Source organism: Ranitomeya variabilis, chromosome 3 (assembly GCF_051348905.1).
Source record: "Ranitomeya variabilis isolate aRanVar5 chromosome 3, aRanVar5.hap1, whole genome shotgun sequence".
Lineage (NCBI taxonomy): Eukaryota > Metazoa > Chordata > Amphibia > Anura > Dendrobatidae > Ranitomeya > Ranitomeya variabilis.
In genome coordinates, this window is record NC_135234.1 from 111,513,487 (window position 1) to 111,585,575 (window position 72,089).

Here is a 72,089-nt window from a genome sequence, read left to right on the forward strand (position 1 = left end):
CTATATACTACGTGGCTGTGCTATATACTATGTGGCTGTGCAATATACTACGTGGCTGTGCAATATACTATGTGGCCTGTTATATACTACATGGCCGGCCGTGAACAATCAGCGACAGGCGCAGTCTGGCTGCGAATTGGAGCGGGATTTGAACCACGCTTCGCTAATTGGTCGCGGCCGCGTGGGCTGTGTTATACACTACGTGGGCGGTGTTATACACTACATGGGCTGTGTTATACACTACGTTGGCTGTGTTATACACTACGTGGGCTGTGTTATATACTGTGTGCTTGGGCTGTTATATACTACATGAGCTGTGTTATATGCTACGTGGGCTGTTATAAACTACGTGGCTGTGTTATATGCTATGTGGGCTGTTTGGGCTAATTGGTCGGGGCTGGCCGAATCCTGTGTATTCAATGTATTATTCTAAAATCTTCATAAATAAACTACATACATATTCTAGAATACCCGATGCGTTAGAAGCGGGCTACCATCTAGTCTATATATATATATAATTCTCTAAGGGGTACGTCCGTCTGTTTGTCTGTAATGGAAATACCGGGTCGCTGATTGGTCTCGGCCAGCTGGCCGCGACCAATCAGCGACAGGCACAGTCCGGCCGTGAATTGGCCCCTCCCTACTTCCGTCCAGTCAGTGCCCCCTCCATACTCCCCTCCAGTCAGCGCCCACATAGCGTTTTAGGACTGCGTTACACCACAAACATTATATTCTCGCCGTCCGCGGCAGCCTTTCCAGCTCCTCGCGACGCTCCGGTCCCAAGAATGCATTGCGGCAATGACCTGGGATGACGTAGCGGTCTCGCGAGACCGCTACATCATCACGTGTTCTTGCCGCAAGGCATTACTGGGAACGAAGCGTCGCGACGAGCATCGGTAAAGTCTTGGGCTGGATCCGGGGGCCGCGGGAAGGTGAGTATATAACTATTTTTTATTTTAATTGTATTTTTAACAGGGATATGGTGCCTACATTGCTATAAACTACATGGGCTGTGCTATATACTACGTGGGCTGTGTTATATACTGCGTGGGCTGTGTTATATACTGCATGGGCTGTGTTATATACTGCGTTGGCTGTGTTATATACTATGTGGCTGTGCAGTATAGTACGTGGGCTGTGCTATATACTACATACATATTCTAGAATACCCGATGCGTTAGAATCGGGCCACCATCTAGTATATTATATTTATGTATGTTATGTACATTACTGTCAGTGTGATATTATGTATATGACAGCCCATGCGTTACTACCACCTCTGTCTATACAATATATTACACTCTATACATGACACATACAGATTACTCTCTCACCTATGGACCTCCTCTTCCAGGAGGAGCAGCAGATCTGTGGCCGCAGGTTCTGTGGCCGGAGCACTGCGCCCCTCCCCCACTCTCTGGTGCCGGCTGAGATGGCGCCCCCTGCAGTCTGCACAATAGTGGACGCCGGCTCTGGGGATTGGCGAAGTCACGTGGTGGCGGGAAGAGCCGTAATGGAGGTCGGAGGCAGTGACCGCGAGGATTCCCGGAGTAACCCTGGCGGCCCGCGGGGCAGAGCCGGTCCTAGATTGGTGAGAGCAGAGCGCGGGGGCGGCGGGGCATCTGCTGGGGCTTCAGGTGTCCCACAGGGGGCGCTGCGGATCTTGTATCATGTAGGGCGTTGCTCATAGCAACTGGTTTTGGTGACTGTAATGTGGTTGCTATGGGAAAGGTCACCTGTACATATACATGGAGTGCAGCATGGCAGGCCTGGTGGTAATGGCCTGTGACCCCAGTAATAGTGCCCCCTTTGGAAAGTCTCCTTAGTTCCCTATTGATAAGTAACCTGTGACCCCTCTAAGTAATGACGCCATCTTTGTACTTCCCCCCCACAAATCCGGTAGATAGAATCGTAATGTGAGCGCACAGAGGCCGCTGTGCCCCCTGTATCGGGACCCTGACATTATAGACCTACAGCACGGCGAGCGCTGCCGCGGGATCCATATGTTGGCATCTGTACACTTAGAGGCGCTCACCTGAGAACACATACAGGGAAAAAATATAGAAATAAAATAATAATACCCATTTACTAATTTCTGTGTCTGTAAAGGTCCACTCCATGAGAATATACCTTTAATTAAAGGGGTTGTCCACTACTCTGACAGCCCTTTCTGAATCCTTATGTTTTCCCCAGTAAAATAGTAATGATTACACTCGGTGCCGGCGCGGTTCCAGTGGTTTTGGCGTTGGCACTCCCGATTTTCATGTTATGTCACATGATCCAACCAGCGGTGCGTCACTCTCCGCTCCTACAGACATAGCTGCCATGTGCAGGAAGTGAGCGCTGCGGCGGCTCCATCACTTACCGTACATTTAATGTCTTGATTAGCGTGAAGTCAGCGCTGATTGGACGCTTGGATCATGTGATATAAGTCACCTGAAATCCGGGAGAGCCAGTGCCAGAACCGCGCCAGAACCGCGCCGGTACCGGAGGTGGGTAGTTCACACGTTGTTTTTTTGCTGCTTTTTTTTTTTATGCAAATTTTCAGCTGCGTTTTACAGTACCAGCAAAAGCTGTGAAAAACTGCTGCATTTTCACTTCTTTCAGTGTATTTGCAGCATTTTTTTCACCCATAGAAAGTATTGAGTAAGTGCAAAAACGCAGCAAAAAACGCAGGTATCAGGTTTTGCTGCAAAAACCTAAGGAAGTTGCATCATGATGTTTTAGGGGCACTAAACTTTATCACCGTGCTCGAGAGACGATAACAACTTTTTGTAAGCAGCCTCCTTACTGCCAAGAGAGCAGGTTTTTCCTGCAGGAACAAAATGCAACGTGTGAACATGGCCTTAGTGTAATAAACTCTGGGAAACATGGGGATTCAGACGAGCTTGTCCACACAGAGTGACTGCAGACTTTTCATTTTAGACCGGACAACCCCTTTAATTAAAATGTCGGGTCAGCGGGCAAAAAAAACCAAGCCATCATACATCTTCATGGATGGAAAATTAAAAAAAAACATTTCTGCAGCACTAAAAAAAAAAACAACTAACAAATAGTTAACGCAAACTGAAACAGCACGGACCCCAAAACTGAAGAAATTTCATTCAAAAATTTATTCGCACTTGGTTTTGAGTAGGAAAATAAAGCATCAAACCTTTGTTAGTAAAAAAGAGGTTTCTGGCAATTCTCCTACCATAGTCCTGGAAGGGACATTAGGAGCACACTGAGTGGTCTACGGAGACCAACATGGGACATATTTGTTCATCAAATTATTTCTGATAGCGGCCGATGGTTCAAAAACATGACTCTATCAATTAATAAAAAAGTAATTTGATGAATACCCTCTTCACTCTGTGATCTGTATTTTCATTAATCCACTGTGACTGAGCCCTATGGGGACGCCCTGAGGCCTGGAGCCGCTTGTCTCTCCTGACACGTCCGCTGTAGTAAATGCTTGTAACTCTGAATTACCTTTTCTTATAATTGTAGTGTCCCTTTATTTTATTCTCCTTATAAATGTATTAAAAAAATTGCCATTTAGCTTGTCCACGTATAAGGGACAGTAATAGTGTCTTGCAACACTTCATTGCAGAATGGAAATACCTTGTTATTTATTCATACATTTCCAGGAGGAAAATCAGAGGAACTACACAATTCCAGAGCTGACATTTTATGGGAAATACCGTATACATTTTTACTCTGCCCTATGTCTGGGCAGCTGAGTCGGTCTATTTCAGAAAACTTTGAATACTCTGCTTTTACTTTGACTTAGGCTACGTTCACACTATCAGTATTTGGTCAGTATTTTACCACAGAAACCCGTCACCACTTCTGTATTTATCACCCACGCCTGGTTTTGACTTAGAGATACTGAGGTAAAATACTGAGGTAAAATACTGAACGTGTGAACGTGGCCTTATAAAGTAATCCCCCCCATATTCACCTACTTTGTCCTATATCTTCTCCCTAGTCTGTATTTGAGAAGCTGGCACAGAACATGCTGGACATATCGGGAGACAGAGGAGTTTTAAAAGAGTTGATCCGAGCCGGAAGTGGAGAGAAGGTTCCTCCTGATGCTACAGTGATTAGTAAGTGAGGCAGCATCTACTGACGACAGACTCAGGTCGGGGTCACATCACATATTAGCCGCACACCACTGGCTTCGTTGGGGTTTCTGTCAGAAACATTGAAAAACAGTCAGGAGGACACGTCGGCGGGGCTTTTAACCTTAATGAATCAGACAGGTCCTTCTCCATTTTCAGCAGTGCCCGCATGCAGTCAACTATGTTTTTGTGCCCACCTGAAAAACATGGACAGTGCGAAAGTGAGGTCAGACAGAGCACAAAGTGACTCCGTCTCCTTTTATTAAAGTCACTAGTTACCAAGGAAATTGTTTTTTCAGGGCTTCAAATGGAAGTCTGGACGGAACTACTGACTTCTGGCGAAAATGTGATGTAAACCCAGCTAAGGGAAGAGAGAATCTGTCCAATTAAGTTAGTAACACTCAGATCCAACTCTTGTCAGAGTTTGAGCTGAGTGTGATCTGATTCTCTCAAATGAAAGAATCGCACAGGTGCGGAGAAGACGGAGAACTTTAATTTCTTTATTGACTCTGTGCAAGTACATCAGACTGCACTTGGATGACATCCGAGTGCAGTCCAATGCTTCACTCGCACCCATAGATTTGAGTGAGTGAGTGCGATCCGATCATCAAATTCACTCGCATCATGCTGTGATTATTTTCTCATGCCGAATCGGTATGGGACAAAAATCACAGATCTGCCCTGCCCCACAGTATAACATTGATCCGAGTGCTATCCGATAAAACATTAGAGAGCATCTTCCATGTTATACGGCAGTGTGAGCGAAGACTAAAGGTAGTAATATCTTGCCCTCTTTGGCTTCTGACCTGAAAATAATTTGGGAGCCTGACTACATTTTGGATACAGCACTCCTAAACAGTTAGGTACATGTATAGGGCATGGATTTCACTAGATTAAAGAGGTTTTATTCTAAATAAATAGTGAGTGGGGGGTATACGGAGGGGGTTATTGTGACGCAGCAGAGTTGTTACCTGTGCGGCTTCCAGAAAGGTAGAGGAGGTCAATGCCGTGCAGGGAGTCGCTGGGAAAATGAGGTGCTGCCCTCCCCAGTTTTCAAATGGGGAAAGTGACTTATAAATGATTTGCCCAATCATTGGGGTGGAGGTCCTAACTCTGCTGGACTACTGCACCCTTCTTTTCAGGCTGAACTATAAAGTCCAGCCATTTTTTGGCGTAATTTTCACTTTGTTGACAGTTAAGGAAAATTGAACAGTCACTACAGATTTCCCACAGATAACACTAGATTACTTGGGATTCTACTAAAGAGACCCTTAGTTGTCAGCTTATCGTCAAGGAACCCTCCTAACAAATACAGTGCTCAGCATAAATAAGTACATCCCCTTTGAAAAATAAGATTTTATTCAATATCTCTTGGAACACATGAACAATTTCAAACATTTTGACAAAACTGGGTTTCATCGTGCATTTGTTTAATTCCTAGCATGGAAGTAAGGATAACAATATAATATATATTTTTAGATTGTGAGCCCCATTGGGGACAGTGATGATAATGTGTGTAAAGCGCTGTGGAATATGTTAGCGCTATATAAAAATAAAGATTATTATTATTATATAATAATTTAACTTTCATAGTGATGCTCAGCTTGTTTCTTCAGAATTTCCCATAGGTGTTTGATTGGGTTCTGATCAGGAGATATACTTGGCCACTGAATCACTTTTACTGTGAATTCACAGATGTAGGCCGGGGTCACACTTGCGAGTGCAATGCGAGAAACTCACACCTCAATACCCGGCACTGCCGCCGGCACTCGGGACCGGAGTGTTCAGCTGCATAGAAATTCATATAGGCATCTTTTTAGCACGCAAGTGTGATTAACCACAGTTCTGTGCACGTCTAAAAAGATACTGCCAAACAGACTCCAAAATGTTGCCATCTGCCTCATTATGGTGAGTGGTTCAGTTGGGGGTTTTGTCTGAATCGTATTTTTGTGAGGGCTACATGGAATCTCCTATCTAAGTGCTAAGAGTAGAACACAAGTATGTGATCCCAGCGTTATTTTGGAATCAATTAAAAAATGTTATGAACTCTAAAATGTTACCAACTAAAACCCTAATTTATCCCACACAAAACCAGCCCCCACTCAGGTCCATCATCTGTCACTGGAAATATAGGGGGGTTCCCTTGTTACGTGTAGATCAAAGACCATGAAAGAACGATTCCGCTAAAAACCCTTAAATAAAATCCAATGAAATCTGCTCTCCCAAATCTAAATGCCCCTCCTTCTGTGCCTAAACCCTAGTATGTGTCCACATGTTTGGCATTGTAGCGGGAGAGTGCACTTAATTTACGGGGTGCGTGTGTCCAGAAGTACAAACTGGGCACAATGTATTGGAGCATTACAATATATGGGGGCTCTACACTTTATGGAGGCACAATGTGTGGGCACAAAACTGGCATATTTGCAATTCTCCAGGAAAAAGCACGATGTAGATGTTACGAAATAGTCACTGCAGCCGTAGATGAATTCCTTGAGAGAGGCAATGTCTACAATGGGGTCACTTTTGGGGGTTTTCTGCTGTTCTGGCACCTTAGAGGTTCTGCATATGTCACCTGCAAACTATTCTAGGGCTCCAAATCGCGATTCTTCCTCATCAGCCCTGTTGTGTGTCCAAACAGTCGTTTCTAATGACATATAGGGCATTGTCCCGTTCAAGAGAAATTGCGCAAAAAAATTGTGGGGTCCTGTTTCACCTATTAAAGGGAACCTGTCAGCAGGATTGTGCTGAGTAACCTACACACAGTGTCAGGTCGGTGCCGTTATACTGATTACACTGATACCTGGGTGATGAAATCCGTCTTGTGGTTGTTGTGTAATCTTTATTCTCAGTTAATGATCTGCTCATGCCCCGGAGCGGGCTGAGGCGGGGTTGGTGTACAGTACAGACCAAAAGTTTGGACACACCTTCTCATTTAAAGATTTTTCTGTATTTTCATGACTTTGAAAATTGTACATTCACACTGAAGGCATCAAAACTATGAACTAACACATGTGGAATTATATACTTAACACAAAAGTCTGAAACAACTGAAATTATGTCTTATATTCTAGGTTCTTCAAAGTAGCCACATTTTGCTTTGATGACTGCTTTGCACACTCTTGGCATTCTCTTGATTAGCTTCAAGAGGTAGTCACCGGGAATGGTCTTCTGACAATCTTGAAGGAGTTCTCAGAAATGCTTAGCACTTGTTGGCCCTTTTGCCTTCACTCTGCGGTCCAGCTCACCCCAACCATCTCGATTAGGTTCAGGTCTGGTGATTGTGGAGGCCAGGTCATCTGGCGTAGCACCCCATCGCTCTTCCTCTTGGTCAAATAGCCCTTATACAGCCTGGAGATATGTTTGGGGTCATTGTCCTGCTGAAAAATAAATGACGGTCCAACTAAACGCAAACCGGATGGATTAGCATGCCGTTGTAAAATGCTGTGGTAGCCATGCTGGTTCAGTATGCCTTCAATTTTGAATAAATTCCCAACAGTGTCACCAGCAAAGCACCCCCACACCATCACACCTTCTCCTCCATGCTTCATGGTGGGAACCAGGCATGTAGAGTTCATCATCTTTTCTGCGTCGCACAAAGACGGTGGTTGGAACCAAAGATCTCAAATTTTGACTCATCAGACCAAAGCACATATTTCCACTGGTCTAATGTCCATTCCTTGTGTTCTTTAGCCGAAACAAGTCTCTTCTGCTTGTTGCCTGTCCTTAGCAGTGGTTTCCTAGCAGCTATTTTACCATGAAGGCCTGCTTCACAAAGTCTCCTCTTAACAGTTGTTGTAGAGATGTGTCTGCTGCTAGAACTCTGTGTGGCATTGACCTGGTCGGTAATCTGAGCTGCTGTTAACCTGCGATTTCTGAGGCTGGTGACTCGGATAAACTAATCCTCAGAAGCAGAGGTGACTCTTGGTCTTCCTTTCCTGGGGCGGTCCTCATGAGAGCCAGTTTCTTTGTAGCGCTTGATGGTTTTTGCCACTGCGCTTGGGGACACTTTCAAATTTTTCCCAATTTTTCGGACTGACTGACCTTCATTTCTTAAAGTAATGATGGCCACTCGTTTTTCTTCACTTAGCTGCTTTTTTCTTGCCATAATACAAATTCTAACAGTCTATTCAGTAGGACTATCAGCTGTGTATCCACCAGACTTCTGCACAACACAACTGGTGGTCCCAACCCCATTTATAAGGCAAGAAATCCCCCTTATTAAACCTGACAGGACACACCTGTGAAGTGAAAACCTTTCCCGGTGACTACCTCTTGAAGCTCATCAAGAGAATGCCAAGAGTGTGCAAAGCAGTCATCAAAGCAAAAGGTGGCTACTTTGAAGAACCTAGAATATAAGACACACGTAGTTTCAGTTGTTTCACACTATTTTGTTAAGTATATAATTCCACATGTGTTAATTCATAGTTTTGATGCCTTCAGTGTGAATGTACAATTTTCATAGACATGAAAATACAGAAAAATCTTTAAATGAGAAGGTGTGTCCAAACTTTTGGTCTGTACTGTATGTGGTGCTCTGCTTAGGTATTCATAACGAAGACTGCTGACAGGTCTCTGATCCTTCAGTGACCTGCCCCCTAGTTTACATAACGAATATTATTATCACCAAAACTGACTCTTTTTAAAATTGGTTAAAAAATGTAAATTTTATTTTTACCACAATAAAAAACATTAAAACACATGAAGTATTATAAATGGGGAAAAGAAAAACAAATACAAGAAAGGAAAGGCAGGTATGGCTTCAAAGTGGCATAATATATATCAGGTGCATAGAGGGCTATAATAGGTGTCTAAAAGAAATTTATAATAAATACATATATAATCAGTCTAAATAAATATAGGAACACGAATTATATAAATACAATCCGTCAGCTCAAAACTGCATGCAATAGAGACCAAGCACCACATAAATATAAAGTGCATAATCTAAGTGATATAAATATATATTGCGCACATAAAAATAATGCATGCAGAACAAATAAATAGTAATAAAGGTGCCAGAGCACTACCACGAGCAGGGCTGACATATACAGTAACGAAAAAACCCTAAATGCAAACCAAGAAATAGTTGCCTTATATAAGCCAAGAGCCAGGGACCCACCACACCCGACGCGCGTTTCGCTATGGAAAGCCCCTGGACGAAGCCATACCTGCCTTTCCTTTCTTGTATTTGTTTTTCTTTTTATAATACTTCATGTGTTTTAATGTTTTTTATTGAGGTAAAAATAAAATGTACATTTTTTTTAACCAATTTTAAAAAGCGTCAGTTTTGTTGATAGTGATAGATATTGCTTTTTGTTTTTATCTATTATTGAGTTCACTTATTGGTGTTGATAAAGAATATTATGTCTATTGGAAAAAACAACCACCTGCAGCAGGCAGGCGCCGATGGCGATAAAGATTAAACAACAACCACAAGACTTATTTCATCACCCAGGTATCATTTTATTCAGTATAACGGCGCCGACCTGACACTGCGTGCAGGTTAAGCTACGTTCACATTTGCGGCCAGCGCCGCAGCGTCGGGCGCCGCAGCGGCGCCGCATGCGTCATGCGCCCCTATATTTAACATGGGGGCGCATGGACATGCGGCGCACTTGCGTTTTGCGCCGCATGCGTCGCTGCGGCGCCCGCGTCGGGGCGCAGAGGACGCAGCAAGTTGCATTTTTGCTGCGTCCAAATTCAATGAAAAAAACGACGCATGCGGCGCAAAACGCAGCGTTGTGCATGCGTTTTGCTGCGTTTTTGTTTGCGTTGTGCGCTGCGGCGCCGACGCTGCGGCGCACAACGCAAATGTGAACGTAGCCTTACTCAGCACAATCCTGCTGACAGGTTCCCGTTAAACCTTGAGTAACTGACCAATTTGCGGCAAATAACATGTTAATTTTTACAACCAAAATGTCATATTTCCACGTCCCAATGATATAAAATTCTGTGAGGCTCCTGTGGGTTCAAAATACTCACTGTACCCCAGATGAATTCCTTAAGCAGTGAAGCTTCCAATATGGGGTCACTCACCTGGGGGGTTTCTGCTGATCTGGCGCCTGCAATCTATTCAACCTGAATCTGAGTTCTTACAGCCAAGTAGCGCTACTTCCCATCTGATCCCGGTTGTATGCTCTGTAGTGTACAACCACATATGGCGTATTGCCACTTCCGGTAAAAATTGCATAACAAACTATGGAGTCCATTTTCTCCTTTTACCCTTCATGTAAGTTATAAATTTGGCGCTAAAATAGTATTTTAGTGGAAAAAATGTAATTTTTTGTTTTCACATCACAATTTTATAACGTTTTTGCGAATCGCCTGTAAATTTAAAATGTTCAGGACACCACTATCCGAATTCCTTGTGGGGTCTAGTTTCTAAAATGTTGGCAGTTGTGGGGGTTTCTGCTGTTTTTGGTACCTCCAGGGGCTCTGCAAATGAGACATGGTGTCTGCAATCTATTTCCAGCTAAATTTACGTACCAAATATTGCTTCTTCCCTTCTGAGCCCTGCCGTATGTCCAAACAGCACTTTTTGACTAGGTGTCTGATATCACTGCGCTCAGAAGAACGTGGGTAACAAATTGTAGGGTCCGGTTTTTCAGGTCACCTTTTGCAAAAGTAAAAAATTTGTTGCAAAAGCAACATTTTCATTAAAATTTTCACTATAACGACCTAATGTTATCAAATTCTGTGTAGCATCTGTCAGACATTTCTGCTCAACTTTAAACCTTTTTAACAAAATAAAAAGATGTTTGAAGAACGATGCAGATGTGAAGTAGACATGCGGGAAATTTTATTTATTAACGATTTAGTACAGCATGACTAACTGGTTTACGGATATAAAGAAAGAAATTTTGAAAATTGGGAATTAAAAAAAAAAAGTCATTAAAATTCTGATATCTTCCCAAATAAACACAAGACATATTGACAGTAATTTGTGCACTTATTTATGCTGAGCACTGTTGGTAATGTCCATAGCCAAGCCTCCCCCCTAAGTACAGTGTTCTCCAATAACCAAATGTACATGTCTTTGGTGCTATTTCTGTGTTATGTAACATGTTCTAAAGCAAAGCCATTTTCACAGCTCGGCCCTCTTATCTCTGCAGTGAAATTTTCTGGATATTTGGAACATGTGGACAGACCCTTTGAGACCAATTGTTTTCGACGTAACCCTCGGCTGATGAAGCTTGGTGAAGGTGAGACCAGAATGTCATGTAGTCACAAGTATCTGTAGAACATCCTGCTGTGTAGTGACACCTGATGTCGCCTGTATTACGGGACTTGGGCCTCTTTAATTCGGCTGAATTTTCGGGTTAACAGCGCACTGACCAACTATCAGCAGGTTTTTGCTATTTAATCTGAGAGGCAAGAACAGAGATTCTCATTCCGGGGATGTGTCACATGCTCAGCAGCTTGCTGTGGATGCAATGCAGGAGAGTATCACTCCCTGACTAGGTGTCAGGTGCAGGTGAGTCAGGTTAATCTGTGTAGCCACGCCCCCACTATTGATTGGCAGCTGACAATGCAGAATGTACACAGAATCTGCCAATCAGGCATATGGGCGGGGCTATATACAACTCTGCATTCTGAGCACTGCAGAGTAAACACCAAGCAGCCCAGTAAGTGACACATCACTGGAATCAGGCTTTCTGCCCCTATATCATGCTGCTTTCATGTTACATAACAAAACCTGCTGTCAGATTCTTTTTAATGTACTTGCAGGTTTGCATGAGAGATTCAGCTCTTGTGGAAAAAATTGCAGCATGCAGTACTGTGGTCTGTTTTACATAGCGCATGAAATAGCAGGCAGGTCTTGCACCCATCTATGAGCTGCACACAGCAAATTGTGTCTGCAGCTTCTGGATGTGACTGTTCTGATAATTACAATGGCTAAATGAAGCTAGTACGTAAGAAATGAGTGAATATTATTTGATTGTATTCTGTAGACTTTCCAATATAAGTGTCCACTTGTCTTTTATCCCACTAAAAAATATTTCTTCCAATGCAACCAATGTTTTTTTTTTTTTTTTTTTATTGACCCAATGCATCTATTACAAACTGTCAAATTTCTTTTTGATATATGGTATATCGGCTCACTCGGCTGCACACGGAGGTAGTCACTGGAACACTGCGCCTTTAAGCATGCACTTGGTTTATTAGTATTAGTCACTTCATTTTCTCTCAGTCACGGGATCGTCATATTGTCGATGTCCTCGCACTCTTATTGATGTTCCGGGGTGTGCCGACGTCACGGGAATCTGCTCTAAAATCCCGCACATGCGCAGTGACAAGAGGATCCCCACTGGACAGTGTTATGCATGTCAGATGGCACACATTTCTGCGAACTGTAATTTATAATTGACGTCTGTAATATTGCTCATTATTATTATTTTTTTCTTGCAGATGTCACCCTATTAGGTATGGAGGTCAGTGTGCTGACCATGCAGCGTGGAGAACTGTCTCGCTTCCTTTATTCCCCTGACTATGCATATGGGACATTGGGATTTCCTCCCCTCATACCTCCCGCTGCTACTGTCCTCTTTGAGATTGAGATGCTGGACTTTATGGAGACAGCAGAATCTGATGCATTTTATGACTTACCTTTGGTTAGCTTTATAAGGAATCACAACATTCTATTTAATTTCATTAATGGTTGTGTAAGAGGGGAAGAATCTCATCTTTTTTTTCTTTTTCAGCACCAACGGTTGACTTTTCCCCTTGAAAAGGTCCTTAAAATTGCTACTACCGAAAGGCAGTTTGGAAACTACCTCTTCAAACGGAACAGGTTTTATGATGCGAAAGATCGGTATAAGCGGGTAAGCCGAACTGTACTTTCAGTAGGATGGCTACAAGGATACATGGTCTTCTGTGCACCAAGACAGGCGTTTTGTACACCTGTGTCCGCGAACAGAGTCCTGAAGTAAGATGTTACAAATTCATTAAAGCTATGTGCACACAATGTGGATTTGCTGCGGATCCGCAGCGGACTTTTCCGCCCAGAAACGCTGCAGATCCGCACTGTGATGTACAGTACAATGTTAGTCAATGGGATAAAAAAATAGCTGTGCAGAAAAATCAGTGCGGAATTGCTGCGGATTTCAAAGAAGTGCATGTCACTTCTTTTGTGCGGATCTGCAGCGTTTCTGCACCCCTCCGTGTTAAAAAGCCGCAGTTGCAAAATCCGCAGAAAGTTCGCACAAAATCCGCATCAATTCCGCATAAAAACCACACAAAATCCACATAAAAACCACGGCAAATCCGCGACTGCGGATTCTGCCAGGAGATGCTGATTTTGTGCAGAAAATTCTGCACCTCTTTTCCTACGTGTGCACATAGCCTTAGGGTTGTGTGCATCTCACTGAAGTCAGCACACGTTTCAGCTGCCATGCGGCACCGCAGGAGATGTTCACTGTTCTATCATAATTTAGTGTCATTAAAGGGGTTGTCCACTACTCGGACATTCCTGCAGCCAATTAGTGCTTCCTTCAGACAAATCTGATCTATGGAGGAAGTCGGAGAGCAGCTGCAGCTCTCGGTTCTTTTCTCCGTTTCGTCACAAGGAAGTGAGTGAAGCGCCTGCTGATTGGCAGCAGGGTTCGCAGTGACATACCGTTCACCCGCTGCTTCACTCATTTCCTTGGGACAAAGCGAAGAAAAGAACTGAGAGCTGCGGCTGCTCTCTGACTTCCTTCGGATTCCAGTTTTGCCTGAAGAAGGTGAGAGTGAAGTCGCCACTGATTGGCTGCAGGGCTGTCGTGACATAACGTCACGTGAGCCCCGGGAGGCCGAGCACATATCACTGAAATGGCACCGGAGGTGAGAATAGCTGTTGATATTTTATATGGGGGGATTATAGTGATTGAAAAGGGGCTGGATAGTGGACAGCTCATTTTAATTATTGTGAATTCGTTGTCTGCGCTCATCCATGCCCCCTCCTAGTAAAATTCTGCCCACTTTTCAATAATTTGGCAGGACTGGCATAGACATGCTAAAAGTCACAACATTTAAAATAGTTTAACTCCAGGATTCTGGTGAATTGCCCTTTACTATTTAGCATCCTCCATGTCACTATAATTCTTGTCTGAATCACAACAAAGGGGAGGCAAGTGGAGTGAATTTGTGTTTGGCTGTCTTAGTATGAGCAGAGCAGTGTGGAAAGATCTGCAGCCGGCTGACTTTTTGGCGAGATGTAGGTGTGTGAGATGAAGAGCACAACTTGCAAATTAATTTTCTTAAACTTCTTCACCAAACATGTAGATGACTCCGGTCACCTTTATTGATATCTGTTTGGGCCATGTGCCCATGCAGCTGATTAACGGCGTATTAATTGCTGATTTCCTGAGCTGAGAAGCTGCCATCAATGCACAGTATAATGCATATGAATAGGGATTAACAAAACTCAATGCACATGCAGTATAAAAATGCTGTAGATTTTCAGGTCTGTTAGTGTGCCCTATCTGTTTTAGGATTTTTCTCAAATTTGCCACATGTATCATTCATTGCTGTCACCAGTATACCAGTTGTGAGCGGTTGGTCACATGACATCGTGTATGCTTTGTTGTCACAAGACGACTAGTCTTATCTGGCTTCTCCCAATTCATTTCTATTGAGAATCAGAATAAGTCTAGTCTGAATGTGATCATTGAATAGCAGGAAATATCCGAGAATCGTGACAGCATGCACTCCATATGCTTTCAAGATTCATCATAGTGGCTGCAGACTTTTTTTTTTTTCCCAAGCCTGGACAACTTTTAATTATCTATTGTTTAATGTACTCTGTTAAAGACCATTTGCATACAATAATAAGAAACAAGGGTGTAGTCAGCTCACGACTGAGTAGATTGCTTGCTGCCAGCTGATATCCAGCACTGTTCCAATTGAGCAAACATACGATGAAGCAGGAGGGAAGAATCCAGCGATATCTGTGGCAACTAAAAATTTACTTTTAATCCATTTTAAATAAAACATGGAATAGGCACTTATTGTCGGGTATGAAACGCATAGTAGGACTGATCAACGCGTTTCGACTGAAAAGTCTTTGTCAAGATTTTTGCATACAATACATGGATTATAGTTTATTTTCTTTGTGTGAAGTAATGCAATTAAAGCGCATGATCAAGAAACTTATTCTTGTTCCTTGGATGACTTTTCCTCACAAAACTCAAGTCCGTGTGAGATAAAAAATCACAACGTGCACTAGTGTGGACTGATTTACACAAACCCATCTTCCCGCTTCTCAGTTCAGCAGTCTCACTTTCAGTTTTTCAGAGCCTTTCCTTGTCGACCTGGCCACGGATTCCAAGATTTTCTTAAAGATCATGGCTGCAGTAATGACCATCCTGCGTGCCAGGGGGATTATAGTCCTCCCCTACCTGGATAACATCCTTATCAAGTCCCCATCCTACTCGGCAAGCCTAAAGAGTCTGCAGTTCAGCCAGGATACACCCAGGATTGTCAATGACTCAAAGTATTCTTGATCCCTGTTCAATGTCTAGTCTTCCTAGGAATGCTGTCTGCCACTGTCCGAGCAAGAGTCTTGACATGATGTCTGCCCTCCACCATAACATATGCTCCCTGACTCCAGGTCAACAATAAAGGTTCCTGGAAGAATTTGGAGACCTCACTTCCCATCAATATTCTAGAGCTCATGGCCATTTGTCTGTCCCTCCTTTTATCGGGACCGCCTGTCAGGCCTTCCTGTTCCGATCCAGCCCGACAATGCCACTTCTGTGGCATGCATCAAGCATCAGAGCAGAACTGAGCCATGGTGAAGGTCTTTCGGATCCTTGCATGGGCAGAGCGATAGGTGCCAGATCTATTGACAGTACCCATACCCAGAGAGGACATTCAGGCAACTGATTTCCTAAGCCGTGAAGGTCTAACTGTGGGAAAGTGGTGTCTGCACGCAGCTGTCTATGACCAGATCTGTCTATGGTGGGGCACTTCAGAAGACATGGATCTGACGGCTTCCAGACAGACTGTTCGTATCCAAGTCTCGCGATCCACTGGCAATATTCTGGAACCAATTTGTTTTATCTTATCTGTCCCCCACCCCTTTGCCTCTGTTACCAAGGTTGATCAAGAAGATCAAAGCGTAAAGCATCCCCTTCATTTTCATAGCTCCGGACTTCCCCAGAAGATACCCTTTTGTAACTCTCAGATCGTCTAGACCTGCAATCCCAGGGTCCCCTCTTCCACCAGCATTCACGGGCTCTCAATTTAATTCTGTGGTTATTGAGGCTGCAGTGTTAAAAGCCTCAGGTTTTTCGAAGCACGTCATCCACATCATGATTAAGGTACGAAAGCCATCATCTAATTGTATCTACCATCGTACCAGGAAGGCTTTTTTCCATTGTTGAGTCCAATAATACCGCTACCATGTCCTTTTCTCTTACATCCCTACTAGCATTTTTAGAGTCGGGCCTTGAATCCCGTTAGGCTCTTGGTTCTCTCAAAGGATAGGTGGTGTGCTCCATTCGGTTCCTCCCTGTTGCCCCCCTGTTATGATCCGGTGACCTAGGAGCCGCATGAGAGACGTTCTCAGGAGTAAGTGGTATCTGTACTGACCGCGAACCCTAAACTGACACCGCAACTAGAAGTAGCCGTGGGGTGTGCCTGACCCGTCCTAGACACCTCGACACAGCCGGAGGACTAAATACCCCTATAGGCGGAAATGGGAATTCTATCTTGCCTCAGAGCAGTCCCAAAGGATAGACAGCCCCCCACAAATATTGACTGTGAGTATAAGAGGAAAGACACACGCAGACAGAAAAACAGAATTTAGCCAAAGAGTCACTTCTAGCTAAATAGAAAAGGATAGGACAGAATTCTAAGCGGTCAGTATTAAAATCCTAAAAATATCCACAACAGAAAATACAAATATACTACATCTAACTAAAGACATAGCAAGTATATCTGCAACTCCTGAAAATCCAGCATGACTGAAAAATCCAGACAAAGTCTAAGCTGGACAAAAACACAAATGAATTGCACTGAATTACAAGCACACTGCATGTGTGCACAGAGACAAAAAACCAGACACTTATCTTAGATAAATTGGCAGCAGAGCATGAGGAACCAGAGAGAGAAGCAATCCCTCCAAGAACAATGGACAACTGGCACTGACTAATGAATCCAGCAGCCCTAAATACCCCAGTCAGGCCTGCAATCAGCAGGAACACCTGACCATGATTGCAAGCCAGGGACAGCTGCAATACCACCAACAACCATCGGAGGGAACCCAAGAACAGAATTCACAACAGTACGCCCCCCCCTTGAGGAGGGGGCACCGAACCCTCACCAGAGCCCCCAGGCCGATCAGGACGAGCCAGATGAAAGGCACGGACCAAATCAGCAGCATGGACATCAGAGGCAAAAACCCAAGAATTATCCTCCTGGCCATAACCCTTCCATTTGACAAGGTACTGAAGCCTCCGCCTCGAAAGGCGAGAATCCAAAATCTTCTCAACCACATACTCCAACTCCCCATCAACCACCACAGGAGCAGGAGGATCAACAGAGGGAACAACGGGCACCACATATTTCCACAATAAAGATTTATGGAAAACATTATGGATGGCAAAAGAGACCGGAAGGGCCAAACGAAAAGACAGCGGATTGATGATCTCAGAAATCCTATAAGGACCAATAAACCGAGGCTTAAACTTAGGGGAAGAAACCTTCATAGGAACATGACGGGAAGACAACCAGACCAAATCCCCAACCCGAAGCCGGAAACCAACACGCCGACGACGGTTAGCAAAACGCTGAGCCTCCTCCTGAGACAACACCAAATTGTCCACCACATGAGCCCAAATCTGTTGCAACCTGTCAACCACAGAATCCACACCAGGACAATCAGAAGGCTCAACCTGCCCCGAAGAAAAACGAGGATGAAAACCAAAATTACAAAAGAAGGGCGAAACCAAGGTAGCAGAACTAGCCCAATTATTAAGGGCGAACTCGGCCAATGGCAAGAAAGCCACCCAATAATCCTGATCAGCAGACACAAAGCATCTCAAAAAAGTTTCCAAAGTCTGATTAGTTCGCTCGGTCTGGCCATTTGTCTGTGGATGAAATGCGGAAGAAAAAGACAAATCAATGCCCAGCCTAGCACAAAAGGCCCGCCAAAACCTAGAAACAAACTGGGAACCTCTGTCGGACACAATATTCTCCGGAATACCATGCAAACGAACCACATGCTGGAAAAACAACGGAACCAAATCAGAAGAGGAAGGCAATTTAGGCAAAGGTACCAAATGAACCATCTTAGAGAACCGGTCACAAACCACCCAGATAACCGACATCCTCTGGGAAACCGGAAGATCTGAAATAAAATCCATAGAAATATGCGTCCAGGGCCTCTCAGGGACCGGCAAAGGCAAAAGCAACCCGCTAGCACGGGAACAACAAGGCTTGGCCCGCGCACAAGTCCCACAGGACTGCACAAAAGAACGCACATCACGCGACAAAGAAGGCCACCAAAAGGACCTACCAACCAAATCTCTGGTACCAAAAATACCAGGATGGCCTGCCAACACAGAACAATGAACCTCAGAAATCACTCTACTAGGCCATCTGTCAGGAACAAACAGTTTGCCCACTGGACAGCGGTCAGGTTTGTCAGCCTGAAATTCCTGCAGAACCCGTCGCAAATCAGGGGAAATGGCCGAAAGGACCACCCCTTCCTTCAGAATGCCGACCGGTTCCAGTACCTCAGGAGAATCAGGCAAAAAACTCCTAGAGAGGGCATCAGCCTTAATATTCTTAGAACCTGGAAGATACGAGACCACGAAATCAAAACGGGAGAAAAACAAGGACCATCGAGCCTGTCTAGGATTCAGCCGTCTGGCAGACTCGAGGTAAATCAGATTTTTATGATCGGTCAAGACCACAATACGGTGCTTGGCTCCCTCAAGCCAATGTCGCCATTCCTCAAACGCCCACTTCATAGCCAACAACTCCCGATTGCCGACATCATAATTGCGTTCAGCAGGCGAAAACTTACGAGAAAAGAAGGCACACGGTTTCATCAAGGAATCAACAGAATTCCTCTGAGACAAAACGGCCCCTGCCCCAATCTCAGAAGCGTCAACCTCAACCTGAAACGGAAGAGAAACATCCGGCTGACGCTACACCGGGGCAGAAGTAAATCGGCGTTTAAGCTCCTGAAAGGCAGAGACAGCCACAGAGGACCAATTCGCTACATCAGCGCCTTTCTTCGTCAAATCGGTCAGGGGTTTAACCACACTGGAGAAGTTAGCAATGAAACGGCGATAAAAATTAGCAAAGCCCAAAAATTTCTGAAGGCTCTTCACGGATGTGGGCTGAATCCAATCATGAATGGCTTGAACCTTAACCGGATCCATCTCTATAGATGAGGGAGAAAAAATGAAGCCCAAAAAAGAAACCCTCTGCACTCCAAAGAGACACTTAGACCCCTTCACAAACAAGGCATTATCACGAAGGATCTGAAATACCATCCTGACCTGTTTCACATGAGACTCCCAATCATCGGAAAAAATCAAGATATCATCCAAATATACAATCATGAATTTATCAAGATAACTCCGGAAGATATCATGCATGAAGGACTGAAAAACAGATGGAGCATTAGAGAGTCCGAATGGCATCACAAGGTATTTAAAATGGCCTTCGGGCGTATTAAACGCAGTTTTCCATTCATCACCCTGCTTAATACGAACAAGATTATATGCCCCCCGAAGGTCAATCTTAGTAAACCAACTAGCCCCCTTAATCCTGGCAAACAAATCGGAATGCAAAGGGTATTGAAACTTGACCGTGATCTTATTCAAGAGTCGATAATCAATACAGGGTCTCAAAGAGCCATCCTTCTTAGCAACAAAAAAGAATCCTGCTCCCAACGGTGAAGAAGATGGCCGAATATGCCCCTTCTCCAAAGACTCCTTAACATAACTCCGCATGGCGGTATGTTCCGGCACAGACAGGTTGAAAAGTCAGCCCTTGGGAAACTTACAGCCTGGAATCAAGTCAATAGCACAATCACAGTCCCTATGCGGTGGAAGGGAACTGGACTTGGGCTCATCGAATACATCCTGAAAATCAGACAAAAACTCTGGAACCTCAGAAGAGGTGGAAGAGGAGATTGACATCAAAGGAACGTCACTATGAACCCCCTGACAACCCCAACTAGTCACAGACATAGACTTCCAATCCAACACAGGATTATGTATCTGCAACCATGGAAAACCCAGCACAATAGCATCATGCAAATTATGCAACACCAGAAAACGACAATCTTCCTGATGGGCTGGCGCCATGCACATGCTCACCTGTGCCCAAAACTGGGGTTTATTTTTAGCCAAAGGTGTAGCATCAATGCCCCTTAAAAGAATAGGGTTCTGCAAAGACTGCAAGGGGAAACCACAACGCCTGGCAAATTCAAAGTCCATTAAGTTCAAAGCGGCGCCTGAATCCACAAACGCCATGACAGAAAATGACGACAATGAGCAGATCAAGGTCACAGATAACAGAAATTTAGGTTGTACAGTACTGATGGTAACTGAACTAGCGATTCTTTGTACGCTTAGGGCAGACTGAAATGACATGAGAAGCATCGCCACAATAAAAACACAACCTATTCTGACGTCTGAATCCTTGTTGTTCCGTTCTAGACAGAATCCTATCACACTGCATAGGCTCAGGCATCTGCTCTGAGGACAGCGCTCACAGTTCTGCGCTCCCGCAAGCGCCGATCAATCTGAATGGCCAGAGACATAGAATCACTCAGACCAACAGGCGTGGGAAACCCCACCATAACATCTTTAACAGATTCAGAAAGACCCTTTCTGAAAATTGCAGCCAAAGCTTCATCATTCCATTTAGTCAGCACAGACCATTTTCTAAATTTCTGACAATACAATTCTGCCGCTTCTTGACTCTGAGACAGGGCCAACAATGTCTTTTCCGCTTGATCCACAGAATTTGGTTCATCATATAATAACCCTAGAGCCTGAAAAAAGGCGTCCACATTAAGCAAGGCCGGATTCCCAGATTCCAGTGAAAATGCCCAATCCTGAGGGTCGCCACGCAACAGGGAGATGACAATTTTAACCTGTTGAATGGGATCACCAGAGGAACGAGGTTTCAGAGCAAAAAACAGTTTACAGTTGTTTTTAAAACTCAAAAATTTGGACCTGTCCCCAAAAAACAAATCAGGAGTAGGAATCCTAGGCTCTAAAAGCGGAGTCTGAACAATTTAATCCGAAAGACCCTGTACCCTAGCAGCAAGCTGGTCTACACGAGAAACTAATCCCTGAACATCCATGCTAGCACAAGTCTCCTCAGTCACCCAGAGGAAAAGAGGGAAGGAAAGAAAAAACAGGCTACAGAAAAAAAAATGGCTCAACACCTTTCTTCCCTTCTTCTGAGATGCATTTGACTCATTGTTGGCCAGTTGTACTGTTATGATCTGGTGACCTAGGAGCCGCATGAGAGACGTTCTCAGGAGTAAGTGGTATCTGTACTGACCGCGAACCCTAAACTGACACCGCAACTAGAAGTAGCCGTGGGGTGTGCCTGACCCGTCCTAGACACCTCGACACAGCCGGAGGACTAAATACCCCTATAGGTGGAAATGGGAATTCTATATTGCCTCAGAGCAGAGTCCCAAAGGATAGACAGCCCCCCACAAATATTGACTGTGAGTATAAGAGGAAAGACACACGCAGACAGAAAAACAGAATTTAGCAAAAGAGGCACTTCTAGCTAAATAGAAAAGGATAGGACAGAATTCTAAGCGGTCAGTATTAAAATTTTAAAAATATCCACAGCAGAAAATACAAATATACTACATCTAACTAAAGACATAGCAAGTATATCTGCAACTCCTGAGAATCCAGCATGACTGAAAAATCCAGACAAAGTCTAAGCTGGACAAAAACACAAATGAATTGCACTGAATTACAAGCACACTGAATGTGTGCACAGAGACAAAAAACAGACACTTATCTTAGATGAATTGGCAGCAGAGCATGAGGAACCAGAGAGAGAAGCAATCCCTCCAAGAACAATGGACAACTGGCACTGACTAATGAATCCAGCAGCCCTAAATACCCCAGTCAGGCCTGCAATCAGCAGGAACACCTGACCATGATTACAAGCCAGGGACAGCTGCAATACCAGCAACAACCACCGGAGGGAACCCAAGAACAGAATTCACAACACCCCCCTCCCATGGATCCATAGGTTCTCAGTCTGGTGTTGGACGCCTTCCAAGGCTCTCCGTTCGAACTTATTTCAAATATTTCTCTGCTTCTCTCCTGGAAAGTTGCTTTTCTGGTGGCAATCACTTTCATTAGTTTCAGAACTGGCAGCTCTCTCCTGTTGTTGTCCATTTCTCATCCTCCACCAGCACAAGGTGCTTCTTTCAGACATTCAAATTTCTTATTTGTAATCAGTGAAGGTCATCGTGCCTCTAAGTCTATTATTGCTCACTAAATCCACTCTGCCATTCTGGTAGTGTATCTGACAAAGAACAGAGCGCCCCCTTCCAGAGTTACAGCTTACTCCATACAAGCAGTTGGGGGCTTTCAGGCCCGTTCGTCATCACGCCTCTGTATTGCAGTTCTTCAAAGCTGTTACCTGGTCTTCTGTACATGCTTTGTCCAAGCTTTAAAGAGATCATGCGAGCCTGAGTAGAAAGGTACTGCAAGCGGAAGTTGATCAGATTTCGACCTGAGGAAATTGCTTCTGTTTTCCTGCATTTACTGGTTCTGTCTGTTCTACCACCTTTGGGGCTGTTTTTGTACATTTCATGGTCTCCTGTATACCCCAATGAAACAATAGAGAAAAGAACATTTTTGATACTCGCGGTAAAATCTTTTATAGCCTTCACTAGGTTGAACCGCACTCTTCCCGTCTTGTGCCTGTGTTGGGCCACTGTTGTGATTCCTTATCTATGTTACTTCTAAGGGTATGTGCACACGATAAGTAAATGCTGCGGGTTGGACGTTGCATACTTGTGCAGTGTCCAACCCGCAGCGGCCAGTTGTTACATCATAGTGGATGGGATTTCAAGAAATCCCATGCCCCCTATGTGTCCACAGATGCCCGCGGCTCACCCGCGAAGACAGACATGGTCAGTGGTCAGAATTGTAAAAATTGGCCTGGTCATTAATGTGCAAACCTCCCTCGGGGGCAAAGGGTTTAATGTTGACCTCGTAGTGGCAACAGCATACACCCATGGTTTCCTGTGTCCTTCAATGAAGACTTTGAGGAAGAGATTTTACGATGAGTACCCAAAAACTTCTTTTTGTTGATGATTTTTCTGTAGATCACTGATGAGTTGCATTCGCTGGACATCACCTTTATTATCTGCTGTTTTGTAAAATTATTGAATTTTCCCACACAACAGGCTTCCTCATGTCTTTCTTGTGAAGCTACTTCAGAGGACCAGATTCCACAGCTTAATGCCGCTCGTCTGCCTGTGTACCTAAATCTGGCACTTGCATATCTAAAGCTGGAACGTCCCGCTAAGACTCTGAAATGGGGAGAGAAGGCTGTAGCAATAGACAATAAAAATGTAAAAGCTCTGTTTCGCTGTGGACAGGTATGTATTTGTGGAGAAAACATTGGTGATCTGGTTGGTAATTTAAAGATTCTACAAATTGATCATAAATAATTCTCATTAATGTCTGCTGTACAAATTGCTGAATTTGCTCTCCCTAAGGCCTTATTCAGACGTCCTTTTTTGGCCCGCAGTGTTCTATCCATGTTTTAAAACGGGTGGGGAACCTCAGGCCTCAGGGCCATTTACGGCCCTTGATGACCTTTTATCGGACCCCCGGGCAGATTCTCAGGGTCCACATTCTTGGGCAGGGTGGTGTATTTTGATTGCCACCAGATCATTAATTTCTTCTTGCTCTGTTAGCACACACACAGTGTTCACTACTGAACATTGAAGGGCATGCAATGAAAGATTACGTCCTGACACCAGTGCCACAGTCAGGATGTACTTTGTGGGTGGAGTTTGTACGGCCCCCGAAGGATGGTATAAATATCCAAATGGTCCTTGGTAGAAAAAAAGACTCCCCACCCGTGTTTTAAAAGATAGAACACGTCCTTATGTCTGGGCATGTCATCATGTTTGTCTCCTTGGGAAGACTGTCCTATTTGCAGGTCAAAATCTTCGATTCAAGTCAATAAGTTCATTAAGGAGAAAAAAAACATGCACTCAGATGCCATCAAAGGGTATGTGCCCACCACGCAAACCTGTCGAATTTCTGAAGCAGAAGACTATATAAAAAAAAATGTTGGCGGTGCTTTCCTGAAGCATCTTTTCTGTTTTTGCTGCATTTTTATGTTTTTTAACTTGTATGTATAAAATAAAATAGTTGAGTGACTACCAAGCAGAAGCCTCCAGAACAATGGTCAAATCTCTGCTTTTATCCACTTTGTGTCTTTACAAATGTGAAGTAGTTAAACGAAGCTCAAAAGACTGAACAGATGCACAGCAAGTAGTTTTTACATTGGAGTGCTTATGTTCATTCTGTTCCACATTTATTTAGCATTATTTTCAGAAGGTTTACAGAGGGTACAAGCATGAAGAGACATTATACCCTCAGCGTCTTCCAGTGCTGTTTTTTTGCTTTGTTGTTTTGGGTTTTTTAACTATTTTATTGGGTAGAAGAAGCTTAAAAATATTTTTTGCATACTGGAAAAACGAATACCATACTAATGTGTAAAAATGGACACAGAAACCAAAAATGGCTGAAAATGTGGGCATGCTAACTGTAAAATATGTCCCTATAGCCACAGAAAAAGCTAGTAGCCACATCTAATGCATACATCAAATAGATGACGAACTGCAATTCCACATGCGTAATGTACATTCTCAAGTGCGGGAGGTGCAGCCAGCAATACATGGGCTTCAAAACCCGCAAACTATGAAAGAGTGTAAAAAAAAAAAAAACCCCCAAAAAAACCCATCATCATCAGGGGTTGCAAATCCTGCTGGCAGGAATCTATCAGGTTTTCCCAGCTTTTTTTTTCTATAATATGGAGATCTGCTGGGACTAAAATCAGTTGCTTTGAAAGTGTTAAAAACATAAAAATAAAAAAGCCTAATAGATGGTGATAGGAGAAAGTTGCTTTTGAGCAGGCAGGTGTTCTGGACATTAACACTTGATGTGCAACACCCAAAGGGGCTCAATTTAAAAATTTAAAGAATGATTTGGCGTATTCATACTAATCTATGCTCTTTTATATCCCTCAGCAGCGTTTCGGTTTCAGTCACGGGAGTGGCGCTGGCATGGGTTCAGTCACCGCTCTGTGCCTAGAGAGCGATGGCTGTAACCGCGCCCCGACACTGACTGACATCAGCTCATTTGGGCCATTAGGATCCGTCAGTGCAGGGGATGCTGCTACAGCAGCCGCTCTCTATACACAGAGTGGTGACTGAACCAGATCCTCCACTGTGACTGAAACTGGAATGCTACTGGGAGGAATAAAGTTCATTTCCTCCTTGCAGCAGAGGACCAAGTGCGGGCACCAGGCAGGTTTAGAATCTGCAGATTACCCCAATATCTGCAGCATAATAGTGTTTTTCTTGTGATCATTGGTCTCAGGCAATGAATGGCAGTCCACCCTGTATGACTGTCTATACCATGATGGCTCTGAATCCTCAGGGAGGAGCAACCACAGTAATCCAGAGTACAGCGAGAGCCGGGATGTAAGTGGATAAAGTACAAGACAAAACTGTAAATCAATCTGATCTGCTTAAAGAGGACCTGTTACAATGGTCAAAAGTGTCCAATGTTTACTTTGACTTTGCTGTTGTGTTTTTATTTTTTTTGTTTCACATCTCTGTTTTCAGAGATATAGGCCTTTTTACTTTGTGCTAATTTTTGTGGTCTTTACATGTGGATGTGGCTCACAGGGTAATAATGCAGAGCAGCCTAAAGACAGGCTCCAAAGACTCCTGTGAGCTCCGACTCCTTGTGAAGACCATAAAAATGAGCACTAATTATAAAAACTCATATCTCTGGAACTGCATGGTGGATTTTAAAAAGAACAATACACAACGAATACGCAGGAGCACTGGGAATCTAAAAAGAGCAAAAACTTGACCCGGTGACAGGTAATCTTTAACCCCTTCAGGACATTAGACATATCTATTAGTGATGAGTGAGTGTACTCGTTGCTCAGGTTTTCCCGAGCACGCTCGGGTGATCTCCGAGTATTTGTTAGTGTTCGGAGATTTAGTTTTCATCGCTTCAGCAGCATGATTTGCGGCTACTAGACAGCTTGATTACATGTGAGGATTCCCTAGCAACCAGGCAACCCCCACATGTACTCAGCCTGGGTAGTAGCTGTAAATCATTCAGCTGCCCTGATGAAAACTAAATCTCCGAGCACTAACAAATACTCGGAGGTCACCCGAGCGTGCGCGGGAAAACCCGAGCAACGAGTATACTCGCTCATCACTAATATCTATACGTCATTCAAGGGAAGGAGTGCCCGACCAATGAAGTCTGTATACGTCATGACGTTCATAGGACCACCATGACTAAACGCACGGTGATCGCATGAAGATGCCTTCTGTGTCTGATGGCAGGGTACCTGGACTCGTCTCCACAAAGCGAGGGGAAGGGTTGCACCCCCAAACCTCCCTATGCAACTATGATCGCTTTGATTGGCTGTTAAATTCACAGCGATTTCAGTGTTTCATGCCTGAAACACTAAGGTCCAGCCTATAATCGGTGCTGTATCATCACTGGATCTTAGGCTGATGGTAATGGCAGCATCACCAGCCCCAGCATTGAATGGTGCGATGGACACCAATTGCGCCAAGCAGTGTGCAGAGACACGGTCTGACCTCACAGTGACCGCGCTGCTCTGCCTCATTCCAGCATGGAGACATTGCAGGGTGGTCGCTGTGCTGTTCTGTCGTGGATCTGTTGTGCCTTGTGGTGTCACAGACTTTTTCAAGCCTATGACAACACTTCTGTTTCTGTTATTGAAAGAATAAATAAGTTCCTGATCCTTTCCTGACTTGTTCCTGTCCCCTGATTTTTCCTAGTCCACCCCAAACCCCTTTTTCCCCTCTCCCTAGCCCCCCTCCCCACGCCACTGTACCACCGAGAGCTGATCAGTACTTAATCACTCGAATTTTGGCAGTTTTATTCTTGAACGTGCGTCCTGCAGCTGACAAGCATTGGTACCCATGCTCGCTTTTTCCCAGGACATTTTTTTTTCCCTGTCCATTTCTTCTCCCCTCATTTCTTCTGCACCAACTTCTTGCGTGCTTCCTGCAGCTGTTGAGCGCTGGTCACTGACGCACATCACTGATCAGCATTCGGTTGTTTGGGGGGGTTTTAGTGTGGAAAAAGAATTGAATAAAAAATCATTTAGATTAGTTGATAGGACTAGATTAGGGACGGTAAAAATATACCATAGTAATCTGTGTCTACTACAGTATTTTTTTACTGAAAAAAGTCCGGGTTACTGTCAGATAGTAAAGCATAAAAAAAATATTTTAGATTAGGGACAGTAAAAATAGACTGTAATAATCTGAGTCTACTAAAGTATTTTTTTAATGAATTTAGTCAAGATTAGTGTCAGACAGTAATGTGTGAAAAAAAAAATGAATTCGTTGATAAATCTTTTAAGGACGTCCGTCTTGTAATTGTAGTTTCAGATTTTTAGTGGAAAATTCTTGTAATTATACTACAGATTTTTTTTCTACTGCATAGAACTACGATTAGCATAATTTAGTTGTTGGCGCTCAGTAATTTGTTTTTACTGTTGTCCTTTTAGTAACTTTTTTTATTATTTCAAATTTTTGTATTCTTTTTATTTTTTTCTAGATTTTATTCTTTTTTTTTTCTATTTTTTTCCTTTCTTCTTTTCTGAATTTAATTAAAAATAAAATGTTACACCAAACACTCACACACTTTCCTTGCCTACGAGGGAAAATATGCTACCTTCCTTATTTTTTTTTTTCCTCAAGTGATACCGAACCGCCACGCAGATGCCCCTGGATAGAAAATGACCCACCGCCCACCGTTGGTGTCCTCTTATAGACCTCATCTCCCGAAAATTGAGCCACATATTTCTGATTTTGTGGTCAGGAATCTAATTTGACACCACAAGCCTCACAGAAATTTACTTTTCTCTAGTCACCTTCCACAACAGCAGCATCAGAGGTTGTCTCCCCACCCTAAAGGGGGACAGGAAACACAAATAGGTTAAATACCCCTCCCCTTCCTGCAACCACCAGTGTTTTTCCTGTCTCTTATGGGGCATGAAGAGGTTCTCTGATGGTGCTGCCATGGCCAGCGATCTGGAGCACCCTAAGCTTACCTACTCAATGCACGGGCAGCCGAGGTCGGGGGCACCGCTCTCCTCCTCTGTGGGCTGCTTCCATCTCCATGCGACTCGGGACCCCTCCTGTTCCTCCTCGGAGGGTAAAGCAGGGCGGTGATGTGCGGCCAGGGTCCTCTTTTAGCTCCCCGGCGTCTTCCTCTCCACATGCCGGCTGGTTCCGGAGTCAGCTCGTACCGAAAGTAACGTTAATTCGAACTTCCGGTTCACTTCCTGGTGCGTTCCAGGTGGAATGCACGCGCTCCTGGCGTGTCCCGGGTGTACTCCGGAGCTACTCCCATGATTGGGGCGTTCCTTTCGGGGTTCGCTCCCCCTGAGGACCTGGGGGAGGAGGAGCACAAACACCAAACGCTGGGACCTCCATTGTATAAATCCTGGTCGGGGGATGCCTCCAGGTAAGGCCCATTGTCTGTGTCCATCTGTGACTGTTGACGGACTGACCATGGACAGCGACAAAATCCTCCCTTTCTGCCTCTGCAGAGCTCCTACTGTAAGTAGTGGATGAAGGTCCCTTGCTATCTGGGTTATGGCCTTATGGACCCTGCTCCTAAGAGGGAGTGCCCAGCCGCAAGTGTGGTGTATGTGCTACCAGGCTTCCCTCAGCATATAAGAAGCTTTGCCAGCCCTGCACTAATGATGTGTTGCATGCCGAACAGCCCTCCCTGTTGGACAGCATCAAATCCCTCATCAAGCAAGAGGTTCAACCCTCTATGTCCGCCTTTCCCAGGCCCCAGTACCACAACCCCCTCCTTCTAAAAAAAAAAAAAGGAAGATGGCAACTGTGGTATCTGATTCAGACTCGGGTGAAGTCCGTACCTCTGGTTCTATTTGGGAGAATGAGGTTTCCACTTCCACCCCCAAGTCCGATAATAAAAAATATTATTTTTCCTCCAAAGATATGGAGGAATTGATTAGTATGGTGAGAAGCACCATGGGAGACGAGATGTTTGGGGGGTTGAAACCTTAAAAAAATCACGTTTTTCCCATACACAATAACATCCAAAGCCTTATCCTTCTGGAATGGGCTCCCTGAGAAAGGGCTTTGCGTCCCGTCAGATTTAAAAAATCGTTTTCCCCTAGGTGGGAAATTCCCAAAGTGGATGATCAGGTGTCCAGAGTGGCTGAGAAGACGGCTCTTCCTTTCGAGGACTCGTCTCAGCTCAAAGATCCCATTGATCGTAAAATTGAGAGCTTGCTAAGAAATCCTCGGACACCTCCAGTAATCTGCTAAAGAGAAACGTGGCTTCCACCTGTGTCGCCAGATCTCTATTTCCAGGACGTCCCTCCTGACAGCACCACCAGGAGGTTGTCCTTCTTATCCTTGATAGGGACAGGAAACACAGAAGAGGTTAAATAGCCCCTCCCCACCTCCACCCCTCAGTGTTTTTCCTGTCCCTATCAGGGACAGACGCAGAGGAGCGATGGCACGGCTTACCGTGCTGAAGATCCACGTAACCGGTCGAGCAGGGCTCCCGGAGCAGTCTCATCCCTCTCCCGAGGGCTCTGAGCAGGCGGTGCAGGGCGCCGCATAATTGCGCTGATACCGCTGGAGGTCCCTCAGCGCCGGTCGAGCTGTGCTCCCGACTTCGGTGCATCCCTCTTCAGAGGGCTCTGCACCTTTTTGCTGCACCCGGATACCGGCGGTGATTCTCCCAACCCACGCCGGAGAGCGCGCTGGGTTGGGCCTGCGGGGGGCGTGCCGCGTCATCAGAGCGCGCCGCGTCGTCAGGGGTGCCGCGTCATCGGGACGCCGCGTCATCAGAGCGCGCCGCGTCTCTGGCGTGCCGCGTCACCGAGGCGACGCACTGGCGTGTGTGCCGCGTCTCTGGGGCGCGCCGCTGCAGCGACGCTGTAACCACCAATGGGAACTTCCGGTGGCGTTCCCGGGCAGCTCGGGGGACGCCGGAAGCAGGCGTCAGGCTGTATTATAACAGCTGAAGAAAAGAATCCCCGCCCAGCAGCAGTGGGCGTCAGAGACCCGCAGTAATCACCGGCAGCTGAGCTCGGAAGGAGGACGAATCAGATGTTTTGAAGACAGGTGAGAGCCCTATTTAATCAGAAACATCTGACTGCACACTGTTCCTAGAGAAATGGAGAGTGCAGATCGTCAGGAAACCCTGTCCTCAGAGCTCGCCCCCGATCATGATAAGGGGATGTCCAACCGCCCAGCATCAGGCCAAAAGCGCAGGACAAAATGCCCTCTATGCTCCAGCAGGCTACCAGAGGGGCATAGCAAGAAAGTATGTGATAAATGCATGGCAGGACTTCTTAAAGGAGAACAGACTTCCCTCCTGGATAGTATTAAAACTATGATCAGGGAAGAAGTACAGTCCACAGTATCAGCGCTGTTGCCAGTCGATTCTCCCCGCCCTAAGAGACCTAGGTGGGAGCAGGATCTTAGTTCAGAAGAAGGGGAGCTTTCAGCCTACTCCGTATCCGATTCCATGGAGGGAGAACGCTCTTCAAATATCCTCACAGAGGAAAAGAAGAGATATCTATTTTCTTCTGAACACACTGAGACACTACTACAGGCCGTCAGAGATACCATGAGAGTAGAGGAGGCCACAGAACCCCTTACAGTCCAAGACGAAATGTTTGGGGGGCTCAGAGCTCGTAGAAGCAGAGTGTTTCCCGTAAATCGTCATATTCAAGAAATGATCTTAGAAGAATGGGGCGATGTAGGGAAAAAACTGATAGTCCCAAGAGATTTCAAATATCGCCTGCCCTTTGATCCAGAGGAGACCAAAATCTGGGAATCTGTTCCTAAAGTGGATATACCCGTAGCCAAGGTCTCAAAAAAGACCGCCATCCCTTTTGAGGATTCCTCGGGTCTCAAGGATCCTATGGACAAAAGATCTGAAGATCTCCTCAAAAAGGCCTGGGAGGCCTCGGCTGCTGTCATGAAAACCAATATTGCGGCCACCTCAGTTGCCAGATCAATGTCCCTGTGGGTAGAGAAACTTGAGACCCAGATTAATAATAAAATGCCTAGAGACGAGATTCTAAAATCTTTACCACTGCTAAAGATGGCAACAGACTTTATGGCCGATGCCTCGGCAGAGTCAGTGCGGTTTGCTGCAAGGAACAATGCTTTATCCAATGCAGCGAGAAGAGCTCTGTGGCTCAGATCATGGTCCGGCGATACACAGTCAAAGAACAAACTGTGTTCAATACCCTTTTCTGGCCTTCACGTTTTTGGTCCAGTACTGGACGAGTTGCTTGAAAAAGCAGCGGATAAGAAAAAGGGTTTCCCAGAAGAAAAACCAAAAAACACGCCGCCCTTTCGTAGGTCTCGTTTCCATCCCAGACAGGACTATAGAGGAAAAGGGAAAGGTGGAAGATGGAGCTACCCGAAAGGTGGTAGAGGCAGAGGTACCTTTCAAGACCAAAAATCAAGATCTAATAAACAATGACGCCAATCTAGTGGGGGGAAGGCTTCAGTACTTCCTACAAGGTTGGCAAAACATCTCTCAGAACCCATGGATCCTAAGTTTGATAGAACGAGGATACAAAATAGAGTTCAGCCAAACACCTCCCAAAAGATTTTGCCTAACTCAGACCCAGTCTTTATCGACTCAGCAAAGACTTCTGAAGGATATTCAGGAACTTATCCAGATAAAAGCCATCATTCCGGTACCCCATGCCCAAAGGTTCAGAGGACACTACTCGAGTCTATTCTCCATAAAAAAACCAAACGGAGAATTCCGTACGATTATAAACCTAAAACCTCTGAATCGGTCAGTTACTTACAAACGATTCAAAATGGAATCTCTCAAATCTGCAATACCTCTAATCCGGGAAGGTTCAGTAATGAGCACATTAGACCTAAAAAGTGCCTATTATCAGGTTCCCATCTCCGCCTCACACCAACAGTATCTCAGATTCGCCATAAAAGACCAGGGCCAAATCCTGCACTATCAGTTCACATGTCTACCTTTCGGCATCTCGTCTGCTCCCAGAGTATTCACCAAACTCATGGCAGAAGTGATGGCGTTCTTGAGAGAGAAAGGGATACTTACCGTCCCTTATCTAGACGACATCCTGCTCATAGCGGACTCTCCACAACAGATGGAAGAGAACTTATCAACAACTATTTCACTCCTGGAAAAGCTAGGATGGCTAATAAATTTCAAAAAGTCAAGCCTCAAACCCGAAACAAGGAAATCATTTCTTGGGGTAATCCTAGACTCAGTTCAGGAACATACGTACCTCCCACTTCACAAGCAGGAGTCATTCAAAAAAGAAATCCAAAAATTACAAAAGCAAAAGCAAACATCCATAAGGAAAGCCATGCGAGTATTGGGCTTAATGACCTCTTGTATTTCCAGCGTCCAGTGGAGCCAGTATCACTCAAGACCCCTGCAGCAAGAGATCCTCTCGCTTTGGGACGGCAGGGACGTAACCCTGGACAACAAAATACGATTATCCCTGGATACAAAAGGTTCACTGTCATGGTGGACCATAACAGGAAATCTCGGGAAAGGAAGACCCTGGAGAACATCTCCGTCGGTAAATATCACTACAGATGCAAGTCACAGCGGCTGGGGAGCACACATAGAAGGGAATTACTCCCAGGGGACTTGGCCCGTATCAGTACAAACCAGGTCTTCAAATTACAGAGAACTAAGGGCAGTCTGGGAGGCCTTAAACGCATTCCAGGGAAGGTTAAAAGACCAACATATCCGTGTCTTTTCAGACAACTCGACTACAGTAGCCTTTCTACTTCACCAGGGAGGTCCAAAGCATCGTCACTTACAGGACCTATCGAACACAATATTCTCTTGGGCAGAGCAGACCGTCAGATCAATAACGGCGATACACCTGAAAGGAACCAAAAACCAGGTAGCCGACTTCCTAAGCAGGCAGAGACTATGTCCTACAGAATGGTCCTTAAACGACCAGATCTTCCTCCAGATAACCCAACGGTGGGGCTTCCCGGAAGTAGATCTATTTGCCTCAGGGAAGAACGCAAAGACAAAAAGATTTTTCTCACTAAACCCAGGAGACAGACCATCGGGAATAGATGCGCTAGCTCAGAACTGGGACATGAAGTTGGCTTATGCTTTTCCTCCATTGGCCCTAATACCGAGAGTATTGAGGAAGATTCAGGAGAGCCAGACATCAGTTATCTTGATAGCCCCATACTGGCCCAAAAGGAGCTGGTTTCCTCTTCTAAAGAGCATGTCCTGGGAGGATCCAATCCATCTACCAGCGGTACCAGACCTTCTGTCTCAAGGGCCCCTAGTCCATCAAAACCCGGGCCTTCTACAGTTAGCGGCATGGATCCTGAAAAAGAGATCCTAAGATCAAAAGGCCTCTCAGAACCAGTCATTGCTACTATTCAAAACAGTAGGAAACCGGTAACTGCCGCAATATACAGGAAGATATGGAAAAAGTTTTGTTCTCAGAGTACAGTTCCTGTATCGGTCTCTCATGGTCCAGATATTCCAAAAATCTTAGACTTCCTCCAGTCAGGTTTCGATAAGGGACTAAGGCCTAGTACACTGAAGGTACAGATCTCGGCCCTCAGTTCCTTCTATGACTTCCAACTAGCCTCCCATCCTTGGATAGTGAGGTTCGTCAAGGCCATTCAGAGACTTAGGCCTACAATTCGCAGTTCAGTGCCTCCCTGGGACCTAAACTTAGTGCTAAATGAACTTTGTAAAGCACCTTATGAGCCATTAGGTCAGGCAGACCTGAAAGCCGTAACACTTAAAGCCCTTTTTCTAGTGGCAATAACGTCAGCACGTCGCGTTGGTGAGATCCAATCTTTCTCTATTAAACATCCATACTTAAAAGTCCAGGATGACTGTATCATCCTTAAACTAAATCCCGGGTTCCTTCCTAAAGTGGTTACAGACTTCCACAGAAGTCAAGAGATTGTTCTACCTACATTCTGCCAGAACTTCAGTAATGACAAAGAGCGATTTCTCCACGCTCTAGACGTAAAAAGAACAATTCTACACTACTTGGAGATTACAGATAGCTGGAGAATTGACTCTAACCTCTTCATCCAGATGACCGGGAAAAACAAGGGGAAAAAAAGCATCCAAAGCTACTCTAGCAAGATGGATTAAATCTACCATCACGGCAGCCTATATCTCGGCAGGAAGAACTCCTCCAGAAAGTCTCAAGGCACATTCGTTGAGAGCAATCTCAGCCTCATGGGCAGAAAGCGCTGGGGCTTCTATGGACCAAATATGCAGAGCTGCAACATGGTCGAGGTCAAATACCTTTTGTAGACATTATAAGTTAGATGTAACTGTGAATCAACAGACTACATTTGGGAGGAAAGTCCTCCAGGCTGTAATCCCGCCCTAAAAAATAAAGGAGTTATTTGGTATTTCTCCTGGTGGTGCTGTCAGGAGGGACGTCCTGGAAAGTAGGAATTAGTCCTACCGGTAAGTATGTTTCCAGGAGTCCATCATGACAGCACCCCTTATATACCCTCCCTTGAGTTCCCCTCTGATATGTGATGTAAACATGGGAAGAAGGGAATTTCAATAAAATAGAGTTGCATCCATCCTGGTGTGGTACTTGGAAAATCACTGAGGGGTGGAGGTGGGGAGGGGCTATTTAACCTCTTCTGTGTTTCCTGTCCCTATCAAGGATAAGAAGGACAACCTCCTGGTGGTGCTGTCATGATGGACTCCTGGAAACATACTTACCGGTAGGACTAATTCCTACTTTCGCTGGCTCCGTACATTAGAAGACCACATTACTCAGGGAATTTCTAGGGAAGAGATACTTGACTCTTTCCCTCCTTCAGAAAGCCGATGATTCTGCGGAATCTGTACGTGTAGCAGCGAAATCAGCAGTCCTCTCCAACTCCGCTAGGAGAGAGCTCTGTGCCTGAAGTCATGGAGTGGCGATGTAACCTCTAAGGCTAAGCTCTGCCATTCCCTTTCAGGGACACTATGTTTTCAGCCCAGCTCTCGGTGAGATTTTAGGAAAAGCTACGGACAAAAAGAATTCGCTCCCTGAGCAGAAAAACCCTAAAAATGTTTTTTCACCACTCCCGAGATCTGTCTTCGCAGAGGGAATATAAAGGGAAAGGCAAATCGGGCAGTTGGAGCTTTCCAAAGGGTGGTAAGGGCAAAAATATCCTTGTCCCCCACCACCAGCAAACTCCTGACAAACAATGACTGCTCTCCTGTCGGGGGTCGACTCTCGGGCTTCCTCCCTCAGTGGCAATCCATCTCCACGAACCAGTGGGTCCTCCGTGTCATTCAGGATGGGTTGAAACTAGAGTTCGAGAGTTTTTTTTTTTTCCCCCTCAATGCCTGGGAATTTCCTCACTACAGAGTCTACACCTTCAAGACTCCTTACTGTTAGATATTCAAGGTAGTCAAGAAACCCTCAGGGAAGCACAGAGTCATCATCAATCTGAAATCCCTGAATCAAGTGATCGCATACAGACGATTCAAGATGGTGTCGATCAAATCAGCAATCTCACTCATTGGACAGAATTGGGTAATGGCTACAATAGATCTGAAGGATGCCTATTACCATGTGCCAATCCACCCAGATCACCGAAGTTGCTCAGATTTGCAGTTTCCCATGGTCATCAGGTCAGCCATTACCAGTACAATGTCCTCCCGTTTGGCATTTCATCAGCACCGCGGGTATTTACCAAGATTAAGGCAGAAGCAGTAATCTTCATTTGTCATCAGGGGATTTGCATCATTCCGTATCTAGATGACTTTCTCGTCGTCGCACTATCCCTTGCCTAAATTTAGATGTGGCAAAAAACTTGGAGATCCTGGAATCCCTGGGCTGGATCCCAAATTTGGAGAAGTCGGATCTTCATCCTTCATCAAGGAAGAAATTCCTGGGAATTCTCTTGGATTCAGGAAAAAAGCATCCTTCTTGCCCAAAGATCGTCAACTCGATCTTTTTCAGAGGATCTCCAAGTTCAGAGACCAGGGGGTTCCTACCCTGAGGGACTCGATGTCTATCCTAGGATCACTGTCATATACAACAACAGTCGCACTCAAGAAAGAGGTTTTCAGATTTTTAGTTTAGCTGAAAAACGTGATTTTCTTTATTGCAAACACCATAATAAAGGTATCACCGCAGTGTTTCAAGGTAGGTAACGTTTCGACCCACAAGGTCTTCCTCAAACCTTACTTATAGTTGTAGAGACAGAGCGAAGGGCACAGATCCCTGGAGGGGTGTAGGAGTCCCGTTAGGGGCTATAGCAGCGAAAGCACCACCGCAGACACCAGTGCTTTCGCTGCTATAGCCCCTAACGGGACTCCTACACCCCTCCAGGGATCTGTGCCCTTCGCTCTGTCTCTACAACTATAAGTAAGGTTTGAGGAAGACCTTGTGGGTCGAAACGTTACCTACCTTGAAACACTGCGGTGATACCTTTATTATGGTGTTTGCAATAAAGAAAATCACGTTTTTCAGCTAAACTAAAAATCTGAAAACCTCTTTCTTGAGTGTGACTGTTGTTGTATATGACTATATTCTGGAGTGTCCCTCCATGTTCAGTCTGCACCACCAGTATTGAGAGTGCACGTCTTGTTCTTTAACATTATATCCTAGGATCACTGACATCATGCATTCAGGCAGTTTCCTTGGCTCAAGCCCATACACGAGTCCTCCAGACTCATGTTCTGCTGTCTTGGAAAAGGCATCAAAATTCTTTGACCAGGAGAGTTCCCCTTCCCGGTCATGTGAAGTCTTCTCTTTCATGGTGGCTAAACTACCGGAACCCCCAGCCGGGAGTCAGCTGGGATCAGCTTTCCCTGAAGATACTCGCTTCAGACCCCAGTCAGAGAGGCTGGGGCGCTGTGGTAGAGAAAACCCACTTCCAGGTCCCAGAAATCATGACCCAGTTCCTCAAACCTCAAGAGGACTGACAGCAGTAGAGGAGGCATTGAAAGCCGCATTTGCCCTTGTACAAGGTCATCATGTACGTGTCTATTTCGACAATATGACCACAGTGGCCTACCTCCGACACCAGGGAGGCACGAAAAACGCCAGCTGGAAATCAATCGCTGCAAGAATTGCACATCACAGCAGTCCATCTAAAAGGGTCCACCAGTGTCCAGGCGGACTTCCTCACCAGAAAGGATGTCCATATGGGGGAGTGGTTCCGGGACCAAGCAGTCTTTCTATCCCTTGTGTCAAGATAGTGTCATGATCCAGTTCTGAGTTTATGTTCAGCTGTCTTGTCTCTGGACTGGTCATGTGGGAGTTAATCCCCTCTGCCTCACTTTCAAACTGGCTGAGCTATTTAAGTCCTCTGCAGCCTATGGGCCAGTGTCAGCTATAGTTCATGCTGCACGGCTTGAGCACCTGACCTGTTCACTTGTACTAGTGTTCCTTTTTTGCCTCTGACTGCCTGTACCCGTTTATGACTTGTTCTGACCTCTGGCTTGTATCCCGACTTCGTCTTACGACTCACGTTTTGGTTACCACGTTCCCAGTAGGCTCTGACTTCTTGCTTGTCCCTGACCATTCTTCTGACTTCCCCTGTGTACTGCGCTTATCTCTCTGTGTATGACCTTGGCTTGTCTGACTTCTCTTTCATTACCTGTGACACCTGTGTTGTTGTTCAGTATTGCTGCGCTGTGTGTACAACCTCTTTTCCTTAACCAGCACCCCCTGGTGGAGGTTGCACTATACTGCACTGCAGCAGCACATTACAGATAGATCCACATCTGGAATTCCCTATTTGCCAGTGGCCAGAACGCGAAGGTGAGAATGTTCTTTTCCCTCAGTCCCGCAGATAGAGCACGAGGATTAGACGCCTCTTCTCACCCTTGGAGGTTCAACCTGGCCTGTGCCTTCCCACCGATCCCGATTCTATCAAGGACCCCACAGAAGATATGGTCAGATAAGGTAACCACGATTCTGACTGCTCCCATGTGGCCGGGAAGAAGTTGGTACAGCCCTTTAATGGACATGGCCCAGGAAGGTTCGCTACTTCTATCCCAGGGAGTTGACCTCCTTCACCAGGGCCCCCTGTTACACCCGGACCTTCACAGGTTGAATCTTGCGGCCTGGCTACTGAAGCCAGAATCCTAAAAGCTAAAGGGCTTTCAGATAAAGTGATTCCAACTCTCCAGAATAGTAGGAAGCCAGTAACCAACGCCATTTATGGCAAGGTTTGGAAGAAATTCTCGTCCTGGTGTTCTCCAAATGTTCCTGATCCCTTTCATCCTTACATTGCGCAGATTCTGGATTTTCTTCAAAAGGGGCTGAATCTAGGTCTTACACCTAGTACCCTGAAAGTACAGGTGTCAGCTCTTAGCTCTTTCTTTGACCAGAACTTGGCTAGTCAACGCTGGATTAAGTGTATCATCACCTCAGCGGCTAGAATCCGACCTAGGCTTTGTAGCCGAATTCCCCCCTGGGATTTAAATTTGGTGCTTAACAGTTTAACCAAAGATCCATCGTGTTTAAAAAACCTTACCCTTAGAACCTTAGAACTGTCTTTCTCATAAGCAGTTACTACCGCTTGACATGTAAGGGATCTGCAGGCCCTATCAATACAGGAGCCCTACTTAACAGATACTGCAGATAGCATTATTCTCCGATTAGATCCCCCTTTATGCCTAAAGTAGTCTTGGACTTTCATAGAGGTCAGGATATTGTGCTACCCTCATTCTGCCCAGATCCTTCTAATATGAAGTAAGAAACCTTTCACACCCTTGATGTTCGCAGAGTGGTTCTCTACTACCTCCAACAAAGAGCTGGAGGATTGACCAAAACGTATTCATTCAGCCCTCAGGACGAAATAAGGACAAGAAGGTGGCTAAGAATACGATCGCCAATTGGATCAAACAAGCTATCTGCCTGGCATACTCATCAGAGAGTCTATCTCCTGCATCACTGAAGGCTCATTCTACACGTTCAGTATCGGCATCGTGGGCAGAGAGGGGACACATCTATAGAGCAGATATGCAGAGCCGCCACCTGGTCTTCTGTTCATACGTTTACCAGACACTACAGACTAAGTTTTAATAGGGATTTAACATTCGGCAGACGAGTTCTGCAGGCTGTAGTCCCTCCCTAAGATATTAGTTGTTGGTATTACTCCGATGCTGCTGTCGTGGAAGGTGGCTAGAGAAAATAGAATTAGTCTTACTGGTAATTCGGTTTCTAGGAACCTTCCACGACAGCACTAATTTCCCTCCCTATCTGATTTTCTTATTGGATGATTCCTGCACTTTCGTGGTAACTACTCATGCTAGTGTGTCCAGAAAAAACGCTGGTGGTTGCAGGAAGGGGAGGGGTATTTAACCTCTTTGTGTTTCCTGTCCCCCATTAGGGCGGGGAGACAACCTCCAATGCAGCTGTCGAGGAAGGTTCCTAGATATCGAATTACTGGTAAGACTAATTCTATTTTTCTCTGATAATTTTGTAGACCTCATGGTGTCCCAGACAGATTTGTACGCCTAACAATTTTTATCGCAAAATCCCATTAGATTATTTGCCAACTGGACCCCTGTAGACTCCATAGAAATGATGACGTTTTTAGGCCTTGTTCTTCACATAGAGATAGTGAAGAGGCCAGAAAATCTGCAATATTAGAGTGTTAATGTTTTATACAATACTCCACTGTTCTACATGTGTATGCCCGGATACGCTTTGAGGCCATCCACAAATTTTTGCATTACAATGATAATGCACGGTGTCCTCCCCAAGAAGACCCCCAACTTTCATCGACATTGAGCACTTTAGCAACAAGTTTGCTGAGGTATACGTTCCCCAAAAGTACATCTGCTTAGATGAGTATCTGATACATTTCAAGGGGAGGCCCAAATTCCGGCAATACCTGCCCAGTAAGAGGGCCTGGTATGGAATTATATTCTACAAGCTGTTAAAAGTACCTCAGGGTACATACTGGTTTAGAGTTTATGATGGAAAGGACACCCAGATTCCCCCTCCCCCCCCCCGGATGCCTCAAAGTCCTGGGAGTGAGTGGGAAAATTGTGTTAGATTTGGTGCACCCACTGCTCGATCAAGGTTATCACCTCGACGTAGATAACTTTTATACCGGCATCTTACTGTTCAAGTCTCTCTCTGCTAGAGATACCGCAGCTTGCTGTACTGTGCGCAAATATCAAAGAGGACGCCAATTTTGCAACTGCTCAGAAAGGGTGAGAACAGCCCAACGTAGCGACAACATGCTGGTGGTCAAGTACAAAGAGAAGAGCGATGTCCTTTTCTTGACCACTATACATGGTCATAGCAACACCACCACCGCTGTACAAGGTACCACTACACAGGTCCTCAAACTGTGTCCTAGGGTACAACAAGAACATGAGGGGATTTGATCTCTTTGATCAAGTCCTCCAGCCCCATGAAAAAAGTTAAGGTGTGGTTGACAAAGCTGGCCGTGCACATCTAACAGATGGCATTGTATAATGCTTTTATGCTATCACGATGTGCAGGCCAGACAAGGAACCTTCTTTCAGTTCCAAGAGGTAGTGATCAAGGCCCCAATATTTAGAAATCAGGAAGGAGCGGCCCCAGTATTTCCAGAACTAAAGGTGCACAAGTTGTACAAGAGCAACATTTCCCCGGTGAGGTCCCTCAAACTGAAAAGAGACGAAGGTCATAAAAAAGGTGCAGTGTGTTTCAAAAGAGGGATACAAAAGGACACCATTTATCAGTGTGACACCTGCCCCAACAAACCTGGCCTGTGTATGAAAGACTATTTCCTGGTCTACCATTCATCCAAGGACTACTAAATTTATTTTGAACTTGCTCAACTCACATATGCCAACCTGATGCACGCTACACTACTTATGTTTGCCAACCTGATGCACTCTATACTAACATATGGCAACCTGGTGCACTTTGCACTACTCATTTATGTCAACCTGATGCACTCTTCACAACTTACGTATGCCAACCTGATGCACTCAACACAACTCACGTATGCCAAGCTGATGCACTCTACACAGCTCACATATGCCACCACATTATAAAATTCATGTGCCAGGAAAACACTAAATCAATTCCATTATAAAGTCATTGGTGGGGTGTGAAGCACCTGGGGGGGTTCAAGGTGCTCACCACACATCTAGATACATTCCTTGAGGGGTCTAGTTTCCAAAATGGGGTCACTTGAAAGGGGTTTTCACTCTTTAGGCAGATCGGCTTTCTAAACGTGACATGGCGTCCGCTCTCGATACCAGCTAATTTTGAGTTCAAAAAGTCAAATGGCGCTCCTTCCAAGCCCTGCCAAACAGTAATTTTTACCCTACATATGGGATATCAGCGTACTCGAGAAAAATTGCACAGCATATTTTGTTTGGTTTTTTTTCTTGTTGCCATTGTGAAAATAAAAAAATGGAGTCTAAAGTAAAATTTTTGTGGCAAAAAAAGTTATTTTTTTCCTTCCACGCAGCCTCAGTTTCTGTGAAGCCCCTGAATTGTTAATAAACTTCTTGAATCTTTTGTTCTGAACACCTTGAGGGGTTCAGTTTTTATAATGGTGTCAATTATTTAGGGTATTTTCTGCCATATAGGCCCCCCAAAGTCACTTCAAAGGTGATGTGGTCCTTTAAAAAAAAAAAAAAAAAAAAAAGGTTTTGTAAATTTTGTTGGAAAAATATTAGAAATCGCTTGTCAACCTTTAACCCTTCTAACTTTCTGACAAAAAAAAAAGTTTAAAAAATGATGCTGATGTAAAATAGACATGTGAGGGATGTGATTTATTAACTATTTTGTGTGATATATTTCTCTGGTTTAAGGGCATAAAAGTTTGAAAATTTCTCCAAATTTCCGACATTTTAAGAAATAAACGGATGTTTTATTGACCAAATTTTACTGCTATAGTGAAGTACGATGTGTCACAAACAAAACTCTTTGAAATAGGGGGATCCGTTGAAGTGTTCCACAGTTATTACCACATAAAGTGACACTGGTCAGTATTGTAAAATTTGGCATGTTCATGAAGGTGAAAACAGGCTCAGGGTGAAAGGGTTAACTGCACTTGCTGTCCACCATGGTGTCAATAGATTTACAGATTCCCTTTAATGGGAATATACCGTCTCGGTTGTTTATACCATAAATGTCTGTTATATGTCTGATTTGCCTCTTTCTATAAACAGAAGATCGATATGATCAGAGAAAGCTTTGGCCCGCAGCGCCCAATGCTCCTCTTAGTTGCTCAGCCCTGTTCCTCCAAAACCAGCTTCTCCACCATGACAGAAGATCAGCTCTCCACCCTCCTGTCAAGATCACACCTCACCACTTGCATGCTTGACCCACTCCCGTCTCACCTCATCCTTAACTTCGCCACAGTCTTCATCCCAACTCTAACACACCTCTTCAACCTCTCACTTACACATGGTGTCTTTCCCTCATCCTTCAAACATGCCTCGATCACACCCATCCTCAAAAAGCCCCCCCCTCGACCCATCCTCTGTGTCTAGCTATCGCCCGATATCTCTTCTCCCTTATGCCTCAAAACTACTGGGACAGCATGTCCATCTTGAACTGTCCTCCACCTCTCCTCCTGCTTCCCTTTTGACCAGTTACAATCTGGCTTCCGATCTCATCACTCAACTGAAACTGCCTTAACTATAAAGTCACCAACGACCTACTAACCACCAAAAGCAAACGACACTACTCTGTCCTCCTTCTCCTGGATCTGTCTTCTGCTTTTGACACTGTGGACCATTTCCTCCTGCTACAGATTCTCTCATCTTTTGGCATCACAGATTTAGCCCTATCCTGGATCTCATCATATTTAATAGACCGAACATTCAGTGTCTCCGTCTCCCACACCACCTTTTCACCTCGCCCCCTGTCTGTGTTCCTCAGGGCTCAGTTCTAGGACCCCTACTCTTCGCCATCTACACCTTCGGCCTGGAACAGCTCATAGAATCCCACGGTTTGCAGTATCCTCTCTACGCCGATGACACGCAGATCTACCTATCTGGACCTGACCTCACCTCCTTACTGACCAAAATCCCACAATGTCTGTCTATTTCAGCCTTCTTTTCTGCTCGCTTTCTAAAACTGAACATGGACAAGACAGAATTCAACTTCTTTCTCCTATCTCACTCTACCCCTCCACCAGACCTATCCATCAATGGCTGCTCACTTTCCCTAGTCCTGCATGCTCGGTGCCTCGGGGTGATCCTCAACTCTGCCCTCTCTTTGAAGCCACATATCCAAGCCCTTGCCTCCTCCTGCCGCCTCAAACTCAAAAATATTTCCCGGATCCGCGCATTCCTTGACCATGAAACCACAAAAACACTAGTGCATGCCCTTATCTCCCACCTCGACTACTGCAGCCTCCTACTCTCCCTCTCCCCTCTAGCACTCTGCTGCCCGACTAATCCACCTGTCTCCTCGCTATTCCCCAGCCTCTCCCCTCTGCCAAGCCTTTCACTGGCTTCCTATTGTCGTGAGGCTCCAGTTCAAAACCCTAACTATGATATACAAAGCCATTCACAACCTGTCTCCTCCATACATCTGCGACATGGTCTCCTGGTACTTGCCTACACGCAACCTTTGATCCTCTCAAGATCTCCTCCTCTACTCCCCTCTCATCTCTTCTTCCCACAACCGCATACAAGACTTGTCCCGTGCTTCCCCCATACTCTGGAACTCTCTACCCCCACACATCAGACTCTCGCCTGCCTTGGAAACCTTGACCGACCTCTTCCGACAAGCCTTCAGCCTGCAGTGATCCTCTGTCTACTGAACCGCCGCACAACCAGCTCTACTCTCTCCTAGTGTATCCTCACACATCTCCTGTAGACTGTGAGCCCTCGCATGCAGGGTCCTCTCGCCTCCTTTACTTGTGTGTGCCTTATTTTTGGCTCATGTTTATTGTACTTGTCTATATTTGCTTCTTTTGACATGTAAAGCGCCAAGGAATAAATGGCGCTATAAAAATGTCTAATAATAATATATACAGGTACAAACACTAGGACCCACATCGATCTCATAAAAAATGAAGACGTAGAGAGCAAGTGAAAGTCATGCACGGGCACCTCTCTGTTCCTAATAACATGCATAATAGTGAAACACCGCATGTATCAGATGCTTATGACATAACATGTCAGCCCCTGCCTCCTCCTCGGAGTGCTGCTCTTATCGGAACAACTTCCTGCAGCAACTTATCCCCAGAGTTAGTGATACAAGGGTGCTGAGCCTTTCACTGCAATCATCTGTACTCCAAATGAGTATACTCTGATATCAATGCAGCTCATGGCATGCAAATAGACTGGAAAAAAGCAGGGTGCAGAAGGCATTTAGCATGCAAATTTGTTTATTTTTTTTTTACAGGAATGAAAGCACATCGTCTAACGTGATTCGCAAAGTCATAACTTTCTATGCTGAACAATATTTTATTAGTGATGAGCGAGTATACTCGTTACTCGAGATTTCCTGAGCATGCTCGGGTGATCTCTGAATATATCAGTGTGCTCGGAGATTTAGTTTCTGTCACCGTAGCTGCATGATTTGGGGCTGCTAGGCAGCTTGAATACGTGTGGGGATTGCCTGTTTGTTACGAAATCCCCACATGTATTCAGGCTGTCTAGCAGCCGCAAATAATGCAGCTACGGCGACAGAAACTAAATCTCCGAGCACTAACAAATACTCAGAGGACACCCTAGAATGCTCAGGAAATCTCGAGTAACGAGCATACTCGCTCATCACTATTTGTTATACAACGAAAACAAATTAGTTTCTGTTTAAAGGGCCTTCAACATATAAAAACATTTAGCTGCTCTTTAAAATGGGAAGTTCCAACAACAGAAGTGACTTTTCTTGCTGCAGTTACACGACTCTGTTCTGTATGTTTCGATGACCTGAGGATAAATGTTTAGTTCTCGTCCTCTCTTAGGCTTGTCTTGAGTTGAGAGAGTATGAGAAGGCACGGACCTTCCTTCTGAGGGCTCAAAAGTTGGAACCGTTTAATCAGGAAATCAACAGTGAGCTGAAGAGGTGGTCAAGGTATTAATTATTTTAGAATATAAGGAATTTATATGCCGAGATTGAATTTTATCAAGGCTTCCCATGGCTTTGAAATGCAAATAGAGCAAGATTTGAGCTTGATTTTGAATAGCAGCCGATAAGATCCAATAAGAGACCAGGAAACTTCAAGGAAGAATATTATATACTGTAAGATCTGCAGACAAAGACCCTAAGTAGCGGAGTTATCAAATGTGTACCGGGCCTCCATGGCCCATCACCACCTATGTACATAACAATTTTCTGGGGGAGGGGTAAAGACGACAAGCCTGATGGGTGATATTTATCTTCTATTTTACAGTTATTACAAGGAGTACATGGATCAGCAGAGGCAGATGTGTGTCCGTATGTTTGTTCCTCAGTCCTCCACAACCATTAATGGAGAGAGCCATTGATTTCTCTGCTCCTCTTTTCCTGCTCGTTGGCGGTCTGAATGACAAGGTGTTTAGTGAATCTTTATTTGTTCTTGTATAACACAGTATTACTGATTGTTTGTCTTGTTTATGTATGCAATATAGTTCTATGCTTTATGAGAATAATAAAGCTTGCTGTTCTTGTTGAACAGTGTTTTGTTTCTTGTTTTGAAGTTCTTATCTTTTTTTTGGAAGAACCAACTAAACATTGGAGGTTGAGGAATTATTCAAAATCTTGTTGTTTTTTTTGTGGTAGTTACACTGTGCTATTGTGTCTGACTAAAAATATGCCAAAGTTGCATGTTGTAGATTTCCTGATTTTCGAGAAGTGAGACTTAGCAGGGACCCAGACTTACAAATGCATTTACTCATGGGGAAATTCTAAAACACTCCACAGCTGAACATGGGGGGGGAACTAAAATAATACAAATAGACGTGCGTCTCCTGGTGCCCAGATGGCTTCTCTGGTCACCTTCAGATCTCTGAACACGTGTCACATCTACAGTCTGTGATGTCAATGTGCAGAGGACCATAAGAGCATTTCCGTGACGGTACCCGGACAGGAGTCTAGTGTTTCACAATAAAAATAAGAAAATCCAACACAAATCTGGAATTGACATGCTGTGGATTAAAAAACAAAACAAACCAACAACGCTGCTGGGTAATTTCTGCCTGGAAAGTTTTCACATCTTGTTCATGACATTTGCTTGGATCTCATCCACAGTGCTGCTACAGTATTCCACTGGGTCACTAAGTTATCCAGGGATCTGATCACACAAGGCATCAATATCGTGGCCTGCTGTACAATCTGCATTGGTCATTTTGTGGCCATCTTGCTTCTTTAGGTGACTACTCATTGCAGTCTGGTACCTCTATATTCCCTGAGCGATCCTGTCAATCATGCCTTCTATATGACTAATTTCTCCATTATAGATCCCATACTGCAGAGACAGTAGTTACATATAAGCAGCAAGCTGAAACATAAGGGAGATAAATGTATTGTATTAATAGGAATCAGCAGGTTTTGCTATGCAATCTGAGAGCAGCATGATGTAGTGGCAGAGACACTATTTCCAGTGATGTGTCTATTACTAGGCTGTGTTGTCTTAGTCTCAACAAAACACTAATTTTATTACAATCACTGTAGGACTAGGTGTCTCGTACCACATAGTCTACTTTTCTGTATAATTCCGCACCCAAAACCGGCAGCTTTCTGTCAATGTACAGTGTACACAGGAAGCTGTCAATCAATGGTGTGGGCGGGGTGATACAGAGCTCAGCATACTGAAATAAAATAGTGTCTCATTGCTGGAATCAGGGTCTTTGCCCCGACACCATGCTGCTTTGAGATGAGGTAGCAAAAAGCCTGGTTACAGATTCCATTTAAGTAATTGGCATATTTTACATCACTAAGTTGTACCACCCAGCTGAGAATACGGCTTTCTTCTGTGCTTATGACAAGTCGCATCTTTGGCAATGTGGGTAGTGGAATAAGGGGCTAGGTGGGACCAACACTAATTGCGTAACTTAACCCATTCAAAGCCTTTGACGTGCCCATATGTCATGGTCGGGTAGGGGTTCCCAACCTTTGGCATATGGGCACGTCATGTCGATCGTGCGCGGCACAGGAACCGTGCCTGCTCGATTGCCACCAATAAAGTTTGCCTTACATGATAGCTGAGCCCTGGCCGAAACTGTCAGGTGCGGTGTCCGCGCCGCCTGCTGTGTAACCCCAAAAATATCAATCACATAATTTGGGGGGCTAGAAGAGTGAGGGAACTCCCTCTCCCTTCCGATCAGTGCCCCTGCAACGTCATTGCGAGTGCTCGATCTTAGTCATGGCAATCCAAGGTCGTCACGATGACCTCCAAGTCAGGCAGCTACGGCAAGCCTGTTAGACCATGCCAGGGGCATGCCCCAAGAGGCTTCTGTCAGTGTAATGTTGGTGCATTATATCAACGATCAGCCTAATAAAAGTTAAAGTCCATTAGCTGGACGAAGTAAAAATATTTTTAAAAATATCACAAAATAAATTAAAATGCAAATAATAATATACCAATATTATACCAATTTTATACCAAGGTATATTTGTGTAAAAACAAAAATAAATAAAAAAGTACACACATTTGGTATTGCCACGTATGGAACGGCCCGACCTATAAAACTGTCACACTAGTTAAGCCCTTCAGTGAACATCGTAACAAAAAATTAATAAAAAATGTGGGAAACAAACATGGTTTTTCACCACACTGCCGGACATAAAGTGGAATAAAATTCGATAAAAAAAACTGAATGGAAATAAAAATGGTATAGCTGAAAACATCATCTTGTCCCACAAAAAATAAGCCGCCATATGGAGAAATAAAGAAGCTATAACTCTAAGAATAAAGCAATGCAAAAATAATTATTTTTTCTATAAAATAGTTTTTATTGTGTATAAACTACAAAACATAAAAAAAATTAATGTGGTATCACTATAATCGTTCTGACCCAAAGAATAAAGCTTCTCATCATTTATACCATACAGTGAACAGCTTAAAAAAACAACTCCTGCATTGCTAGTTTTTGTTCATTCTACCTCCCAAAAATCAGAATAGAAAGCAATAAAAAAAAATGTTACATGCCGAAAGTGGAACCAATAAAAATATCAACTCTTCCCTCAAAAAAACAAGCAATAACATGACTTTATCGGCAGAAATATAGGAACACAATAGCTCTCAAAATATGTCTATGCGCAATAAAAAGCGTTTTCTAGTGTGTGATAGCAGCCAAACATGGAAAAAAAATAAAAATCTGCTATCACTGTAATCGCACTAACCTGAAGAATTAAGTCGTCAAATCACTTATGCTGCACCAGAAACGGAATAAAAAATAATTAAAAACAATTCTTGACCTGCTGTTGATTTGTTTATTCTGCCTTCCAAAGATCGCAGGAAGGATCAGCTCACATTCATCCTGCGCTGTATGCTGAGCACTTACAGAGAGAGAGAGAGATTCTCCTGACTAGAAAATCCTTCCAGGCATGCTCAGAATACAAAAACGGAATACGTCGCTGGATTCCTGTTTTTGACGGTCAGCGACGGATCCTGCGTCCATAGGCTTCCATTACAGCCAGCGACGGGCAACACAGGACCCGTCACTGAGCTATTTTCCGACGTGCAGAAAAAACGTTCCTCTGAATGTTTTCTCCGCCCGACGGACAGCAATTTTCCAACGGATCCAGTGCACGACGGATGAAAATGGCCATCCGTCACAATCCGTCGCTAATACAAGTCTATGGGAAAAAACAGGATCCTGCAGAAAAATTTGCAGGATCCTGTTTTTTTCAAAAATCAACGGATTTCTACGGGAGCTAAAATACGGAAGTGTGAAAGAGGCCTCATTGTAGAACACAGGATAAATATTACCTAATATGTTATGTAAACTGACTCAATCCACAAACAAAGCCCCTAACTCCAGGTCCGTTATCTGTTAACGGAATTATTCCTATATTACTGGTAGCACAAAGGGTCTGGGGAAAACGCAATGGCTCTGCGCCCCTTAAAAGATAATCCAGCAAATTTTGCGCTCCCAAGTCCAAATACACAAGCTGGGCACAATGTATGGGCACTACAACTGCAGATTTGCAATTTTCACTAAGCAACATCCATTGCTGCTTGTTTCTGGAAAACACCCATGGAGTCAAAATCGTCACTACACCTGAAGATACATTCCCAGAGGGGTGTAATTTCCAAAATGGGGTCACTTGAGGGGGGATTCTGCTCTCCTGGCACTTGGGGCTCTGTATATGGAGTCTGCAAATTATTCTATGATATTTGTTCTCTGAGAGTCAAAAAACACTCCGTCCCTCCCGAGTCTCTCCATATGGCTAAGTAGTACTGTACAGCCACATATGAGGTGTTTCTACATTCAGCAAAAATTGTGTGACACATTTTGGTGCCATTTTCCCCCATTTCCCCTTGTGAAAATGTAAAATCTGAGATTAAAGCGAAATATTTGTGGTAAAAATGTCATTATTTTTTTTTTTTCACTGCCCAATGGTATAAAAGTCTGTGACCCATACGATCACTGCACCCTTAGATTAATTCATTCAGAGATCTACTTTGTAAAATGGGGTCACTTTTATGGAGGGATTCTGCCGTCCTGGCACCTCAGGGGCTCTGCCAATGTAATATGGCACTCTCAAACCATTCCAGCACATTCTGAACTCCAATATGGCACTTTTGTTTCTGTGCTTTGCACTGTGCCTCAAGTGTAGTTTTTTACCACGTGGTATTGGCGTACTCAGGAGAAATTGCGTAATATATTGCATGGTCCATTTTCTCCAATTATCGCTTCTGAAAATTGAAAATTTTAGGCCAGTAAGCTTAACCTCTATTGTGGGTAAAATCCTGGTGGGTTTTCTAAGAGATGCTATACTAGAGTATCTGAAGAAGTATAAACTCATGTCATGACCCAATATCAACATGGGTTTACTAGGGACCGTTCCTGTCAGACAAATCTGATCAATTTCTATGAAGAGGTAGGCCGGCGTCACACTGGCATATTGCATCCGATGCGAGATCATCGGATGCGATATGCTAATGACACTTGGCTCCTACTCGCAGCAGAGCAGGAGCCGAGTGTCAAGTAAGGACGTACTGGGCCGCAGGCCTTTAAGGGAGGACAACATGACAGGGATGAGTGGGCCTATAGGGAGTGAATAGAAGGGAAGGGAGGAAGAGGGGGTAATAATGTAGAGTGAAGAGGCATTTTGATTTGAATCAGGGCTCACGGATTGGCTAGGAGATGAAGTAGGTGGGAAAAAGGGGGCGACGGGGGGGGGGGTCGATTATAAGAAGGGGCACCCATCTTAGAGGAGCAACCATTTTGGTGCCCTCTTAGCAATAGAACAAGCTCTGTGGGGTACATACAATGGAGGTTGAGTCGATTTTGCAGCACCTCAGGGATGCGGCTAGAACCAGGGGAGCAGGCTGGCTGCAGGCGTCCTTGCAAGGCCTGCTTCCCGAGCAGGTAACCGGGTCGTCTTGTTCACTGAGGGCCGCCGGTCTCGGAGGTCTCGGCCTCCAGAGAGCCTGAGCCCCGAGGTTACCCCCCGGGCCCGGCGCCGTATGAGGAGCCCCTCAGGGGACCCTACGGCTACAGCAGCAGGCCGCAACTATAGCGGGCGCTGCCAGGGAGCCGGGAGGAATCCCACGACTCGGCAGGGCCTTCAGCGGGGGGAGGTGTCGGCCTCCCCTTCATCTGAAGCGACTACTGCACCCCAGGAACATGGCTGAGGAGCGGTGGGTACCCAGCCGGGAACGGGCCCAGCTCAGCAGTGAAGGTCGGCGCAGAGGAGCGGGCGGGCGCCTCCTCTTTCACCGCGGCGGGGGCCCATCTGAAACCCGAGGTAAAAATATGGAAAGGGGAGTACGTCGAAATATTTTCACTGCTCCCGTTAGAGCGTTTCAATTTGGATAAAGCCCGTAGGGACGATTCCAAGAAAGAGGATGGGGAGAAGGTTCAGGTTGATCCCACGTACTTTGTCTAACTGGCTACAGGCTTTTGCAATTTTTGCCAGTGTGATAGGGGAAAAATCACCGGAGACTTGTGCCCCCTTGTTCTGTTACTTGGACATCATTGGGGAGGCATACAAGGTTTATGGGGGTCAGGGGTGGATTAGATACGACGAACAATTTCGCCAACGTAAAGCGGTACGTCCAAATATCCGTTGAGATCATAAGGATATTTCCTTATGGATGAGGGTGACAGCGCCAGTCAGGTCGGGTCAGGGATCTCAGTCATTTCTTGGAGGCATCGGGGGTTCAGGACAGTCAGGGCACTCGGTGGTCATGCAAAAGGGACTGTGTTTCGCCTTTAACGAAGGGACTTGTAGATTTAGGGCAAAGTGCAAATTTAAGCATGAATGTTCATCATGTGGAGGTACTCACGGGGCAGCGAGATGTTTTAGAGGAGGGAAGAAAAAGGGGTCAGACGGGTTTGACAAAAGGAGTGACGCCAGTGTGTCTAGCAGAGATGGAGCGGTTTCTATGTAGATACCCGGACAAAAAGGCGGCGTCGACTTTACAGAAGAGTTTTAGGGATGGTTTTTCGATACCTTTTGTGGATGTTAAGGTGCAGTGGTCAAAAAAGAATTTAAAATCGGCCTACGAATTTCCTGAAGTGGTTACGGAGAAACTCAATAAGGAAGTGTCGCTCGGGAGAATGGCTGGTCCATTTCAGTCTCTCCCCGTTGAGGATTTGAGAGTTTCCCCGTTGGGGGTAGTTCCCAAAAAGGAGGCTAACAAGTTTAGGTTGATTCACCATCTTTCGTTCCCAAAAGGTTTGTCTGTCAACGATGGAATTGACCCACAGCTGTGCTCGGTTCTTTATACGTCATTCGACACGGCTATGGATTGGGTTAGACACTGTGGGCAGGGAGCTTTGTTGGCTAAGACCGATATCGAGGCCGCGTTTCGTTTGCTACCTGTCAATCCAGATAGTTTGCATTTGCTAGGGTGTTTCTGGAACGGGGGTTTTTACGTTGATCGTTGTCTGCCGATGGGGTGTTCTCTGTCTTGTGCGTATTATGAAATGTTCAGCACGTTTTTAGAATGGACGGTAAAGGATGTGTCCGGACTCCGGTCCTGCATCCATTATCTTGATGATTTCTTGTTTGTTGGTCCAGCGCACTCCGCAGACTGTTCAATTTTACTTCACTCAATGGAGAGTGTGTCAAAAAAGTTTGGCGTTTCGTTAGCGGCTGACAAGACGGTGGGTCCGGTAACATCACTGAGTTTTTTAGGCATTGAGATTGATACGGTTGCAATGGAATGCCGGTTGCCTGACGACAAATTGATTGGTATGAGAATGGAGGTGAAGAGAGTCTATGGGCTGAGAAAGGTAACGTTGTGTGAAATTCAATCACTGCTGGGGAAGTTGAATTTTGCGTGCCGTATCATGCCGATGGGTAGGGCTTTTTGTCGCAAGTTGTCTTTGGCTACGGCGGGGGTTCGGGCCCCGTCACATTTTATTAGGCTTCGGAAGGCTTTGAAAGATGACCTGGAAGTATGGATGCTTTTCTTGGACTCATACAATGGAAGGTCATTATGGATTGCACTAGTGGTGCCTGCAGAGGACTTGGGATTCATGATTGGTCCGGTTGGCGAGCACGGTTTTCGTTTAATTTTCAAAGAGAGTTGGCTAGCGTGTCAGTGGCCGCCGTTATGGGTCAACAACGGTTTATCTTCTAATCGATTGCTGTGTTTGGTGTTCCCCATTGCAGTTGCATTATCTTTGTGGGGAACTGAGGTTCGTAACACGAAGATTTGTTTTGGCTGTGAATCAGAAGGGGCTGTGAGAGCCATAAATTCACTGTCATCTGCGGATCCGGCATTGCTGAGAGTGTTACAACATGTGGTCTGGATAGGTTTACGGTGTAACTTATGGGTAACTGCTGAATTTCGGCCGGTTAACAACTTGCTGGTTTTTGATGCTCTTTCTTGTTCACAGCGGGATCGGGTTCCGGATGTCGTGCCTCAAGTGGATCTCATGTGAGTGTCATGCCCAGAGGACTTGTGGAATCTTCCGTTGGGGCAGTAAGAGGGTTATTTTCTAGATCCCTGGCGTCAGGGACTTGGTCGCACTACGTTAAGGCGTGGGATACTTGGGTGGATTGGGGGTCGTCAATGGGGATGGGTGTGCAGGATGACGAAAAAATTGCTGTTGTTCCTTGGACATAAATGGGATTCAGGGTGGTCGGTCTCTAAAGTTAATCATTTCTTGTCTGGTTTGGCATTTGGATTTAAATTTAGGGGGTTAAGCGATGTAACTAAATCGTTTATGGTCCTTCAGGTGATGAAGGGGTGGCGTAAAGGTTGGAGAATTTTGGATGGACGTCGCCCTGTGTCTTATGACATTTTATTGAGTTTAGGCGAACATTTGCCGGGGGTTTGTTCTAACCAATCGGAGGTTATCCTGTTCAAGCTAGCATTTGCTCTGGCGTTTTTTGGAGCATTTCGGTTGGGCGAGTTGGTCAGCCCCTCCAGGCATCAAAAAGGGGGGTTGCTGGGCCGTGATGTGGTTATGCATGGGGATAGGTTGATCTGGTTGCGTCGGTCTAAAACTGATTTGGTGGGGAAAGGTTGTAAAATTGTACTTTTTGAAGTTGCTGGTTCTCCGTTATGCCCCGTATTATGTTTTAAGCAATTTTCAAAGGGTTTGGTCTGGGATGACGAGCCATTGTTATTGCACGAGGATGGTTCGTTCTTATCTCGGTATCAGTTCCTTACGATATTTAAGCGCTGCTTGACGCGAGGGGGTATTTCGGCTGAGAATTTTACGGGGCATTCATTTAGAATAGGGGCAGCTACGGAAGCAGCTAGACGGGGTTTAGGGGAGGACGTGGTGCGAAGGATTGGCCGTTGGGAATCTGCGAGGTTCAGGTCATATATTCACCCGTCCTTGGTCTGAAGGGTGTTGTGAATTGAGAGATAATTTGATCGGGATGGTGCTTTGCGGTTATTATGGTTTTGGTGTTGTCTTTTTTCTTCTCAGGGTCGAGGCCATTACTTACGTGGATTATGGGTCACTCGTTTGTATTTTGGGCGGCACTGCACGCGGACGTTCGCCCTGAAGGGAGGCAGCTTGGTGTGGAGAAGAATTTGTCAATCTTACGATGGATCGGAAAACGGGGAATGTCCTGGAAGCAGCTACTGCCAGAATTTCACAAGTTTGGCCGTTTGGACCGGGCGCCGGATTTGTTGGTGATCCATTTGGGGGGCAATGATCTTGGAAAACGCCCCTGTAGGGAGTTGATCAATAGTAATTTATATAAGCAGTGCACCCCTGCTAATCTCATGAAAATGGGGTGCAAAACCTGGTCAGTAAAATGAATACTAGAAATACCAGAGAAAAAAGACTAGGCCAATAACGGTATGCACACCCATAGAATATACAAAAAATCTCAAAAATGTTTATTATACCTCAAAAAAGACAAATACAATAAAACCATTTAAAAAGGCCTGAATACAGAACCATGAACCACCACCCCTAAGCACATATGCCATGGAATGACAGACACAATAAAGTGCAAGAAAAATACACAATGTCTCCTATCTATACAGATAATGGCTCAATATAGCATGCATGAACATATGAAAATATAAAGGACTGAACAGAGATATATATTGACTTATAAAAATACACTGGCGGATAGTCAAGTGATGAAATTACTGCAGTTCAGTGTATTGAGTATAGAAATATAAGGTGTTAAATGAGCATGCTGTTTGCCCATTTTTGAGATTTTTTGTATATTCTATGGGTGTGCATACCGTTATTGGCCTAGTCTTTTTTCTCTGGTATTTCTAGTATTCATTTTACTGACCAGGTTTTGCACCCCATTTTCATGAGATTAGCAGGGGTGCACCGCTTATATAAATTACTATAGAGTGCGTCTTGCCCTGTCTCAGGGGCATTTTCTTAGTGGTTGCACATGCATATTGTGGCATATCCTGCTGGCTTACTGTAGCAAGTAATATTGTTTTACCTTCGGCTCAGTTATTGCTCTGGTGTGTAGTTATGGATTGGGACGCCAGGGAAGCTGCATGGTTGGCACAGTCCTCTAGCATGTTTCACATAGCAGAATCTGTTGCTCCAGATTCAGACTTTTCGGTATTGTGTACGGATCTTATTAGGGCCCACAAATCTGGAATTAAACTCTGGTCGAATATGAGAAGCCTTGAAGAGTATTCCAAGGCTGGTCTAGTGCCCAGAGGCCTTCGTGTTTCCATCTTTCCAGCTTGGGAGCCATCTGCTTCATTCCAACAAACTTGGGAGCAGGGTCTCACACGCTGTTCTAATATACTCATGACTCTACTAGTTGAACATGATAAGGGGCTGTTTTCTACCACCAAAACACATATTAAAGAACTAGAAGGCAAACTCAGCAAATTTGAGGAGACACAGGTGGCTACATTCAAAATTCAATTAAAAGACACATTGGATAAGTTTGAGGCAGAAATCATTGCGGGTAAACGGAAAAAGTTTCAGAGAGACAAAATGGACTATGAGCAACAACAAGTTTATAAATGGAAACACAGGGGTAACACTAGAGTGGGTACATCACATCGTCATGGGGGTACCACTCTTCCTGCCAGCACTGAGCCCTCACTCAGAGGGGCTAGCTCTAGCGATTTTTTTATCTTCAACGGGGAGCGAGCTCGATCACGGACCAGACATGGCAGAAGAAAGAAGAAGGCCTGCAAGAAAACGCCCTCCACCATATCGAGGGAAGACATCGCCATACCGGCACAAGTATTTCACCAGACGCAAATAGAGAACACTGGCATCCAGGATATTCCAGCATCAGACTCAGAGGTACCGAGCCATGTTTTACAGGTTATCAATCTGTCTAACCACCCTTTATCACAGGTTGAACTCTCAGTCCTCCGTAGGGGCTTAACATTTGTCCCCACACACAGGGTGGACAAGTTTACTCTTATCAAAGATCTGTACCTCTTTTGCAGGAATATTACTTTTCAAGTCATGTATAAGAAACCTGATATGTTACAGCACATCCCTCAGGATGAACGCCAGGCTTTCCAAGATTTGGTGGACCTATTGGAGGAGAACCAAACTGCGACTCTACACAATAAATTTCCATATAAGAAAAAATCCTTGAGGGCACCTTCCTTCACGCTGGTCCCGGCTGTCAAGATCTTCTATGAATTGGTGAAAAGAGACATAATGGCCATGGTTCCTAAGGTCAGTACACCCCCTAACCTATCCGCTGCAGAAAGCCGTGCTATCTCTGAGTTGAGTAACAATGGGGCCTTCACAATCAAGGAAGCAGATAAGGGGGGTAATGTCGTCCTTTGGCCCACCCACATGTACCAGGAGGAGGCCATTAGGCAACTAAACAACAGGCGGTTTTACAGTAAGTTACCATCGGACCCTACACAAACATTTGTGTCCAAACTGCAGACTTTACTCTGCAGGGCCAATCAACTTGACATCATTACCCCCAACGAAAAACGTTACATGTGGGTGGAGGATCCTATTATTGCAACATTCTATATGCTGTCTAAAATTCACAAGGACGACAGGCAACCCCCTGGTCGCCCCATTGTTTCATGCATTGGCAGTTTATGTGAAAAAGCTTGCCATTATATTGACTTTTTTCTGCAGCCGGTCGCAACAGCATTACCCTCGTATGTGAGGGACTCTGCTCACTTTATTGAAATCATTCGGGACATCCATTTGCCCACTGAATTCCATCTAGTCACATGCGATGTGGAATCATTATATTCCAACATCAGTCATGTTGACGGGATTAATGCTGTGTCCTTTTTCTTGGATCGTAGACAGTCTGAGGACGCCCGACACCACATGTTTTTGTTAGAGCTCCTCAAGTTTGTTTTACATCACAACTTTTTTCTTTTTGATAGGACTTTTTATCTCCAGGTGTCCGGCGTGGCCATGGGGGCTAAATGCGCACCAACTTACGCCAATATTTTTTTAGGCTGGTGGGAGGAGACAGTGGTATACCCCTCCAAAATTTTCCAAGAGAAAGTGCGCCACTGGCATCGTTACATCGATGATTTGTTCTTTGTATGGTTGGGTACCGAAACTGAGTGTGTACAATTTTTGCAGGATTTAAACACCAACGCCTACAATATTTTCCTTACACACTCCATTGTTGTGAAATTGGATTCTGGGCTCCCCCGGTGGCCACTTGTGGAATTGAACTTGTGTGCATCATCCCCTCTGTTCACCTGCTCCTATCAGGATGTGGGAGTCGCTATATAACCTTGCTCCTCTGTCAGTTTCTTGCCGGTCAACAATGTAATCAGAAGCCTTCTGTGCTTGTTCCTGCTACTAGACAACTCCCAGCTAAGTTGGACTTTTGTCCTTGTGTGTTTTTGCATTTTGTTCCTGTTCACAGCTGCTGTTTCGTTACTGTGTCTGGAAAGCTCTTGTGATCGGAAATTGCCACTCTGGTGTTATGAGTTAATGCTAGAGTCTTAAAGGAATTTCTGGATGGTGTTTTGATAGGGTTTTCTGCTGACCATGAAAGTGTCCTTTCTGTCTTCCTGCTATCTAGAAAGCGGACCTCGATTTTGCTAAACCTATTTTCATACTACGTTTGTCATTTCATCTAAAATCACCGCCAATATATGTGGGGGCCTCTGTCTGCCTTTTGGGAAAATTTCTCTAGAGGTGAGCCAGGACTGTCTTTTCCTCTGCTAGGATTAGGTAGTTCTCCGGCTGGCGCTGGGCATCTAGGGTTAAAAAACGTAGGCATGCTACCCGGCCACTTCTAGTTGTGCGGCAGGTTTAGTTCATGGTCAGTATAGTTTCCATCTTCCAAGAGCTAGTTCTCATATATGCTGGGCTATGTTCTCTCGCCATTGAGAATCATGACAGTTTGACCGGCCAAAAAAAAAGGGTTAAATTACTGGCTGAGAAAGGAGAGAAAAAAGAAGTCTGCTACAATTGTTTTTTTTTTTTTTTTTTCCCTCTAGTTCTGAGTGTGCTCTTAATTGAATCACTTGCTAGTCTGCCTATACTGCAGCCTTCCTCTCTTTCTCTCCTTCTAATCCTTGAATGGCTCTGTGTTCACCTGTTTCAAATGGATCTTCAGAGTGTAGCTACAGGTTTGAATAATCTCGCCACAAAGGTACAAAATTTGCAAGATTTTGTTGTTCATGCACCTATGTCTGAGCCTAGAATTCCTTTGCCTGAATTCTTCTCGGGGAATAGATCTCACTTTCAAAATTTTAAAAATAATTGCAAATTGTTTTTGTCCCTGAAGTCTCGCTCTGCCGGAGACCCTGCACAGCAGGTCAGGATTGTAATTTCCTTGCTCCGGGGCGACCCTCAAGACTGGGCTTTTGCATTGGCACCAGGGGATCCTGCGTTGCTCAATGTGGATGCGTTTTTTCTGGCCTTGGGGTTGCTTTATGAGGAACCTCATTTAGAGCTTCAGGCGGAAAAGGCCTTGATGTCCTTGTCTCAGGGGCAAGATGAAGCTGAAATATACTGCCAAAAATTCCGCAAATGGTCTGTGCTTACTCAGTGGAATGAGTGCGCCCTGGCGGCGATTTTCAGAGAAGGTCTCTCTGATGCCATTAAGGATGTTATGGTGGGGTTCCCTGTGCCTGCGAGTCTGAATGAGTCCATGACGATGGCTATTCAGATCGATAGGCGTCTGCGGGAGCGCAAACCTGTGCACCATTTGGCGGTGTCTACTGAGAAAACGCCAGAAAATATGCAATGTGATAGAATTCTGTCCAGAAGCGAGCGGCAGAATTTTAGACGAAAAAATGGGTTGTGCTTCTATTGTGGTGATTCAACTCATGTTATATCAGCATGCTTTAAGCGTACTAAGAAGCCTGACAAGTCTGTTTCAATTGGCACTTTACAGTCTAAGTTTATTCTATCTGTGACCCTGATTTGTTCTTTGTCATCTATTACCGCGGACGCCTATGTCGACTCTGGCGCTGCTTTGAGTCTTATGGATTGGTCCTTTGCCAAACGCTGTGGGTATGATTTGGAGCCACTGGAGGCTCCGATACCTCTGAAAGGGATTGACTCCACCCCATTGGCTAGTAATAAACCACAATACTGGACACAAGTGACTATGCGTGTTAATCCGGATCACCAGGAGGTTATTCGCTTTCTGGTGCTGTATAATCTACATGATGTTTTGGTGCTGGGATTGCCATGGCTGCAATCTCATAACCCAGTCCTCGACTGGAGAGCTATGTCTGTGTTAAGCTGGGGATGTAAAGGAACTCATGGGGACGTACCTTTGGTTTCCATTTCATCATCTATTCCCTCTGAGATTCCTGAATTCTTGTCTGAATTTCGTGACGTTTTTGAAGAACCCAAGGTTGGTTCACTACCTCCGCACCGGGAGTGCGATTGTGCCATAGACTTGATTCCGGGTAGTAAATACCCTAAGGGTCGTTTATTTAATCTGTCTGTGCCTGAACACGCTGCTATGCGAGAATATATAAAGGAGTCCTTGGAAAAGGGACATATTCGTCCTTCGTCATCTCCCTTAGGAGCCGGTTTTTTCTTTGTGTCTAAGAAAGACGGCTCTTTGAGGCCGTGTATTGATTATCGACTTTTGAATAAAATCACGGTTAAATATCAATATCCGTTACCACTGCTTACTGATTTGTTTGCTCGTATAAAGGGGGCCAAGTGGTTCTCTAAGATTGATCTCCGTGGGGCGTATAATTTGGTGCGAATCAAGCAGGGGGATGAGTGGAAAACCGCATTTAATACGCCCGAGGGCCATTTTGAGTATTTGGTGATGCCTTTTGGTCTTTCAAATGCCCCTTCAGTCTTCCAGTCCTTTATGCATGACATTTTCCGCGATTATTTGGATAAATTTATGATTGTGTATCTGGATGATATTCTGATTTTTTCGGATGACTGGGACTCTCATGTCCAGCAGGTCAGGAGGGTTTTTCAGGTTTTGCGGTCTAATTCCTTGTGTGTGAAGGGTTCTAAGTGTGTTTTTGGGGTTCAAAAGATTTCTTTCTTGGGATACATTTTTTTCCCCCTCTTCCATCGAGATGGATCCTGTCAAGGTTCAGGCTATTGGTGATTGGACGCAACCCTCTTCTCTTAAGAGTCTTCAGAAATTTTTGGGCTTTGCTAACTTTTATCGTCGATTTATTGCTGGTTTTTCTGATGTTGTAAAACCATTGACTGATTTGACTAAGAAGGGTGCTGATGTTGCTGATTGGTCCCCTGATGCTGTGGAGGCCTTTCGGGAGCTCAAGCGCCGCTTTTCTTCCGCCCCAGTGTTGCGTCAGCCTGATGTTGCTCTTCCTTTTCAGGTTGAGGTCGACGCTTCTGAAATCGGAGCTGGGGCGGTGTTGTCGCAGAGAAGTTCCGACTGCTCCGTGATGAGACCTTGTGCTTTTTTTTCCCCGTAAATTTTCGCCCGCCGAGCGGAATTATGATATTGGGAATCGGGAGCTTTTGGCCATGAAGTGGGCTTTTGAGGAGTGGCGTCACTGGCTTGAGGGGGCCAGACATCAGGTGGTGGTATTGACTGACCACAAAAATTTAATTTACCTTGAGTCTGCCAGGCGCCTGAATCCTAGACAGGCGCGCTGGTCGTTGTTTTTCTCTCGGTTTAATTTTGTGGTGTCGTACCTACCGGGTTCTAAGAATGTTAAGGCGGATGTCCTTTCTAGGAGTTTTGAGCCTGACTCCCCTGGTAATTCTGAGCCCACAGGTATCCTTAAAGATGGAGTGATATTGTCTGCCGTTTCTCCAGACCTGCGGCGGGCCTTGCAGGAGTTTCAGGCGGATAGACCTGATCGTTGCCCACCTGGTAGACTGTTTGTTCCTGATGATTGGACCAGTAGAGTCATCTCTGAGGTTCATTCTTCTGCGTTGGCAGGTCATCCTGGAATCTTTGGTACCAGGGATTTGGTGGCAAGGTCCTTCTGGTGGCCTTCCCTGTCACGAGATGTGCGAGGCTTTGTGCAGTCTTGTGACGTTTGTGCTCGGGCCAAGCCTTGTTGTTCTCGGGCTAGTGGATTGTTGTTGCCCTTGCCTATCCCGAAGAGGCCTTGGACGCACATCTCGATGGATTTTATTTCGGATCTGCCTGTTTCTCAGAAGATGTCTGTCATCTGGGTGGTGTGTGACCGTTTCTCTAAGATGGTCCATCTGGTTCCCTTGCCTAAGTTGCCTTCTTCTTCCGAGTTGGTTCCTCTGTTTTTTCAAAATGTTGTTCGTTTGCATGGTATTCCTGAGAATATCGTTTCTGACAGAGGGACCCAATTCGTGTCTAGATTTTGGCGGGCATTCTGTGCTAGGATGGGCATAGATTTGTCTTTTTCGTCTGCTTTCCATCCTCAGACTAATGGCCAGACCGAGCGGACTAATCAGACCTTGGAGACATATTTGAGGTGTTTTGTGTCTGCGGATCAGGATGATTGGGTTGCTTTTTTGCCTTTGGCGGAGTTCGCCCTCAATAATCGGGCCAGCTCTGCCACCTTGGTGTCCCCGTTTTTCTGTAATTTGGGGTTTCATCCTCGATTTTCCTCCGGTCAAGTGGAATCTTCGGATTGTCCTGGAGTGGATGCTGTGGTGGAGAGGTTGCATCAGATTTGGGGGCAGGTGGTGGACAATTTGAAGTTGTCCCAGGAGAAGACTCAGCTTTTTGCCAACCGCCGTCGTCGTGTTTCCAGACGGAGACTCCAGTATCTGGTCAAATGGAAGGGATACGGTCAGGAGGATAATTCTTGGGTCACTGCCTCTGATGTTCATGCCTCCGATCTTGTCCGTGCCTTTCATAGGGCTTATCCTGATCGCCCTGGTGGTTCTGGTGAGGGTTCGGTGCCCCCTCCTTGAGGGGGGGGGTACTGTTGTGAAATTGGATTCTGGGCTCCCCCGGTGGCCACTTGTGGAATTGAACTTGTGTGCATCATCCCCTCTGTTCACCTGCTCCTATCAGGATGTGGGAGTCGCTATATAACCTTGCTCCTCTGTCAGTTTCTTGCCGGTCAACAATGTAATCAGAAGCCTTCTGTGCTTGTTCCTGCTACTAGACAACTCCCAGCTAAGTTGGACTTTTGTCCTTGTGTGTTTTTGCATTTTGTTCCTGTTCACAGCTGCTGTTTCGTTACTGTGTCTGGAAAGCTCTTGTGATCGGAAATTGCCACTCTTGTGTTATGAGTTAATGCTAGAGTCTTAAAGGAATTTCTGGATGGTGTTTTGATAGGGTTTTCTGCTGACCATGAAAGTGTCCTTTCTGTCTTCCTGCTATCTAGAAAGCGGACCTCGATTTTGCTAAACCTATTTTCATACTACGTTTGTCATTTCATCTAAAATCACCGCCAATATATGTGGGGGCCTCTGTCTGCCTTTTGGGAAAATTTCTCTAGAGGTGAGCCAGGACTGTCTTTTCCTCTGCTAGGATTAGGTAGTTCTCCGGCTGGCGCTGGGCATCTAGGGTTAAAAAACGTAGGCATGCTACCCGGCCACTTCTAGTTGTGCGGCAGGTTTAGTTCATGGTCAGTATAGTTTCCATCTTCCAAGAGCTAGTTCTCATATATGCTGGGCTATGTTCTCTCGCCATTGAGAATCATGACACTCCATATCAACTACTTCGGTCACCTATTTGGACTTGAAAATCATGGCAGAGGATCGCCGTCTGGTCACGGACCTCTTCCGCAAATCCACGGCTACCAACTCTACTTGAATACACCAGCTTCCATCCCACTCACACCAAGGTGGGTGTTCCCATCAGCCAATTTCTGCGGGTAATACGTAACTGCACGCATGATGCTGACTTTTTATCGCAGGCCCAGGAGCTTACCAATCGCTTCAAACAAAGGGGCTATCCCAAACGAGTTATATCATCAGCCTTTCAGAGAGCACGACGGGAGGATCAAGCATCACTGTTGACCCCTAGACCACATAATTCGGACAAAGTCACCAGATTTGTCACGGATTACAACAATAGTTGGCACCAGGTAACAGCTATTATCAACAGACAGTGGCCTATTTTAAGAACTGACTCTCAGACAGCAGAGGTGACTAGCGATAGACCATTACTTGCGATGAGACGGGCCCCAAATTTACGAGATCTTCTAACTAAAAGTCATTTTTCAAGACCCACAGTCAGACTTAATAGAGGTTTCAATCTCAAGGGGTCTTTTCCCTGCGGGGATTGTAATGTATGCCCTTTTATGATACCCACCAAGAATGTCTTTTTTAACACAGTAGATTCATCTACCCATCGACTCAAACACTACATCAACTGCAAGACGAGAGATGTCATCTACGTCATCATTTGCCCGTGTGGCAAGCCGTACGTTGGGCAAACCTCCCAGGAGCTACGCAAGAGGATACAGAAACATATGTCCACCATCCACCTGGCAGCTACAGAACAACGTAAGGGTAAGCCCCTCACCCCAGTAGCTGCACATTTCCTGGCTGCACATGGGGGATCTACCTCCAATACCAAGGTTGTGGGGTTGCAGAGAATACCATACAACGGCAGGGGTGGCAATCCACACAATCAGCTCCTTCGAACTGAGTCTAGGTGGATTTTTAATCTTAGGTCCGTGGCTCCGGTGGGACTCAACGAAGAACTATTATTTACCGGTTTTCTGGGCTAAGTAGATGTGGCAGACATTTTTCTATGTTCAGGAGGACTCTCTGTATATGCTGTTCACCCTGCTGCGATTTTCACGTGTTTGTTTTTTGCCTTTGTCTTATTTTCATGTCCAGAGCACCATCTCATTTGTCGTAATAGAAGATCTATTCGGCCTTGGACACCTTGCCTGGCTTTCTTGTTGATTTACAAACAAATCAGGTCTGACGGACTCACATATCTGGTTAATCTGGAAAAACAACGTCCTATTTGGAGCACCACATCCACATCATCCTGAGGACCACGTGTTGCAGTTTTTTAGATTTTTGGACACCAATGACAACTATGACAACAAGCTCGAATATCTTTATAGGATGGACCGGGACTATGTGATCACATATATGGTGTCTTTTGGAGCCCTTGCTCTTGCTTTCATTTATATCACCTGCGTCACACCATCCAGAGACAGTGGCTTCACACACTGCCCGGGACCCCTCTGGACACCTACCCCACTACTATAGGGCCCAATATGTCTTCATTCCTATTTGGGTATCCACAGGTATTGAGCTTTAGTTTTTATAGCATTTAAATCTATACCCATACTGTGTCTCCTCACTTGGGTCCAGGTGGGCATTTATGTGCATTATAGTGCAAGTATATGTGGCCCCATTTGAGGACAGTTATCCTTTTTAGGTTTAACCTAATTTATTGCAGCTTATACTATGGTCATAAAATTTGGCTCAGCTTTAGGCCATCTTACTGATGTTTTGTCAATATAACTTATCTGGGCACACTTCACCAACACATCTCCCTTGGGATGCTCGCCCTTTTTAGGACACTCTCTCTCTCTCCCCCCTTTATAGTCTTGCCTTGCTGGGCATCATTATGCATTTTGCTTTGGTCCATTTAAACATCATCTGCATAGCAGTTGGTTTCATTGTCCTTTATATCGCAGTCATTCCATCATTATTTGGGTGCTTTTGCATTTGTCCTCATGGTCGCCTTACATAGGTGCTCTTATATTTGTTTCCATGGTTGCCTTATCATGATTCTTTCTCCTGCTGTCCCTTTGAATGTGTAATATATATATATATATGTATATATATATATATATGTATGTATGTATGTATTATTTTTTTTATTATTATTTATTTATTTTTTTTATATATATATGGGGGATAAGTATAACATTATTTCACTTCTTATTTCATTATGCCTATATATGTGTGCAGATATCACACTCATTGTTTGCATATATCAATGTGTACTTAGATCCCTTCTGCTGTCCACACTTGAATGTTGCTTGTCTTCTATTATGCAGCTAAATGCCCCAATGTCTCCCCCTAGTGTTGCCTTCCCGCATGTGCATCTGCACTATGACGACGGCATACACTTCTGGCTATAGCCACTTCCTGAATGCTCCATGCGGCGGCCTCCATTGTGAGTCACATCTGAACTGTACACCGGTCTGTACTTGATTCATTTAATTTTGCTTATATTAACCTCAGAATGGGCGTACCCTCTCACTTCCCCTGACGAAGCTGCGCCTGCAGCGATACGCGTGGGGCTTCTGCCTCACCCCTTAGCCCGTCTCCTGTCTTTCTCAGGCATCTGGGTTCATTGCTCAGCGTTGGTATTGTCCTTGCTGGACACTTTTTTTTTTTTTTTTTTCCCACTGTTTCAGCTTACTTACTATTATGTATTCATTAGGCTGCATTTGCATTACTTTGCACTCTAGATAATATGGGGTTGCCAGTGCACACCTGATTGAGGTTTTTTGCTTACAACCGAAGCCCAGACTAACATGCCAATACTGATATTTCTATCATCCTGGGCAAACAGCATGCTCATTTAACACCTTATATTTCTATACTCAATACACTGAACTGCAGTAATTTCATCACTTGACTATCCGCCAGTGTATTATTATAAGTCAATATATATCTCTGTTCAGTCCTTTACATTTTCATATGTTCATGCATGCTATATTGAGCCATTATCTGTATAGATAGGAGACATTGTGTATTTTTCTTGCACTTTATTGTTGTGTCTGTCATTCCATGGCATATGTGCTTAGGGGTGGTGGTTCATGGTTCTGTATTCAGGCCTTTTTAAATGGTTTTATTGTATTTGTCTTTTTTGAGGTATAATAAACATTTTTGAGATTTTTTGTATATTCTATGGGTGTGCATACCGTTATTGGCCTAGTCTTTTTTTCTCTGGTATTTCGGGAGTTGATCAATGACATCAAGTTTGATGTCTTGAGGCTATGGGCTATGTTTCCGTGTTTGTTGGTGATCTGGTCTGATATTGTTCCCAAGAAAGTGTGGTATGGGGCACGTTCGGTGCAGGGTTTAAACAGGGCCAGAATAAAGGTTAACAGGGAGGTTTCCCGTTTTATGGTTCGGAATGGGGCTCTCGTGATTCACCATGTGGATTTGGAGTCGGGATCGGGCGAGTATTGGAGGAAGGATGGTATCCACTTGAATGCCATTGGCTTGGACTTGTGGTGTCTAGCGGTGCAAGGGGGTATCGAGAAAGGGCTGCTGGTGTGGCGGGACACAAATGTCTGAGGTGTCAGGACATTTGCGTTGGTGGCGGGGGAAAGAGGTCCTCGAAGTTGGTGGTGCTAAGAAATGGCAGCTTGGAGGGGGGGGTATTTTTAAGATCCTGGACTCCCCCTGGTGTGGTTTAGAAAATGGAAAGGAAATTGGTGGTTATACAGTCGAGATGACTGGGGCCGTGGGATTCTGGCGGATATTGGCCGGGCGAGTCCTTTAAGCGTCTCTGAGCTGGTGCCTAGCGGCTAGAGGCAGACACGGCCTGGAGGCCAAATTATGCAGATTGGACATGAGTTGGTTTAATTGTTGGGGCTTCGAGGACCGCCTTTCCTGGGGTTTAACGTTAAGAAATTAAAACTGTGATGTTTGAATGTTAATAAAAAAGGCTGCTGTGGCAAATTTATCCAAACGTTTGATGAGTAGTTATTGGGGTATGGGTTAAAAGAGTGTGGGGGACGGGTTGTTAGAGTTTAGGGTTAATGGTCAATTTTTTAAGTGAAACTCACGGGCATCACGAATACTCAATGTCATGCGTCTATGCTCCGATTCTCTCGCACAGGGAGGATTGGAGCACAGATGAATTTCTCCATCTCCTCCATTGCTGGGGTCCGCTTATAACTCACGTCACTCGGATGATATCCAAGTGGTGTGCGCTGTCTCACTCACACCCATAGGCTTATATGGGTGCGAGTGAGCCCAGAGTTTTCCTCGGTCCGAGACAATCGCAGCATGCTGCGATTGTCTCGGACCGAAGAAAACGGCTGACAAAAAGTCGGCTGCTGGGAGCTGCCCCATAGCTGAACTTTGGTCCGAGTGCAATGCGATTTTTTAATCGCATTGCACTCGGCCGTTTAAAACGCCAGTGTGACGCCGGCCGTAAGTTCTGGACTGGACCAAGGGAACCCAGTGGACGGAGTGTATATGGACTTTTCAAAAGCTTTTGATACAGTGCCACACAAAAGGTTGATACATAAAATGAGAATAATGGGGATAGGGAAAATATGTGTAAGTGGGTTAAGAGCTGGCTCAGGGATAGGAAACAAAGGATGGTTATTAATGGAGCACACTTGGACTGGGTCGCGGTTAACAGTGGGGTACCACAGGGGTCAGTATTGGGCCTGCTTTTTAATATATTTATTAATGACCTTGTAGGGGGCATACAGAGTAGAATTTCAATATTTGCAGATGACACTAAGCTCTGCAGGGTAATCAATACAGAGGAGGACAATTTTATATTATAGGAGGATTTATGTAAACTAGAAGCTTGGGCTGATAAATGGCAAATGAGCTTTAATGGGGATAAATGTAAGGTCATGCACTTGGGCAGCAGAAATAAGATGAATAACTATGTGCTTAATTGTAAAACACTGGGCAAAACTGTCACTGAAAAAGACCTGGGTGTATAGGTAAATGACAAACTCACATTTAGTGGCCAGTGTCAGGCAGCTGCTACAAAGGCAAATAAAATAATGGGATGCATTAAAAGAGGCATAGATGCTCATGAGGAGAACATAATTTTACCTCTATACAAGTCACTAGTTCGACCACACTTAGAATACTGTGCACAGTTCTGGTCTCCGGTGTATAAGAAAGACATAGCTGAACTGGAGCGGGTGCAGAGAAGATCGACCAAGGTTATTAGAGGGCTGGGGGGTCTGCAATACCAAGATAGGTTATTACACTTGGGGCTATTTAGTTTGGAAAAACGAAGGCTAAGGGGTGATCTTATTACAATGTATAAATACATGAGGGGACAGTACAAAGACCTTTCTATTTTGATGTTTGATCTTTTTACTCTAAAGGTACCTTCACACGAAGCGACGCTGCAGCGATAGCGACAACGATGTCGATCGCTGCAGCGTCGCTGTTTGGTCGCTGGAGAGCTGTCACACAGACCGCTCTCCAGCGATCAACTATGCCGAGGTCCCCTGGTAACCAGGGTAAACATCGGGTAACTAAGCGCAGGGCCGCGCTTAGTAACCCGATGTTTACCCTGGTTACCAGCATAAAATCTAAAAAAAACAAACAGCACATACTTACATTCACGTCCCCCTGCGTCCACTTCCTGACTGACTGAGCGCCGTACAGTGAGAGCAGAGCGGTGACGTCACCGCTGTGCTGCTTTCACTTTCACTTTGCGGCGCTGAGTCAGAGGAGGAAGCAGACTGCAGGGGACGCAATGTGAGTATGTGCTGTTTGTTTTTTTTACATTTTACGCTAGTAACCAGGGTAAACATCGGGTAACTAAGCGCGGCCCTGCGCTTAGTAACCCGATGTTTACCCTGGTTACCAGTGTAAAATATCGCTGGTATCGTTGCTTTTGCTTTCAAACACAACGATACACAGCGATCGGACGACCAAATAAAGTTCTGGACTTTATTCAGCGACCAGCGACATCACAGCAGGATCCTGATCGCTGCTGCGTGTCAAACGAAACGATATCGCTAGCGAGGACGCTGCAACGTCACGGATTGCTAGCGATATCGTTATAATGTCGTTTCGTGTGAAGGTACCTTAAGACTTGAGACGGGGACAAGGGGGCATCCTCTACGTCTGGAGGAAAGAAGGTTTAATCCTAATAACAGATGCGGATTCTTTACTGTAAGAGCAGTGAGACTATGGAACTCTCTGCCGTATGATGTTTAAGAGGGGACTGGATGCCTTTTTTTGAAAAGTATAAAGTTACAGGTTATATACACTAGATTCCTTAATGGGGCGTTGATCCAGGGAACTAGTCTGATTGCCGTATGTGGAGTCGGGAAGGAATTTTTTTCCCCAATGTGGAGCTTAGTGTTTGCCGCATGGATTTTTTTTGTCTTCCTCTGGATCAACATGTTAGGCTATGTGCACACGTTGCGGATTTTGCTGCGGATCCGCGCGGTTTTGGTGCTGCGGATTCGCAGCTGTTCTCCATGAGTTTACAGTACCATGTAAACCTATGGAAAACAAAATCCGCAGTGCACATGCTGCGGAACAGAACGCGCGGAAACGCTGCCTTTATTCCGCAGCATGTTCATTCTTTGTGCGGATTCCGCAGCTGTTTACACCTGCTCCTCTATAGGAATCCGTACAAAATCCGCAAAGAAAACATGGTAAATCCGCGGTTTACCTGCAGGTTTACAAAAACAGGTGCGGAAAAATCTGCAGAGATTCAATCTACGTGTGCACATACCCTTAAAGTCTTCTTTCAACCTTAAATACTATGTTACTATGTAACTTAGGGCGAAAGCTACATTTTAATGGAAAAAAAGTGGTAATTTTCCAGTGACTCAGCTCAATGTTATACAATTCTGTGACTCACCTGAGGGTTGAAAATGCTCATGTCATATAGGGACTGTGGGCACCTATCCAACTATTCAAACTAGGGGGCACCCTAGACTAACCCTGTCCCCCAGATTAACCCACAAGGTGGAGATGCCGGAGTCACGTACCTTGCTATGCTTGTATCTTAACCCTTATATGTTCCCTCCCCCACCCAGGGAGGTGTGAGACCATATGTATAGGATTACATTAACCAGTCAGGGGTACACAGACATGGATAAAAGAAAACTACAATCATACAAATATACTCACAAACAGAGTGGGAAATGGGCAAAATAGGAAGGAGAAACCAAAGGGGAGAGGATGAGGATGAACTTGCAAACCAACACCACGAAGAAATCTTCTAAACAACTGTCCAACCACCTACTCCAAACATTGAACTTCTCTCCTTTAACACCAAACCAGGAAGTGTGAACAATCACTGGCAATACCCAAGTGCCAGTGGCGAGCATATAAACCAGAGGGGAGTGGCCAACACAGAACAACTAAGACAATTCAAGAAGGAGAGCTCCAGATCAACTGAACTGATTAACCCTTGCAATGACATAGCAAGGAAAAACCTGCACTGTTTAATTGGATGGTGAAGCAGTTCTAATTAGTGCAGGAATTCGTATAACCATATGCCGTGATGATCTGGCCCCTCTGTCATGGTATCCCCTTGACAGCTCATTACTCCCCTAGATGAATTCCTCAAGAAGTGTAGTTTCCACAATGGAGTCACTTGAGGTGATGTGATCCCTAAAAAAAATGGTTGTGAATTTTGTTTGAAAAATGAGAAATTGATGATAAACCTTTAACCTTTCTAACTTGCTAGCAAAAAAAAAAGTTTCAAAAATGATGCTGATGTAAAGTAGACATGTGGTAAATTTTATTTATTTAATATTTTGTGTGGTATAATTATCTGGTTTAAGGGCATAAAAATTCAAAGTTTGAAAATTGCAATATTTTCTATCAAATTTTTTATCTTAATATATACTTACCTTGTAATGTCTTCACATCCTGTTCGATCCAGATGTGTCCGGATCCCAGAACTCCAAGCGGCGGAAGTTCGCCGACAGCCATATTGGGACACCCAAGTGATGGGTGTCTCAATATGGAAACTGCTGGTGGTACCAGCCTCTTGTGCGGTACCACCAGCGGAATACCGTCGCACCACAAACACACACTGTATATGCTGTACGCACCACACAAACGGTATACACCGTACGCACCACACACAAACACACTGTATATGCTGTACGCACCACACACACACTGTATACGACGTACGCACCACACACGCACTGTATACGCCGTACGCACCACACACACTATATACGCTGTACGCACCACACACAAACACACACTGTATATGCTGTACGCAACACACTGTATATGCCGTACGCACCACACACACTGTATACGCCGTACGCACCACACACACACTATATACGCCGTACGCACCACACACAAACACACACTATATGCTGTACGCACCACACACTGTATACGCCGTACGCACCACATACTGTATACGCTGTACGCACCACACACACTATATACGCTGTACGCACCACACACAAAAACACACTGTATATGCTGTACGCACCACACACTGTATATGCCGTACGCACCACACAAACTGTATACGCCGTAGGCACCACACACACTATATATGCCGTACGCACCACACACAACCACACACTGTATATGCCGTACGCACCACAAACACTATATACGCCGTACGCACCACACACACTATATACGCCGTACGCACCAAACACAAACACACACTGTATGCTGTACGCACCACACACAAACACACACTATATGCTGTACGCACCACACACACACTATATACGCCGTACACACCACACACAAACACACTGTATATGCCGTGCACAGTTTTAATGTGACCGCCGCTTTCTGTCTGCTCAAAGATGGCGGCAGAGAAGTCAGCACATGGGGAAAGAGAGAGTGGATAGGTGGGTGAGCACATGGGGGAGAGATTCTCAACGCTGCAAAGCCTGCCCCATCGTGACATTACCGCCCTCCCGATGCGATGGCAATGGACCTCCATTTAGTATTGGTATAAATATCGACCAAAATGTAGCACTAACATGAAGTACAATGTGTCTCAGAATCACTGGAATATGTTGAAGCGTTTCAAAGTTATTACCACGTAAAGTGACACTGGTCAGAATTGAGTAAATTGGCCTGGTCAGGAAGGTGAAAAGAAGCTGGGGGTTAAAGGGGTTAAAAG

At 45.0% G+C, this 72,089-nt stretch overlaps 1 protein-coding gene across 1 annotated transcript; it reads left to right on the forward strand.

The window, feature by feature from the left end:
• The first annotated feature begins 1,325 nt into the window (after window positions 1–1,325).
• On the forward strand, window positions 1,326–45,999 carry FKBP6 (FKBP prolyl isomerase family member 6 (inactive)). Its single transcript, XM_077299451.1, has 8 exons — window positions 1,326–1,591; window positions 3,971–4,088; window positions 11,216–11,305; window positions 12,513–12,715; window positions 12,806–12,925; window positions 23,506–23,700; window positions 45,310–45,419; window positions 45,739–45,999. Exons 1-8 carry the CDS (start codon window positions 1,337–1,339, stop codon window positions 45,830–45,832), a joined length of 1,185 nt encoding a protein of 394 aa, XP_077155566.1. The 5' UTR covers window positions 1,326–1,336; the 3' UTR covers window positions 45,833–45,999.
• Window positions 46,000–72,089: the final 26,090 nt, after the last annotated feature.

What these genes read in the sequence shown, in the direction of transcription:
- FKBP6 (XM_077299451.1), top strand. Translation starts at nt 1,337, where the DNA reads ATGGACCTCCTCTTCCAGGAGGAGCAGCAGATCTGTGGCCGCAGGTTC. An exon ending in TCCTGATGCTACAGTGATTA is followed by an intron (nt 4,089 to 11,215) that starts GTAAGTGAGGCA and finishes TTATCTCTGCAG; the next exon opens with TGAAATTTTCTGGATATTTG. An exon ending in CATTTTATGACTTACCTTTG is followed by an intron (nt 12,716 to 12,805) that starts GTTAGCTTTATA and finishes TTTCTTTTTCAG; the next exon opens with CACCAACGGTTGACTTTTCC.